The sequence below is a fragment of the Poecile atricapillus genome, chromosome 1 (assembly GCF_030490865.1).
Source record: "Poecile atricapillus isolate bPoeAtr1 chromosome 1, bPoeAtr1.hap1, whole genome shotgun sequence".
Classification (NCBI taxonomy): Eukaryota; Metazoa; Chordata; class Aves; order Passeriformes; family Paridae; genus Poecile; species Poecile atricapillus.
The window spans coordinates 45298929-45371017 of NC_081249.1; positions in this window are offsets into that span (position 1 = coordinate 45298929).

Genomic DNA, 72089 nt, shown 5'->3' on the forward strand with positions numbered 1-72089 from the left:
TAGCTTCATGCAGGGAATGTGTTTACAAATCTAATAAATGTGCAGGGGAATAAGAACATGTCATACCTAAGTCCATCCTTTTTGATAAGGAAAATAAAAAAGTCTAGCTGTTCCTTCATCTCCACCAAACTTAAGAAAATGTTAGAATCTGAATCCCAATTGACTTATATTTTTTGTTCTCCAGACAATGATTTATGTACCTCTCACTGGCTGTCTCCAATCATAAACTCTGTTTATATATATATCTATATATTGTGTATGCCTTAAGGAATTTGAAGATTTTCTGAGGAAATACTGCTTTTACTATTAGTTAAGTTTCCCTGTCCTTGCCTGCTGACCCATCAATAATGCTCCTTTTCAGGTGTGGGAAGCAAATGTTTCAGATATTCTTAGTTTCTCCTTCATATATCTAAGTCTCCACATTTTCCTAAGGCATCATACCAGACATTTTCTTTTTACCATCATGAACTCATTAATTATTTTATCATGTAATTTCAGTGCAGATCCCACGGAGGGAAAAACAATAGGGGATGATATGTTGTGCTTTTAATGCACAGTCAGGCAATATTTGGGAAGAATCTGTATTAACTAATTTAGCAGTTTCTGCTCAAGAGCAAATACAAACTCAAACAAGTCTTACCTAATTTTAAGGTCTTTGGTAAGAAGACTTTAGTCCTGTGCCATCACTGACTGCAAAGAGAACCAAGGAAGCCACGGTAATTAACTTAGCTTGGTCAAGTGTTTAAATGGAATAAGTAAAATAAGTTCTCTGGGTTATCTTTACTAAATGTGCCAGACACTGACTTAGCAAAGGATCCTGGGGGATTCAATCTCACCACTATTCACTGAGGAAAGCTTCTAGCAGGTAGCTTACTGCCTACAATACTGCAAATCACCCAAATTATACTACACACGGTTATTTTGGTACTGAGGCACTAGAAATGGGTATGTGTGCAACTGACTGGAAAACCAGTTATCATTAAACTAAAACATTAGCACATAAGTAAAGAAAAAGTAATTAAGGATACAATTTTGCAATTCTAGGATGCCCTAGATTACTGCTATCTCAGACTACTATTGGGTGACTTTATTTTATGGACATAAACCTAAAATATGTGATATGTGCAAAAAAACATGAGAATTTTAAATAGTATCTTACACAGCTTATTACACCCACAGGTGACAAACAAAAAATTACTTCTTTACCCTAGGGGATACAAAGCTTTAGAGGCCTGCTGTAAACAGTCTCAATTCCTCCTTCCTAGAAAAGCAAGTATGTGCACACATAAAAATCATCCATAAAATAAAGACAGAGCGTAACTTGCTGGCTTAGGAGGAAGGTTTATCTAAACTGTTTTCCAGCCTCTTATGGTAGCCAAGACTGATATAAAGAAATAATACTTAAGAAGAATTAGAGCGGTACTTTGCAGGAGTGCTTGCTTGTCTTTCACGAGTTTGCAATTCACAAAGGTGATAACTTTGTAATGAATGCTCCTTCATCATCATCGATTCTGTTTTCATAAACTCCTCCCTTAAGGTTCTATTTTCTCTTGTGCTTGGTGGTAAGTGTCATTAATGATGAAAAATATTAGGAAAGACTAATTATGAGCGTTGCTTTTGTGCTTCTTTACACAGATAATTGTTATTAGTCAAAACTCTATTAAAAAAGTAGGTATCATACCAATTAAATTATGCTTTCTCAGTACAAACACTGCACAAAAAGAAATGCATGGAGGAAGAAACAAATGACCTATATATTAGCAATGACATGGAGGCAGATACTTTTTACCGTGCTATAACTCCAGTGACAAAACTGCTGAACTAGTGATTAAACAATTGTCCATCCTGTTGTGTATCCTAATTGTCTAATTCTCACTTCACTAATTTCTGTGAAATCTGCTTTTAATGGCACTGACTGTTTTCAAAGCTCAACATTTCTTTGCAAGTACTCTAAACATTGTAGAAATTAAATTTAACATGCATAGCATATTTTAATATATTCAAACAAGACTTAGTTACTTTCTTGTATCTCAGCACCCTGATTTTCCATTCATGTCTACCATAAAAGCTAAGTGTTACTTGTCATAAGAACATTTGCAAAAGGGATGACTTCTAAAAGTCATACAGAACTGCAAAATGCTAAATTTTCCTATCCTTTGTCAGATACAGGCTACCCATATGATCAACATGTCCCGTGAGAGATTTCCTTTCCTTTTTTTCTTCAAAAGAAAATTGACAGCATGTGGTGTGGTTTATTGCACCTCCTCCATCCATTCAGGCTTGGGGAGAGACAGACAAAGCTCTGCTTTCCCTAGGTCTTTCTCTCAGCCCAGCCTCCACCATGGAATTCATACTGTTCTTCCCTTTCTCACTGCATGGCCACAGGTGGCTGTACTGGGGCTGCTGCAGGGAAAGCAGGTGTCCTGAGTGAAGGCAGATGATAGGGAAATGGGGGGGCAAATGAGACATAATTATGAGGGAAAGTGTTGTCTGTGTTATGGATGAGGATCACCTGCCCAAATAGGAGGTAAAATGGAAGAATAGACTACTTCTACTCATTTTCCCAGGAAAAAGGAAAGAAAGAGTGTAAAATGATGTTAAAAAGTCTAAAGAAGGGGAGTTAAAGAGATTTCTTCCAGCAAGCTATGGGACTGTGGAAGCCGTGTTAATTCTTCCAAGCCCTCTAATTGCACCTTCATTCCCAGGACACTCTTCTAACTTTGTCAGGCTCCCTTTCTCATTCATGACCTGTTAGGAAAACAGCTCTAGACCTTGGCAAACCTCTCCCTTCTATCATCAACCTTTCAAAATATTAATAGATCCCAACTTCTCCTTAAATTCATTTTGCTGTCACCTCAAACCCAAATTTTGTCTGCAGTACTAAAAAGCTTTGAGCTGTTTCTCAATGTACCCTAGAGCAAATCAGTTGAGCAGCCAAGCAAGCAGTCAGATTTCTTCTCCTCACCAAGAGCCTGTAACGAAAAGATGCAGAGGAGGAAAATCAGTCATACCCTTCCTGTCTAAACAGATTCTGACAGCTCATTATAATTATTGAATGTCAACAGTGAATTCAGCCATATGCAAATATATGGACAGAGGTGGTTCTTTCAAAAAACTCAGCTGATTCAGAAACATAACGAAGCTGCAAAAAATAGACATGAGTTAAAGAATTTACACAAATATGTATGCATACACTAATATACAAGACCACAGTCAGTACCTCAAAATTAATTTTTTAAATATAAATTTTTTCAATGGCTCTTATGAGACTGCACACAGTGTCCCTTCTGAATAAAGGTACAATATAGTACAAGACCAAACTCAGAGCACAGTATCAGTTGGTCTATGATAACATAAAAATGCTTCAGAACCTTCATCATTGTTAACATTTCTGCAAAACAGGAGTAGATTTTTTAAAGAAAGGATGTTTAACAGAATGCCTAATGCAAAACAAAACATCTTTGTCATATATTTATATCAGATCTGTCATAATGCAAGTCAAACTATACAATATGGATAACACTTGTTTTAATAATGCGCTTATATCTTAGTTTCTATTTTTCTCATACATGACACTTTTCCCCAGATTTCCTGGTTTTACTTGCAATATTTACATAGCAACATCAGTGTTTACAGTAATTTAAAATTTATTTTTTTTAGAAATTACAGTTCTTGCCTTGTATTCTAAAGTGTCCTTTGTCCACTTTATTCAAGACATCTATATGCATAAAAACAGATGGCCCAAACATTTCATGAAAATCTGCTTTCACTGCATTTTCTTCTGCAGAGCAGGAATTGAATGAGGTACCTAGAAATCAGGATGAGGACAAGCCTCTTGTTAACAGCAACAGAGGCTTAAACATCTAAAAAATCTTTTAAATCTAAAAGGCCAGAGGAGGCAGTGTATCTATCTAAAACTGCATATTCTGGGCTTCAGTCACATAATTCTGAAACCAGGTCTGAAATTCTGAAACCTTGCTAGGGTTTACCTATTAAGTATTTATCTTTTCACTATAGAGGAGTTATTTCCTTATGAAATATGTGTACATTTTAGAGACCTGGCAATACTTCTTTGCCCTTCAGATTACTTCAGTGTCCTCAATGTTCCCCTCAGTGCTGAATATGAGCTGTAGAAACTTCCTTTGTTCCTCATTTTTGTGACCCTTATTTATTCACTAGTAATTTAAGAGTGCTGTGGCTTCAGTAAAGAGATACATCCAGGCACTTGAGAAATTTTCTCAATTCGGGGTCGTGCATTGATACATTTTTCAAGAGGTTTAGGAGCAGGGACTTCTTTTTGTCATTCTTCCTGTGCTTTTTTGTAGTCCTAACAGTGAAGCAGCCATGTTTGACACAAGTAGTTAGATGGTTTAGACCCTTTCAAAAGATTTTTGCCTGAAATTTAAAGTAGATGGGGCTTCTCAGACACTGAGCAGGTTAGAGAAAAACTTCTGAATGAAGGCTGCCAAACTCTTTAATACAGTTCACAGCTTGCTTGGACTCACCCATGTTGCATGTGTTGGACATGGATATGTCATAAGACATTTGTAGTGTATTTTTAAGACATTCATAAATTTTGACCTATACTATAGCTACAGACTTCTCCACCTGGTTAATCACAGGGAGAGAAGTTTACAACAAAGTCTTCGTGTCTCTTTTTTCCAACAGCTGTAGGCAACCATACTGCTACAGTGCTATTGCATCCACCATCTATGTGGTACCTCAGCAGTTCTTGGTAGTCCATCTTAGAACACAGCCCAGCATTATTTTAGTGAAACATTTTAAGTTTTAAGGTTTCAAGATATTTTTAGGTGCCCTGTTAAGTAAACAACTCCTCAAATATATTTCAATATCAGGCAATTGGTGTTATTTGTTGTCGTTTCTTTTCTTGTGAGAACGAGATCCCATGGGAATTTGTGAAGACACGGGGTCAAGAAAGAAAGGGCAGTAATTGGAGATGGCAGATTTGGTTCATTAAGTATTTATTTATTCTCTGCATGCTGGTGTTTGTCAGCATCTTCACCATATCTGTTCCCTTTCTAATTTAATGTCAGTTCCCATCAGTACTTTACCTTTTCTTTCTGAAGAATAAATAGACAGACAGGGTACAATGGTAACAGAGCTAATCCTGCAATCCAAAAGAAGGCAGTGAATGTTTTTGTTGCTATTTTTAAATGTAAACTCCTGAAAAATTTATCATTACAAAAAGATAATTAATCTTTTTTTTTTTTTAATATACCTTTATAAAAATGGAAGCAATGATTACATCACATAAACACCATATGTTAGAATCAAACTATTTTTTAATATCATTTTTGACTTTAGATAAATAATAACACCAAATTAAGATATAAAATATATAAAAGATATAAAGATATAAAAATAAAAAGTTAGTCTACAAAACAAAAGTAAAAGGAATAAGTAAAACATGTATAGTAATATTCAAGTATTCAGTGCAAGCTTTAAGGGTTATTTCAGAGCCAAATGGTTAAGTACAATACAGGTACTCCTAAACTTCCATCCATTTACATATTTAAGCTGATCATTACCCCATCTGATTTCATTGGCAGCATTTCTACTTCCTGCTAAGATATGAATATTAACCTATGTATGTCTTCCTTGTTTAAATTAAAAGTCCTTTAGTAGAATTCCCTCTTCTTTAGTAAAAAAAGGTCAAGGAAAAGTTATGCAATTTTTTTATAAAAAGGATCTAACATATTGTAAATTCAACAAAAAATCTTCACAGATAAAATTAACAACAATAATCTCACAATTAAAGATTACTGCAAAAGTCTAAAATACATGTATATCAAATAAAAAATTTTTAAAAGAAAAAGTTTCAATTGTAGGTATACTTTGATTGTAATTATAGCTTGGATATTCTTGCTACAATGAGCCATACAGAAGTTCTTTCTGAATAAGTAAACAAGCATTTCTAGTACAAATACTGAGAAATATGCTCATTGAAAGTGATTTTTGCTCTCCACAAAGTAACTGAAATATTAATGAAAGGAAAATGAGGAAAAAATAATTGAAACTATTCCAAATATTTGTAAAATTTTCTCTCTAATAATTTCCTCTATTTTATTTAGCTTTGCAAACATTATTTAAGACATAGGATGCTGCAAATTTAAATATGGAGAAATTTCTAGGACTGAAACTTCAGTGTAGACAATTATAAAAGTAACTAGTATTACTACTTTTGCACAACACTGATAATAAATAATTAAGCTTAAATAAAATCCCATGTTGGAAATCTTAAACTCAGAGTGTACTTTTTTAGTCTCAATCTTTTAAGTAGATTATATATATCTGTAGGGAATTTCTAGTTCTATTCCCTCTGAAGGGGTAAATTTGAAGTAAGAAAAAGAAGGAACTCTTTTTAATACATTCTTCAAGAGAAAGCTAAGGCTTAATTCAGCTTTGGATCACATCTTCAAGTACCTTTTTGTTCCATTAAAGGAATTGTTTGTTATGAAGAAGATCTTGAGCAAATAGGCATTTTCCTCAACTTGCAGATTCTCCTTTACTAACCTATAAGTGTCAAATAAAAAATGGTGGAGAATATTTTTAATTTGTTCCAAGCCTCAATGCCTTTAAAGCTAACTTTAGCAGATTACAAAATTCTCAAATGGGCCTCAGAATTATAGCATACCAGTTTATCTGCAGTATTTTTTTCATTCGGATTAATTATTTTTGAAGACAAAATGCACTTCAACTGTCAGTTGCATAAAATTTCTCCATATTTTTAGAAAATCTTAGTCACTTGTTTTAACTTTCAGATGGGGCTCCTCAGGATTCTTTCCTTCTGCTTCTGGTTTTCTTCTGCCTCACCTTAATATTGCACAAACGGAGTTATATGTGCATGTCTCTTCTGTAGATCAATTTATTTCTGTCCAAAATGAAATTTCAGCCTTTCTGCAAAGTTAAAATTCTTATAAGTTTCTGTGGTGAGTTGATCTTAGCAAGAGCACGGGGGTAAAAATAAAATGTAAAACTTCTGGGACAAGCTAAGACTAAGGAGCTCACTCACCAGTTACCATCATGATGAAAACCAGACTTGACTAAAGGAAATTAATTTAATTTATTGCTAGTTAATAATAGATCAGGATAGTGACAAATAAAACTAAATGCACTTTTATTTTCACCTCCCTCTTCTTCCCATGTTAAGCTTTATTCTCAGCTGTTCTACCCCCTACCCCTCCCCCAGACAGTATAGTAGGGTGGGGCATGAGGATTGGGCTCAACTCATAACTCTTTCTTTCCTCACACTCATCCCTTGCTCCAACATGAAGTCCCCCCTGTGGGATACTGTCCTCCAAAAACTGCTCCACTGTGCGTCCTTCCCATAGGACTTTGTTACAGTAATTGCTACAGCATCATTTCTCTGAATGGACTGCAGTCACTCAGGAAAAGACTGTCCCAGCCTGGTCCCTCACAGGCCTCCATTCCTGCCAGCAGTCTGCTCCCGTGCAGACTCCTCATGGTACACCGTGTTTGTGTGAGGTCCTTCTTGGTCAACAGGCTGGCTATCTACTCCTCTGCAGTCCTTCCTCAGCAGAGCTGGGATAACCAGCTTCACTGTGATCTCCTCTGCGCACTGCACTCTGCTCCAGCACCTGGACCTCCTGCTTGATGTCTGTAGGGCTCATCCTGGGGAGTCTGAGTGTGCTATGTACCATCTCTTAGATGGAAAGTAGCAGCAGTGCATGAGAATTCCTCCCCACTGCAGGGATCTGTTCAACCCGGGGAACAGAAGGCCTCAGCAATTCCTGTAAATACCCGGTGTAAAGAAAACAGAGACAGGCTGTGCACAGAGGTATCCAGTAACACAAACTGAATTACTGAAATTCCATCTGAACATACACGTGCTGTCTAAAAGGAAAAAAACAAAACAAAACAAAACAAAACAAAAAAAAAACTAACTCAGAATCCAAAACAACCCTTAGAGATGGAAAACTCAGACTTCCAAAATGACCTACAAATACATAAGTTCAAAGACACCTAACCAAAAGGTCTCTACTGGTGAAACTATGAGCGCAGTTTCCTGTATTTTACCTTTTCCTATCTGTATGTCTCCTATGATGTACTTAGAAAGAAATCCTTTGCAGCAAGAGTGACCTCATGGCTTTGACTTCATGCAACACTGAGGACACAGATTTCCCAACAGTACATTTTCTGCAGAGCTTCATGCTTCAGAGGAACCATCATTATTTTAAATATAATGCTGTTTATTTTATTGCAGTTTTGAAGAGCACAGAAAGTTACTGTATAAGCCCAGCAGTCGGTCAGAACTGATCATGTACTAAAAGTGAGGAAATGAAAAAAAGAGATGATACAGAGATTTTAATTAAAATTAAAGGTCTTTACCTTTTCTATTGCATATTTCTATTTTCTATGTCTATACATTTTCTATTTATACTTATTTTTAAAATATTTATAAATATACTATGTATATATAATAAATATAAATACTGATTGTCACATGAAAGAAGTACTAATATTTGAATCCAGAAAAATTAATAACAAGATAAATAAAAGACATACTTTACTCATGAAGAGCAATTTACCTGATTGTGGAAGTTCTCATGTTATTTTCAAGTCATTGTGTACACAAATTGGAAGAAACAGTAAAAGAATATTTTTCCAATCTATTAAGGTAATCACATGCTCATAGAGATATAAGATAATTCTGGCGGGCAGTACCTTGGGAAGGCTTTAGTCCAATGCGCTGTTCGGAGCATGGCCAAGTCTGATGTAAAATAAGAATGCCCAAGGTTGTGTCCAATTAGATCTTGAAAACAAGTGAGAACTTGAAGGATGAAACAATACATCCTGCCTGGGCAATCTATCCCACTATTTGACTGTCCACAAAGGAAAAGAAAATCCTCTCTCTGAATTTTAGTTGTTTAATTAATGTTCTCTTGTCCTCCATCCACCCACTGCTGTGAAGGGCCTGGTTCTGTGTCCTTGCTAACCCCCCATGGGTGCTGCTCTTAGTTCCCCCACAGTGATCTTTGCTCCAGGCTGAAAAAGCCTTGATGTCTCAATTTCTCCTCACAGGACCAGTACTCCAGCTCTGGACCATCCTAGTGGCTTTCTCCTAGGTCCATTCCAGCATAACAATGACTTAACATCTGACAACCATAGCAAAAAGGTTATCAAGTCCTTTCTATAAGTGAAATATGATATGAAGTAGAAGGCATTCTAAAATATAAACCAAAAAGATAAAGCTCAATTTTACAACAGAAGAAAACATTTGGGGACCAAAATGACTTATGCTGTGCCACATATTGTAGAACGTGTTCTAGATATTAAAACTAGGTTTCTAAATGAAAGTGTATTTTACTATACTGTTCATATTAATGGAATATCATTTGCGATGAGTGCAGCAAAGCAGCAGAAAGATGACTCTTGACACCAGTAATGTTTTTTGACAGACCAGCTCAAAAACACTGATTTTGGCCAAGACGAAACCAGTCTTTTCCTGCTGATATTGGACAAAAAAGTGGCTAAAAATGACCTGGTCCTAGGAAAGTAGCACACAAGAAATTTATCACTGTGCTTCAGAGCAATTCTTCATTCTTAGCTCTGCATGTTCCTTTTCTGTTTCTGGCCTCTGTTTCTAAGGAGTTAGCTATTTTTAGAGCAGCAGACCCTGCGCTTTATATGTCCAGTTAAAATACCTGAAATATTATCACATATAACTAACAGAAGACTGTAAAAAGTCCTGGTTTCTAAAAGTTTAGTGTTAAACTTTCAGACTAAATTTACTTCTATCTATCTACTATAAGGGAAGTCTAAGCAAAAAACTTGCCATGTGCAAAGATTTTATAAAGAATTTAGTGTCAATGCAAGGTCATAGCACCTGCCCCTAACCCTCTGCACATTCTCCATTTGTTTGTCTCCATTAGTAATTCTTGTATTTGTTCAGAAAACCAATTACAATGCTTTGGAATGTTTTGTCCAACCAATATTTTAGTTGGAAAAAGAATAAATATATATATATATTACATATATATATATATACATATATATATATATACATATATAGATATATATATATGTAAAACTTCAATTCACAATGTACTTGGAAATTACAAGGAGCTTTAGTTGATATTTTCAGAGTGTAGTGTCACATAGCAGCCATAGAAGATAATTCATAGACAGCCTAGCCTAGAAAAGTGAAATTTAACCTCTGTTTGGAAAAAGAAATTTAAAAAAGATAATGAATAACAAAGCATAAAACTGATGAGGTAATATTTACAGAAATAAACCACTTTCAACGCCAATTAATAAGATTTATAGTTCAGCTTTTCTTTCCTTTACCTTGGAGAGTAAGAAGAAAGAATTTTAAAATAGTATTTTAGAATATTTCCATACAATCTGGAATATATATTTCTATGAGATTGAGGTACATGCTTTCATTATTAGTCTCACATTTTTATTTAATTTCCTTTTTTATTAATGTAAGAAATCTTGAGCATATTATTTCCAGTTCCCTCCGTCAAGTAAGGAAACAATGTGGTTTATTGTTCTGGAATTTTAAAACTAAAATTAGAAGAGACTTGTAAAAAATTAATTGTGACTTGGGTTTTTTAAGTCCTTTTTTATTGTTTCTATTCCTTCAGGCAAAGGGCAGTTTGCTTTATACAATGTATTTATTAAACTCTGATGTTACTTTTGCCACAATAGAAACAAGATTTTAAACAAATATGAAATATTTATTTTTCTTATAGATTAGAACTGGTATTTATATCTCAAATTTATACATTATTAAATTCAGTGGATCATTTAAAAGAGAAAAACTTGCAGATTAGAAAAGTTTAAAAACATTTACAATATCCTTATGACAAGTTCCAGATAATACCTTAGATGTCTAAATTAAAGCTTAGGTGGAATGGAAACCACTAGGTGTAATAATCTGACCTAAATTCAGAGATTCATATCCTGACCACTCCCACAAGTTTTATTAATGTAATACTTTTTGAGAGTTCCTAGAGTTGCTCAGAAGTGATGCCCTGAGTCTTGATGAAGATGAGTGCACTGTCATCGACATCCTGGCATCATCCTTATGGACTCTGCAATTTATTCACCCTGTCCTAGGAACTCATTGTAAAAATTGTCAAAGAATTCCTGCTATTTGCCTAAATGTTTGAACTCCACCAACATACAGTGTGGTTGGTTTCTTTCCTAAACAGCTGGGCTTAGTCTCCCTTTCTATTACTGCCTAATGGGTGAAATGTTTGTCAGGCAAATTAGTGCTTTTCATTACTGAGGAGATTCAAATTTTCTGAGCTCAGATTTCCAAAAACACTTTGGTAACTAAATCAAAGCTAAGCTTGAAGTCAGAGGTGGACTACATAATCTCCTGAAGTTGCTTCACTGTGTGGTGAAAAAATTCTTTACTATGCAATAAAGAAGTCAAGGGTTTGGAGTAATAAAACTAAGTAAGAGAAACAGACACTGTGGCTACTAAAGTATGCAGGAAACACAGTCTTTGATTTTCCAGTAAATCCACACCAGATTGGGGATGAGATTACTGGGCTTCTTTTCTTCCTAATTCTCTATTTTACCCTCCCCCCCAAAAATAAACAAACCCACAAACAGACAAACAAACAAACAAACAAAAACCCAAACCAAACAACTAAATCAAAGTCTGAGATTTTTCAATCCCTGAAATTACAGAGTAATGTCCTTTCTTGTTCCCTGTCTGAACTAGTAAATCTGTAACTATTTACTAGACAGCATGAAAACTCCCAGAGAGGAACAACAAATAACATTTCCTGTGCCTTGTAGCCAGAATTACCTCTCAGTTAAGGTGTTTTCCTGAAAGACAGGAAAATTCAATTTCTGTTACCCAATAGTTTCACTGGGAATTCAGTTTGGGTCTCTCATTTGCTGGGTTGAGAGGAAAGATGTGAACATTATGCTATTGTACAAAGGTAAGTAATTGGAAGTTTTTCCTCATTTTTAAACACTGTTCTGCTAAGGTTGCAGGTAGAAGTCTGAGCTGTATATGACAGAAGACATGAGGAAAATTTGCTGATCATGGTATGAGAAAAGACTAAAGATGTTCAAAACCAGGGATAGAAATCGTCAGAAGTTCCCCATGGTGCTGTGAGACACTGGCAGGGCACAGTTCAGGTGGAGGCATGCAAGAGATGGCTGATCTTCAAGGGGAACATAGAGGCCTTTTGGGGAAAGGAATCTCACCAGGCCAGAGAAAATCAGTAATATTGCTTCTAGAGAGCGACAAGAGGGATGAATCATCTGGGTCTTTAATTTGACAGATTCAGTTGTCCTTAACAAGCATCCTTATTCTCCTGTGAGGTTTGTACATTCCTTAGGTGAGTGAGCAAAACCAAGTTCTTCTGTTATGTTTTTCAAGTAGACATTTTGCCCAAAGTCATAAGAGCCATAAAACTTCAGTATCTTAAGTCAGTACCAAAAGCATTCTGAAATGAAACTCCTTTCATTCTGAAATGTTATAGAACCTAAATTTCTCTATGAATTGTATTATCACCCAAGAACCCGAGATTAGAGATCGTTAGGGAACCTGGATTTAGAATTATCTGTTTATGAACTTTAGATATTTTGAATTTAACCTTAATATCACACAACTTTTGTGTATTGATTTCCCAGTGAGCAAAGCATACTTGTGTGCTTTGTAATTTACGTTTTTCATAAAGAGAACAATAAATAGCTAAACAAGTATTCAGCTTTATTAAGTATTCATCAAAACTTTCACTATTTCTGTTACCTAGGATTTTTAGTGTTTCTAATTTTCTTTCACTCAGTTTTGCTTACAGTTGCAATATTTTTTCCGAATGGTTTTGTCTTTCTCTTCCTCTTTTTTTTATATATATATAAGACTTTTTTTGTCAGCTTTTGTTTTTTAGCTGCTTATGAAAGTAAATAGTAAATACTTAAGGAGATAGAACATCTGTTTTATGCTAGATAATTCCATTTTAGTGCCTGACAGCCTCAGCAGTATGGCTTAGAAATGTTATATTGGCACATTCTTCACTTGAATTGACCATGGTCGATCAAAGAGGAAGAATAACTGCAAATTACAACTTCAGGTATTTCACCCCAGTGCAGAATAAGGACACTAGATGAAAGCTCTAACTCATTCCTTTGGCGAACTTAACACAGCAATTTTCTATTCTTGCCTCCTTCATGCTTTTATTAAGATGTTCATCTCATGTAATGTTTCTTTCAAAGTCACCCTACTGTCCTGTCTCTCTGAGCACATGGGGACACACTATGCAGGAGAAAGGGGACAGAATTTTGCCCAGCTTTTTTTTTTTTGCAAAAGCTGTTTATTTCACGAAATGTTTTCCATTAAGAGCAAATATCAGAAGCCATTTTCAATACATTTAAATATTTCAGTGTATTTGACAATTGTATGTATGGATTTGATAGGGAAAAAGCAGATCTTTTGGGAAAAAAAATCGTTTTTATGCATTAAGGTGATCTGCAAGGGGAAATTAAAACCAAAAAAATCCCAAAACAGTAAAACAAAGCAGTATATGACTGGACACCAGATCGCCAAAAAAATAAATTATGGGTAAATAGTATTAAATTCTATATAGGTCAGTTTCATGCTCTTAAATTCTTTGTCATTAAGTTACACTCAAAATTTGTAAATGCAAAAGGTTAAGAATGGGTATGAGAGGAAATTAACCTAATGATTATATGCCACTTAACCAATGGTCTATATAATCCTGTCTTTCTGTTTTGTTTTTTTAAATATTGTGGTTTCTATCAAGCATAAATGCTTATATTGAGCAAAATTTATATCAAGAAAAAAGGCTGCTGTTACATGAATTAAGAAACAGTGACACTTTCTTTTTTCTGCTAATAACACAGAAATATTGATCAAGCCTGACCACTACAGTCGAAGAAACATTATTCCACGACATGCCTTTGAAAAGTTTGAAAAGAAACATGAAACATGAAACATAGACATTAATATGGATATGGATATGAATATGAATGTGAAATGAATATGTATATGAAAGCGTTTTCACAAAAATCACTAAGAGAATAGGAGACTGTTGAGTGAGGGAATTCACCCAAGTGATGGTCTGTGTAATTGGTAAGGTATAACAATGTCATGTAGTTTAAACACTTCATAGTTTCCAGGCCTTTTTCTAAGGTTACTCTTTAACACATTTGTCTCTCTCTATAGTGCAATAAAGAGGACTGGAGACAATCACACAATTCTCACAAAAGCAACCTACCAGGGTAATTCCCTTATTTTTTTCCCTTTCTTAAATATTCCTTAATTACTTCATTTTCTTTTAAATATCTCTATCATTTTGTTAGTCCCTGCATAATGGATGAGCTTTCCTTGTGGTCATAGAAACAATCACCACCTCCTCCTACTTCAGTGTCATTTTAGAAGGTTTGTTTAGTTGCCCTAGGCTTTTATGAATTGTACCCAGATGTCTTTTCTCTTTGGAGCTGTTGAACATCCTGAACTAAATGTGTCTCTTGTGCAATAACTGAGTGGAAGAAAATGTTTTACTTCTATGTTGATATATTTCAGGGCTTTTTACATGCTAGTTGCAAAAGCAGTTTTATTTAGGTACAAAAATTCTTTTCCATAATAAAAAGAAAAAGAGAAACAAAGAAAAAACCAGAACCCTCAAAGCCATAAAAATACCAAGCTAAATAGTTAAAATATTCCATGTCTTGGGGCATTTCAAGCTCAGAAGACCAAAATAGAAATAACTTAAAAGAGGCTTGTCAATGCTGCCACACACACTGTCAGTCAGCCAAAGCCTGGAAACAGCTTCCTGGCTACACTCAGCTCTCCAGGAGATAGAGGACTGCACTGCAAGAGTGAGTGACAGTGTGCACTAGTCACTAATTACAAAGCAAATCTATATGTTGCTTTTGGCAGGATGTTGCCCTGCTTAACAGATTTTGTGTATCCCACCCCCTTCTACAAAACACCTGCGTTCTCCAGACTGGTATTTTTGCTGCCCTGGCCTTGTTTTTTGGCCATGTGTCTCACCTGGTGGAAAGAAATCTATGGACCTAATTTAGGTTCTAGCATCCTGTTCCTGACCACAGCAGCAGACTTTGCATGTGCATTAGTCCGTCCCTGAAAAATCTGAATGCTTGGAAATTAGTTCACAATCTCAGGCCATTAAGTACCAAAACATTGATGCACTTTTTTCCTCATTCCATTTTAAAGTTTGCCTTACTTTTTCTGTCAGTGGTTCTTCTCAATGCAGACAAAAAAATCCATTTAACTTGGAAATTCTTAATAAATATAATATGAAATATTGAGCTCACTTCTATGATGTACTCTAACAGATAAAATTTCTATTTTTGTGCAACCTAACATCTTGATTTTTGTTCATTTCCCTGCTACTCATCATGTTGTTTTAACTTTAGGAAGAAGCAAAACAAAGTCCATAAACAAACAAACAAACAAACAAAAAAAGGCAAAAGTATTCAGACCTATCAAGGGCCTCTTTTTGCAGATGTTTTTCTGGTAAGAACAGTGGCCATAATCACACAGATAATGCATTTAGTTTAGCTCTCATTTCAGCTAACAAAATCTGACAGCCTTTTGCGGAGTCTCTTGTTCTTAACTGTGCTGCAGAAATAACTCTACTTTTATTATATTAGACATGATACTGATATATTTTAAACGGCCTAGTAATTGCAGCAATGCCCTTAGGCCACCGCTAATTTCAACTTCAGTTTTCATCTAACTTCACTTGAGTGTATGTGTGCATGTGGAAAGGAAAACAAATGGAATCTTCAAAAGTTTGTCAATTTAAAACCACTTCAAAATAGTTCATAAACAAACGCATGGAATAACCTAATATTGCCAAGCTGCCAATATTCAAACACTATTTAATTATAATCGTTCTCAATAGACAAATGAAAATGAATCATTGTTCTTCTTTTTTTTTTTCCAGGTCTTGACTGATAAATTATCATCAGGGTAGAAGAAATGTATTAAAGTCAATTATCTGGACAGAAAACTGCATCTAATAATATACAAGCTACTTCTGTCTCTTGATAGCACTTCTGCTATGGGAAACTTTAAAAAAAATTAAATTAAAAAATAAAAATAAAAAACAGAATAAAAAAAATATTCTTAGATAATAAAGTTTACAGGGCTTTTTTGTTTTTGTTTTTTTTTAAAGAAGGAGAAAGTAAAAAGGAAAAAACAATTCCATCAAGCACCTGGAACAAATCGCATTGGCCATGGTGAATATCTGAAGACAAAATTATTCTTTTCCTCTACTTCATATATCAAAGTATATAAATGCTCTTCTCTTTAATCCTTAAAATTTTATAAAAATAAAAACTCGAAAAGCAGTTACAGGGTACTAATTTTTATACTCAGATGGAATATACAAAACTGAATAATCATCACAATGTGTATTCATGCCAATGGTGTTTGCTTTGTTTTCTGAACTTGAAAGCTTTTATGTTTTTTCTCTTTTTCACTGTCATGTGAAGCTCTTCACAACAAAGCAAAAGAAATGTGAAGCAATAAGGGGAATTTACATACAATTTCTTTGTTTTCCCCATCTTTTTAAACATAGGATGTGGTTTTAATTTTTTAGTCTGTCCTCCAATGTTTTGGGTTTTTTTTGTTTTGTTTTGTTTTGGTTTTTTGTTTGTTTTTTTTTTTTTTTAATTTTAAAAGAAACAGGCTTTCAGATCTGTTTGTGGTTTCCCACATATATATAATCTAGGTATGGATCTGTTTGCTGAATTACAATAACATTACAGACTCCCTCTGGCACTGTTGGATCTCCCCTGCCTCCCTACGGGAGAGAGTGTTACATCTTTACAAATATGTAGCCAGATATGTAATGTGCATCTGGCAATTTTTTTTTTTTTTTTTAACTGAATTTGCTGCATCCTAAAACAATCAAAGTATCTTTTATAGCAGTTCTACAAACCTCAATCATGAGACTGTTAGTGTGAAGAAATCTAAGAGGGAAAAAAAAAAGCCAGAAAAAAAAAAGAGAAAGAAGAAAAACTAGAAAAACTAGTAATCTCTCATCACTTTTGGAGGTATTTAGGCTTAGCTTTCTGAGGTATAGGCTCAACACCAATTTAGGGACTTATTCTGTATCAGGAGGGACTATCCACATTTCTTTTAACAGAGAATAGTGAATCACTGCTATAATTTTCTTCAGAGAGTAATTTAATTGAAACAGAAGTTAGGAACTGAGAAACACACATTATGACCACTGATATTCTGCTCATATAATCTGTTTAAAATATTTTTACTAAGGTATAAATTTAAACATTCAGTACTGGCAGACCTCTTTAAAAGCTTATCTACTATGTCACTGAAATAAAAAGAGATGTTTTCACAGAGATAATGCTAAAGGAAATCAAATAGTATGGGTCAGCTGTGGTTTGTGGAGGTACAAACAGGCTACAGTAGCTGTTTTGAACCTTGAAGAACAAAACCCCAAAGAATCCTTCCCTCTTTGTCAAAGGTTGAATTAAACTATAGTTTAGAGAATTCATACTTTGTATGCTTTTCTTACAGGTTTAGTTCTTTCTGTCACAGAAATGCTGCAAGTAGAGGGCTCCTGTCCATGACATCCTTTTACAGATCTTTTACACTGAGCTGTGCTTCAGTACATGAATAATGTATGTGTGTGCATGTTCACACACACACAACATCCTAAAGGTCACTCCAGGAGAACATGTACCCTAAAATGGCTAAGACATGATTGAAGTGCCTTGCAATTAGGAAAGTATTAGGTGACTATTAACTAGCATATGCATACAGAAATATTATTTTTAGGTTGTTGATTGCCATAGAACATGGTGCTGAGTAAAGACCCTGAACCATTTTAGCAACCATTAAGAAAGCATGGGTGGGAGAAGGAAGGAGTAAAACTATATGAATTTATGATCCTGCTGTTCAGATACCATTTGAAGGTCTGTATACCACATTGTCATCAGTTTTTACCTTCATAATAGCTCAAAGCCTTTTTGTTCATATGTTAGATTATTTCTGCTAGCAAAAAATCTTCCTAACTCACAGAAAGATGATATTAATGATCTACATTACTTTCCACTTAAAAAGAAAAAAAGTGCATAAACATCCAGATATATCTCCAGGGGGAAAAATTTTATAAACCCTTATATAAATTAGCTGTTTTGATACCCACAGTTTGTGACACCTGTGCCTGATTGCAGATGTGTATTTAAAGCTAGTCTAAGCTGATCCTAAAAGAGAGTTACTTCCATCCCATCCATGAAGACGAGAGCAAAGTTTCTTATAGATTTGTATAAACACAATTTCATAGGTAAATTTTGGTGCTGTTACAAATTATACAAATAGGCTAAATAATTAATATTCTTGAGTGGGTTTGGGGTTTTTTGGGGTTTTTTTGTTTGTTTTTTTTTTTTTTACTATGGATGGGCTGATGTAAAAGTTTTGTATCAAACCAAAGAGAGAAATAAATAAAATTGATACAAGACTTCTCTGTTCATGCCAGTTCAGGTATTTTGCTTCAGTTTTTGTTTTGGCAAAAATCCAAACTTTTAGGGTTTGAAAATGTTTGCAAAATTCTTTTAAATGAGGGAATGGGAATAATTTATTTCCTGTGAGACACCTGAAGTAATATATCTAAATAATAAACAATAATATGTGCATCAATTTATTTTTAAGTACCTAGTGTTTAAGATATTTTTTAAGTCTATATTACTGTGTTTTGTTTATTATGATATTTTATCTTCCAGCACCCAAATGTGATATAGTTCAATACCTCCATTCAAAAGTATGCTGAATGTATCTTTTGGCATTCTTCTTCTTTGTCTAGACAGTTAGACTTGATGAAGGCAGTTGGACTAGGTTCAAACAGTTGGACCAGATGGTCACTGTAGGTTCCTTCTAAATCAACAGTTCTATTCTGTTCTATTTCTCCAGGCTTATCATTCTGATAAAATTATTCCTGTATTAGCATCTTTTCATTATACCTACAATAAGACACTCATCCACATGACTGTCACAGCCTATTTTGGCCTTAATTGTTATCTCTTAAAGGTTAACAATCCGTGAAAAGCCCAATTCTCATCTCTCTTCATCATAACTCATGTAGGTTGCATTTCAAAGACTACCTTAGGGCTTTCTGTCATGATTTACCTCATGCATGGAATAAAATCTTGAACAGTAGCATAGACAGCTCATTGGTCTTTCTAAAATGTTATTTAACCAGGTTACCTGGGATATAGAAATGGTAATGACTATAAAATTAGCATTCTTTTAGCTACAGGTTCTTTAAGTTCACATTTTCCCTTCCAGAAATTTAGTCCTTCTTTCACTCCTAATTTTGATTCCTTGATACATGTACATTTATTTCACAAATGTACATTCTTTACCTGAACATCTCTTTGACTACACCATCCAGCTGCTTCTAAAAAAATCCAGGCTGAAGTTTGAGGATGAGGGAATGGCTCCAAGAAAGACAATGCAGATAAGATTTCACTAGTCCTGGCTCTTTCTTTTCTATGTATGTTTCAGCAGGATTTATGCCTCACAGAACTATCTCCTCTCATGGCACCCAGAACAAGCAATATATTATTATTTCAGTTTTCCTCTATAAAACTATTACTCTAGTGGGACATAACTTCCCTATGATTATAAAACACAGGGTTTCAGGGCAGCAAAGCAATTCTCTCAGAGAGTGATAGGAAACTCCATCTGGATATAAATGCTTTGCAATCTGGCTATAGCTGCTCTGCTGCATCCGTTAGCCTAAATGCCAGGAATAGGCTTCGCAGTGTATTCAATGATCTTGCAATCTGTTTTCCCTCTTGTTTTGTTGTCTAGTGTATGGACCTCCCTAAATATTCGCAAGAAACTGAAGTCTTGTATGTCTGCAGTGGAAGAGGAGTAGGGACAGGAACAGACTTATGCACAATCTTCCTCTAGAAAGAATTGAGGTTGTTCTGTTTCCTATAAATAAGAGAATGCCTCAGGCTGTTTTTTATCTGTAAATTCACAGTTTAAACTCCTCATAGCTAGGATTTCTAAGATAATTTTGACGTCCCTTCTGTCCGATCGCAAAAACTAAATTTAATAAAAGAAGTCCCAGCTTTCTAAAAGCTAGATTGTAATAAGCTTGATTCCTCTACAGAATTATGTGTTGGATTTTTCTGGCTGAATATTTCATTAAAAAAGCCCCTAAATATTGAGATACATTTCATGAAAGTCCGATAATTTTTCAGAGGCATTTAGAGCTCTCTGTACCCATTCAGAACTCTTTTTTTTTTTCCTTTTATGAAAATCTTTTCTAAAGTGGCTTGAAAAGTAACTTCCCCCCCCTCCCCCCATAGCAATTTGGATGGCTATTTAACTACATGCTGAGAAAATGATTGAGATAATAAACCAAAAAGAGGTATATATCACAAGAATCAAAGGTAATAATTTGTTTGTACCATTAAAAGATTTTCATGCCTTCTCTGAGAATTGATAAGGCAAGCCTTGAAATACATATTTTTTTCTTTTTGTCCTTAATGGAAGAATCATAGGATGGTTTGGGTTGGAAGGGCCCTTTATAATCATTGAGTTACAACACAAGTGCCATGGGCAGGGAACATTTGACTGGACCAGGTTGCTCAAAGCCCCATGAACTTGAAATCTTCCAGGGACTGGGGATCCCCAACTTCTCTGGGCAAGTATCCAGTATCTTGCCACCTTCACAATGAAAAATTTCAGGAAGCTCAGAACTGGGAAATAAATGAGTTACTCGGAAAAATATGTGGTAGCCTGTATCCCATGCTCACATGTGGTTAAACTTACACAGGGCTGGGTCTGACATTTCTTTTCACTAGTCTTCCAACACAAAATCTGTAAAGGTCTAGTAAAAGGAGATATGCGCTGAGCAATGCTCATGGAGTGGATACAATTAAGTTTTCTGAAATGTGTAGCACTCTTGCATGATGCATATGCATAAGGATGTCTTGTAGGATGGCAGGTGGAGGCTTAGAGGTACATGGTCTCTGTGCCAATGCACAGGATGCCATCTAGGCTGCTAAGAAAGAAGGCTGGATGCAGGTCTTGTATAATAACAATAATTATCTATAATATATAAATATATAAATAATATATTTATTTATATATAGATATAAAATATATAAATATATGAAGGGTAATAATTTTCACCCTGGATAGTTCACAATATACTGCTCTTAATTATCTTTCAAGTCATATGATTCTTTTTGTTATTAATATTTTTTACTTTTTTTCTCCACACTAATTCTCTTTTTTAACCTTGTTCCACCTTGGAATGTGTATTCCAAGCTTCATGACATCTGTGTCTAATTAAAAGCCATCATTATGTTGCCTAAATGTTAATGTTATTGGACAGATTTACTAAAGTAACACTTTAATTCCTCAGTGATCCATCACATTCATTAGTTAATCATTAAGACAAAATTTTTGAAAACCACAACTATATTCCACTTTTAGTCATAGCCTCAGGTGAGGTGAAATTACATTAATGGAAGGTACATCTGTGCTAATACTAATATTAGGAGATATCAGCCTTACACTAGTATTTATATTTCATATCAGTAATCAATAAATTTGTTTTATTTCCAGATGTTTCTACATTTTCCTGTGGCAGAGCCCCTTTTTTTTTTGAAATTATTTGTTCAAAATACCATTAAATCATTGACAGAATATTTGGCCTCTAGACTAATAATTTGTCAGAAGCAAACAGAATGGAGAATTGAGGAACTTTGGAGCACCACTATACAGTCTTTAATTTAATTGAAAACAGGCAGCTTTGTCTGCTTGAGGATCGGTTAATTAGGTTGTCTGTGCCTTATGGGCACACAAGGCTCTATTTTTGTCTATGTTACACAGCTATAAGGTAGGAATACATGAAATTTTGCCTTCTTTTATTTTATTTTAAAGACAGGTACACGAAAAACTTCAGACACAGTAATTGTTAGATTACAAAAAAGGTTCTTTCCAGTGGGAATTTTGACTGTGCCATAAGTGAAGAACTTAGGTATCAATTTTATAATATTCTTTGACTTAAAAATCACTTCTTTAAAAATAATGTTCTGTATCTCATGATACTGTAGTTCTGGTTGGTTTCTAATTTTTTTTGTTGCTTCTCCTATCCTCCCAACCCTCTCTCACCCTCCCTTCTCCCCCGCTCCTTTTCTCCCTCAACATCTTGATGAAACAGTTTATTGTGAAATTTCAGACTTCTGTATCAGATACACTGGCTGGATCCATCCCAACCAGAAGATCATTAGCAAGGCAGCAAATGCTACTGTGAACAAGTAACCACTTTAACAAGCCAGACTTAAGAATTTCAGCATTTGAAACCTTCAAAGCCTTTTCTCTATTTTTATTTTTGTCATGCTAAAGCCACAGTTCTTGATCTGGAGTCAAAAGCAAGTGTGATACAATTTCCCTGGCCTCAAGCAGAAAAATTGCTAACAGTGTTGTGTCTCTATTATGGAATGCAGTATCTGTGTGTGTCTGTGTAGGAAAGTAAATTAACCCAAAAAAAAAAAAAAAAAAAAAAGATCAAACAAGAAAATTGTTACAGAAGATATATTTTTCCTATGGCTAAAAGAGTATCTGTCAAATGAGAGCATCTTGAGCTTTTAATTAAATATTAATATAAAGGAGAAAAAAAGTATTACATTTAGCTGCTTTCCTCAAGCACTAAAGACACAGCATGAATGTGTATTCACAAATTATATTATTTTCACCAAATAGGGTTCCTTAATAGGAATATTTTTTCTTCAGTGTTCATATTAAATGTGAGCAAATGGTAACAGATGTAGTGGTAATTCTACATCTCATTAGTTTGCATACTGCCTTGAAGGTTACAGACAAACTTAATTTCAGGCGTCCGGTACCCTTATCCTCCTCAACACACACATTCAATTAAATTCCTTTCCTTCCCAAAAGCAGCTTTCACAAAGAAATGGATTCAACATGTTGTCCCGTGGATGCCTGAATCAGCTGTTAAAAGGCTAAAATGCATATGACATGCTCTGCTGTAGCCATATGTAAGTCCACATCAGCATCTTTCCAGTTTAGAGATTATCTGCTCATGAACTAATCAAACTCTCAATTTATAAGATGAAAACATTTAAACTTGAATTTTTCAATTAGCTTTGGCATGGAATACTTAAAGTATAAATAGGCTAAATATTTAGGCAATTTGAAAAAAAAATAATAATAAAAAGTCATCAAAAATAAATTTTCAATACCATGTGACTTAGGTTAAATAAATAGAAAAATGAAGATTGTTGTTGCAATGATTTCAAACAACCAGCTAAAAAACGACCTTCAGCCAAATGTGAAGTTATAGAAAATATGCAGACTGATTTCTATGTTGCACATATTTAGAACTGACTGTGACAAGCTTCCAGCTGAGCCTTACTGGCCACATAACAATCTCAATGCTGCAAATCATTACTTCTCACAGAAATCAGCACGACTCCTCATGTGAGAGCGTGCTCTAATTTGCATCAAATATTTGTAGAAGGCAATTCCTCAGTTAGATGTTACATGTGATAAAAACATGTTGGCCCCATCTAGAAAATGCATTTGTATACTCTGGGGCCTCTGCAGATTTGTTTTATTCTCAACAGTGTTTGACAAGCCGGCAAGTGACCTAGCAACACTGACCTCACACTTGAAGCCTTTCAAACTTTCAGTAAACCTCTGATTAAAGAAGGAAAAAAAAAAAAAAAAAAAAAAAGGGAGGAAGAAGGGATATTCAGTAGCACAGCATCCAGGAGACCTACATTTCAATTCTCGCTTTCCCTCGCCCCCTGCACTGGCAAAGCTGTTGAGGCAGCTGTTCAGTGTTGCTGCCGTTTGGTTGCCATTCAGCAATGACCTCCACACACAAATAGCTGGTGGTGCTGATGAGAACCAAACTGCAAATTCCCTCTCAGTTCTTGACAGTGATGAAGATGGAAGGAGTTTCCCTGGCAGTCTGAGATGCTAGAAATCCTATCTCAGAGTCCAAATATTATATTTATGTTGGTATTGCTAATATTTTCGCTTTTTTCATGAGTCTTGGTAGATGCATTTCTTTCAAAAACCCCATCTTGTAGTGAGGTGATTATGTTACAGCTTTACCTTTCAGCTACAAAGGTCTCCTGATTACAGAGAAATGGTAAAAACAGGTTCAAAACTGTGAAGATGTGACAAATTTAATATTTCTTTTTACCTAATTTGTCTAAAAATAACTACAGAAAAAAAAGCAACTGTCCCCCCTTGCTATTCAAAGGTAGTCCCTGACCTTAAAATACATATTTAAATATAATTTTGAATCTATTAAAGTATTTGAGAAAAGCATCATTGTCCTCTTGTTATTTTATGTAAAGAGCAAAAAGTTAAATTCATCTCTCCCTGTCATTCCTGCTTTCTCAGTATTTCTTCTTTCCAGGACCAGAACCTTCTCTAAGAGATATCTCCAAGCTTTTTTAAAGCTTATAACATTAAAATGTTATTTTATGTAAGTGAGAAGCTTTTTATCAACATTTTTCAAGAAATGGGCTCATCACCCATCAGGAACATGAATCTCAAATTAGGTTCCAATAATATAGTGTGAGTTTGCCGACATTTCAAAATATTTAAACAAGTTTTGATATCACGCTGGTTGCCAAGGGACATTACATTTAAGGAGACATTCCCTGTTTTTGCTTTAACAGTCCAATAATATTTTACACCTCTTCTGATGTGCAATAATGTGACAGTACTTTTGCAAAATTTATGAATGTGACCTGTTTTTTTATTTGATTATGTAGAACTACTCAAAAGAGCTTTCTTTTTATGCAGATTACATTAGCTGTAAATGATTGGAAGAATGGTAGAATTTTGGCTGAAACATAAATCCCTAAAAATTTAATTTAAGAAATTTATAATGAAAATTCTTTTTAATAAATCAAATCATGTGGGAGGTCTTTGGTGCGGTTGTTGTGTTTTTTTTTGTTTTGGGGGGGTGTTTTAGTTAGCAAACAAAAGTTTCTTAAAAAATAGGTACCTTTCATTTACATTTCTGTAAAGATCAGAGAGACAGACAGAAAATTAAAATTCTAAGAAACTAGTTTTTCAGAGCAGCTGTCTTTTGAGAAAAATAAAGAGAATAGCTCTGTCTGAAACCATGTGGAAAAAAAGTGTTGTAAATAGAGGGCTGGTCACTGATATTTGCTTATGATTAAGGGATGATGAGAAGATATGCAAGTCTGAATAAAAGGGTTGTGCACTTCCCCTCTAATAGTTCTAACAATTTAATGTCCACAAACTGAGGAGTTAGAACAGAATAAAGGAAAGCCCTTGGGATTTTCTCAAACTTTTTAACCTACTTTTAAATAGTATTTTTATTCTAAGCAGAACTATGTGAGCAAAGATCATCTCAGAGTTCATTTTCAAAGATATATATAGAATCATTCTGGCAGGGATTATGTTATTGTATACACTAGTTTACTGAAATAATTTTCAAATTTCTGCAGGAAGCGTTAAAAGGGAGAAAGATAATGATAACAACTATTTATTTGTAATCCAAATAAGTTTATATTTTTTAATATGGGTCACAAAGATACAAATCTTGTAACAGAGAGGAAGACAGACACAGGAACTTGAAGTCAATGAACTTATGAATTTGCTGTGCCTCTTTGTCAAAATAGTTATAAAAGTTATATTAATATAATATTCCCTAGGTCTATTTTCTATAAAACCTGACTCAAAGATTAATAAAAAATAAAATAAAATTGTAGCATAATCATTGTGTATTCTTTTATTAGAAATTTTCTGTGGTCTAAATAAACTCTTTTCCAACCCAAAGCAGAGTGCAACAGCAGAGAACACAAAAAATTCTTACTTCCAAATTATGTATTTTTGGTCTTGACAAGATGTAGTGCAATTTCCCTCTACTACAGGACAAGCTGACTCCATTCTTTTTCCTACTAAGTGTTTTCTAAGGATTTGGTAGTTTAATGAATTTAAGTAACAATATTTACTGCACTATTTAAAATTCCTGAGCTGATACATAAATCTAAGTTTCAGCTTCCAGAATCCTCACTAAAATGGGAGGAAAAAAAACAAAACCAACTTCAAACCAACCAGACAAAAAAAAAAAAAACAAAACAAACTTAGCAAGATGAGTATGGTTTGAGTAAATATAGTATAGTGTGCAGTATAAAAATATAGCATAAATGTATTTTATTTTAAAATAATCATTTATATATGAGTTCAATTTCTGATAAATACATGTCCTTGTATTCCAAAGACAAAAGCCGCCACATGTTGTTATCTGCAATCATCCCACTTGAAAATCCTTGTAATTCCTGCTGAAACACACCTGTTGCATCCTGGGGTCCTTCTTTCCCCAACCATTCAGGCATTCAGAAGCAGTCCATGGCTTCCTGCCAGCACAGATGGAGCACCTTTTTTCATCCAATAGAAATTAAGGCTCAAGGAAAACTGCTGCATGCTTAAGTCTCACTCTGGTTGAGAATCACTGAGCCGTAGTGAACCTTGAGGTTAAGCTGGAGAGAGCTCCAGGCTACTCTGGTCTAGGCATAATTGATAACATAGGCAAAAAGTGCAGGTTTCAGGTGTTATTCTGCAAGGTATTTGCAGAAAGGGATGGTTCTAGACAAGCATCCTAAGAAACAGGCAACATAGGTATTTTGAACTGAGACCTTAATCCCCTCTGTTTACAGCAGTGGCAGGTGACAAAGCCACAGTCCCATGAACGGCTGCCACCCATGTGAAGAAAGCATCAGGCAAGCCTAAAGAGATATGAAGGACTTCACTCAGAGCTTCCTGTGTGCATGCAAGATAAGCCCAACACTGAGCTATTGCCCCTGATCGTATTTCCATGATCTAAGAAGTAAAAGACCTGTCTCTTAAGCAACAACTGAGAGAAAAATGAGTGAAATTCTTGTAACACTAATCTTAATGACATCTCTTCCATTTATTTTCATGGGAACATAATTTCACTCACCATGTGGTAAAGTTAAAAGCAGAAACTATGTATAGTGTTAATGAGACTTATTCTATATTTATTTTCATGTGCCAAGTTAGAAAACCCCAAGGAGTGAAGTATTAATTATGAAAAAAAAAAAAAAAAACCTTAGAGAAGTAAATATTAATGTAATAAAGATAACTTTTTATGCACTGTGTTTTCAAAGAATTAAATGCTATTGCAAAGATATATAAATAGTAAGCAAAAATATTTTGAAATCAGGGTGTAGAGGTCATAAGCCTCTCTCCTTGATAATCAACCTTAGAACACACAAGTGCAGCACTCAAACTTCTTGTAAAATTCTCAATATATACTCCTATCTCATGCATATCTTCGTATAGATAAATAAATCAAAATAGAAAATGTAGTTTTCTAATTTTTATTTTCATTTAAGAAACATATTTGAAGACTTTATGAAACTTAAATTCTTATATGCACAAGTATTTGCTATTATTTCTCTTGTAGCTATTTAAAGTGAGGAAGTGAAATGAGTTGATTGACATTTCTTTGTGTACTTGAATCGGTACACAACTGAAACAAATATTCTGAAGTTTAGATAAAATATTCTTTCTGAAATTTAAGGAAACCATGTAAGTAGTTTATGCTCTTGAAAGCCCAAAAATGCAGCCAGTACTTTATTAATTTACAAAATTACAGAAGAAGCACAAAAGGATAAACATCTTTTGTTCCAACACTCATCTAGCTGGGTTATATATAAAGAGGTATTATTGATGGTAGTTTTGCACAGAAGTCTGCTGGTTAGGGTATTGCACAGGAAATGTTGAAAATTGCCAAGAGGAGTCACTTGGCCCAATGGACAGGGAAGAATCTGATTCAGCTGTGCCCTCCTGCAGCTGGTTGGAGGCCCGTGATCCTTCTCTTCAGTTAATTCTTTAACAATTTAACAATGAAAACAAACTTAAACACAGTAACAGGCTTTCCAGTTGTTTGCTTCTGGCTGAGCGATTTTGTCACTGGGCAATGATTAGGCTTCAATAGCCTCACAACAATCTAATAAAGTTGAAACATCCTGTTGTCTTATATTGCTGGCATGAAACTGAGTGGACTGGAGGAAAAGCAACTTGCTTAATATCACAGAAGTTGTCTGTGGTAAAACAAAGCTCTTGAATCAAGCTCCCTTAGTTCCTGTCATATTAACAGCACAATCATTCAACTTCTTATGGTATCTGAAAACAGTGTGTTTGGTACAACTGGAGACTAAGCTGGTAACAGGATTCAAAAACTAATGATGGCCTTTCAACAATAAAAATGCAACTGTTGTCCAGAGGGCCACTTTTTCCATTTGATGAGAGGACCCTAGAATAGATCATTGTGTAAAATATGTGCTAATGTGGGTTGAATTTAAAACTTGGTGTATTTCAAAAACCAAGAGAAAGTTTATCCAATTATCATTCACCATTCTGGAAGATATTATAAGAATACCAAACTTGATCCTGCTAAGAATTAAAAGAGGATGTTCTCTGGGTAGTGTTTATTAATATGCAGTTATTCTGTTGGGGGAGTTAAATACCAAGAAGAAAAAACAACATTGCTTATACTCTCAAAATACAAAAAACATTAAAACTAGCAACACAGTGAAAAATAGGAGAGAGAAAACATGTTGAAGTCAAGACTGAGTATAAGGTGTCTTTTAGCACCAAAACAAAGCCTTTATTTAAGCAAAAAGATGCTAAAGTTGACACTGTCCCTCTAAGCAAGAAGTGTCCTCCATCTAAAACACTTAATCTCACCCATCAAAACACAGTATTTCAACATATCTGTGTGGAGGAATTATTTGTCATTTTTTTTCCAGAATGTCATCCTGATGAAAGACTTTTGTTGTTTTTCAAAAAATACTCAGACAGCATTACTCAAGTTGTTCAAGATGCAAGTGGTGTTTGAAGCTTTAAAAACCGTGAAAACATCTATTTAAAAATAGTTAGCGTTATCTACCTATCTCAATACATTAATCTTCTTCTGACTCTCTGCTCTCAGAAGTGGGAGAAAAAGCAGGCAAATATACAGTCTTAAAATAAAGTTCAGTTCCTAAAGTAAGTCCTTTATTACTAACTTTTTCAATCCTCCTCTGAAGCCCAAATTGAACCTATACAAAATTTCAGGTCTTCAGTATCTTTACTCATATTACTGTGTCAGTGAAAATAATAATGGAGGTCAATAATTGCTTTCATATACCTGCTTTTTTATTTAAATAATTGTAGAGATTTTGTTTGTATGCTAACCACAGGATAAAATGAAAAAAAAAAAGAAAACCAAAAAAAGGGAAGGAAAAGTAACAAACTACATGATTCATGATATCCTCCCTAGTATAAATAGAATTGCAGCAAAATACGCTGCAGAGGCTTTGCAGTGTGGGCTGTAGCTTTTCAGAATGTTCTCGGGACCAAACCCTAAATAAAACACTATTATAAAAAAGAAATTAAGCCAAATTTCTCTAAAATATCAGACGGATATCAGAGGGAATAACTAAACCTCTTATTTTGACACAGAAAGAAACAAAACAAAAAAAAAAACCAAACACCTCCACACCCCCAAAAAAGCCAAACAATCCAAACCAGACACAATTTAACAACCTAAGTTCTATTTTCTCTGCACTCAAATAAATCCAAAAATTGCTAGAGTACATTAGATATTAGTCAATTTAATAATTGAATGGAAGCTCTGTATACCATTTATCCTGTCTTGGCACTTAACCCAGCTTTAATCCAAATGATTATTCATGTATGTGAATGAAGATGCCAGATGTTTTACCAGCACCATTTTTTTAGCTGAATGAAAAAGTAAAACTCATACGGTTGCATAATGAACTTAAGTCAGTAATTCCTTCAAGTACATTTTTTAACAGCTTTTACCGAGAGAGGGAATGCAAAAGGGACAGAGACTTTTGACACTGCTTCAGCAGGCTGTTCGAGTTTCTTTTTATCCCAGTGTAATGCATTGCTATTTTAATTTTAAATGTCACTATAATGGAGGTGGAGTGTTAAATGAGAAAATAAAATTATATATGCCTTTACAAATGAGCAGTTAGAATTGTGCTGTAGCTACAAAGATATTATGGACAAGGGTACTGTAAATCCTGAACATAATAAATTTTACTTGACTTGGGTTGGAGGTAAAACCTTCTTCCCCCAATATCTGCATTTCTATTTAACATTATTTTATATTATTACATGCTGCCCAAAATTGCAATTTTTTTTTTTTTTTTTTTTTTTGTTCCACTGATACACTTGGGGAAAAAGGGACATAGTTTTCATTTTCAAATATTCTTCAGGTCTGTAAAAGGAGAACTAAACTTGATACTATAGCAGCACTGGGAACAGTTGCCATGAAATGGGGTTCGTTATGTTAACTGATCAGTTTGACAGAAAAGGGTAGTTAGCATTTGGAGTCAACTGACAGGTTAGCAAGGAGAGAAGTAAAAGATAAAGCAAATAGGTAAAAGATGTAATTTCATGACACTGTTTTTTTCCAGGAAAGACAATTCATGAGTTCCCCATATAGTCCCTGCTTTTGCCCTTCAACAAATGTAGCTGAATGAAATTGTAGGGGTCAAAATGGTGTCATATTCCCGGCACAGGTAATTTCAGTGAGCCAGTTTACAGCTGCTACTCAAGCTGTTGTGCAGGTGAGCTATGATCAAAGGGAGAAAATGGCACAGCTACCCCAAAGTGGCTTTGAAAGAAAAGCCATTGTTTTTTGAAGCTATACACTGAGATGAAGAGAGAAAGAGAGGGAGATGCAACTAATTCTCATGGAATAATGAGGGTTAACAGAAGGTGAGGGTGAAAAATTTGCAATGGACCATGAAATACTTAGAGGTCCACTAACCATAGAGGTCTGGCATGATTTTAATTTTTTCCCCCACAGAAGCTACCCCAGTACTTTTCTTCCTAGGTGGTGACACCTCTAAGGCCACAATTGCCAAATGGTGGGTCTTGGTTTTGGACACATATCTGAAAAAGGAAAAAAAAAATTGAATGTCTGTGTTTCCTCATGAGCATTAAAAAAACCCAAAACCAATGACATAAGATATTAGTTCTCCATCTCTGCTGCTATATGGTATCCTAGTTTTGGAAAGAGAGAAGAGAAATTTGATAGAACAGCCTTTATAGGCTCTACCATTCATTGAAATTGACTGTTTCCTTCCAGTTCATGGAAGCTCTAATACTGACATCTCTTAGAATTCACTTATTTTGTTTAAATTTCCTAATTTCCCCAACAAATAGACGTTTTTTCATCGCACAAGGATTGATAATTTAGTTAAAGTTTCCGTATGGTATGGTTATGGGTATAGTTGATGGGTCAGTGCATTAACATTTTGGCTTTGAGATAATGGATGCAATATGCTCTTGGAGATACGCAGTGTAGTGCAACCACTTAATGCAATGTTTTTCTAACATATTGCTCTCTGTATCTGCCCTGCATCTTTCTTTAATAATTTCATTGTATTTTAAAACATTAAGTGAAATTATATTTTATTTAGAATTTATTTTTGATCAGAGAATAAGCACCTTATCTCCATATATTTCCTTAATTTCATTTTATTAAAATGCAAAATTAAAAAGAAAGAAAATTAAAAAAAAAAAAGAAAAAAGAAAAAGATTTTTTTCTCAATTGCTAGTACTGTAAACATAAAAAATGACATCTGCAAATTTATCAATTTTAAAATTTGTTTCAAACTTTTTCAATTTATTCAAACTTTGTAGAGAAGTATTGCAATACAGTCTTCAGTACTAACCTTTTTGTCCTTTTTTGACAGGCCTTTACATAGGGTTAATAACATAAAAAGGATAAAAGGATAGATCTAAACTGTAATTGAAAAATGGCATAATTTATAATTTTCGCTTTCTTTCTATTTAGAGTTCTTTTCTCTCCAGTATCTATATCTCTCAGTAGCTGGATTGATTCATTTGAGGGAGAAAATAAAAAGTTTGTTTTGGTGCAAGTTGTAGTTCACCTTGTTAATAAATGCTCATCTCAACCAATGCAAGAAATAAAAACATTAACTGTGAAACCACGTGTATAACTGCCCTTAACTGCCATGTTTTTCATTAGGGAAAATGATTCTTCTGTTAACTTCATGATGTCTCTCAGTGTTGATATTATCTATAAATCAAGATATACAGGTTATATCAGCGTGTTTTCAAAGTGACAGCTTGTGGCAGTATCAAGCTGGAAAAAGGACTGAAGCAATCATCACCACTGTAGCCTAAAAATATGTAAAGAGCTGTTAAAACACTTGAACAAAAGAGAGATTCTCATTCCATTGTCCCAAGACATTACAAAGCACTATTTAATATACATGTATCCTCAGGAGTTTAGCTCTGTTTTGTGAATAAATGAGGCTTCAGTCCATATTCTAGGTGCTAAAAGATACACAGTTTTAACTTATTCCTATGAGAATAGGAATGTTGTCACATTTCTCTTATTGAAGAATTCTGAAAGAAATTAAATTAGTCATTATTCAGGCTGTTAGCTTGGACTTCTTGCCGCCATTAAATTATACAAATGGTTGCTGTGTTGCGTTATTATACCTGTATTCTTGGACAAACTGACCTTTTTCAGCCAAAAACTAAACAGTCTGTATGCAATGAAAAGACCATATGCAATGAATAAATATTTATTCATGGAGAATGTAATGTTTAAATTTGAAGGAAAAGGTCTCTTAGAACTAAACATTATTCAATTATAAAAGGGCAAAATAAATATCCAAATTAGTCTCAGACTTTCCATGTCAAACTGTAACATTTCAACTTGAAACAGAGCAATAAGTCAAAGAAAATTTAAATTTTTTGTTTCTTGTTTGTTCTTTCATGACTGTATTTTCTTTATGTTTTCCTCAGTTTACATCAGAGTCAGTGGGTTTGTGTTATTAATGTTGGAGCAATTGTTTGCTTCTCATATCAACAGCATTCTGTTAAACAATATCCCAGGCAGAGAACTGGTGCTTGGAAATGAAGATCCTTATCTGTCTCACTCTCATACAGTTAGTCTGAAAATAAGGGTACAAGCTGGAGACCAGTTGTACTACCATGTGTTAAGTCATGTACTGTGAGGCTGTAATTGCCAGTGAAGAAATTTTAAGTCAGCCTCAATTATAAAAGAACTATATGAAACTGAAATACATCACACAGCAGACTGAGCATGAACAATAAGATGTCAAAACACAGTAGTTTAATCTTAGCTGTACACTGGTATCTCCATAGCTTCTGTCTTGCTGTGAAAGTAGTGTTTGTCAATATTAGCTATTTGAGCATGACTATGGTTGGATGATTTTGTAACTAAACCAAAACAACAGGGTAACATTTTTGACATCAGGACCATCTGTCTTTTCAGGTTTTCTTGTGTTGGGTTTGCCTAGATTTGAAGTCCACAAAGTACTCTACTTCATCTGACCTAAAGTGGCATAGAGGAGTAAAGGCTAAAGGAATATTTCAAATTCTAATAAAATAATAAGGGAAAAAATAGCTAAGTAAGATATCTGGAAGATTTAAACAAAGATTTCCTTCCTGATCATGTAGGATTTCTTCATTTTACTTTACCAGCTGAACAGTCATTTTCTTAGGCTAGACCATACATTCCTTCACCACTGAGGTCAGCAGTTTGTAGTTTATGGCATTGTTCCCAGACACTGGAGGAGTCTAGCTTATTTAAACATGGCACTTTAGCTTGAAAGATATATGAAATATTTTGTATCTTTCCATCTGAACAAAATCACATGGCAAGCATTTTTTTTATAAACTAATTCACAAAGAGCATTGTCTTCTATTTTTTTCATCTGGAATCATACTGGCTTCTTTCATAGTCCACAAAGAGTTCAAAATCTAGGTTCAAACTCTGATCTGTGTTTCTTTACTACTGTTTTAGCAAAGTTATATGCCTACCAGCTCTGCAATTGAGAAAATCAGCCTTGTATTCCCATGGTAGTTTCTAAAACAAGACTTCCTCCAAAACAGGCAAATTGCAGCCACAAAAGGAAAGAGGAGGAAATGAAGACAGATAAATCCTTTTATTTCCTGTTATATCACATAGATTTAAAACCCTCAGCACTATTTTATGGACATAATGGAGCTGTCCTTACAGTGCTACTCCTCCTCCCTCCTTTCATTCCATACAAGGCATAATAGCACACATATATTGTGCAAACTTCAAATTCCTGGTTAGCTGGGGATATTTTCTCTAGGATTGTGTTTTGGTTTTGTTTTCTTATATGGTTGTTTGTTTTTTTCAGGGTGTGTTATGCACAGTTGTTTCTAAAGTACAAGTTTTCCATCAGCAGTCATTCTCTTTCATAGATCCTTATCTAAAAATATCAAAAATCTGATCAGGGGAAGGAAAAAAAAAAAAAATTTATTTCTTCATGAGCCAAAGCTACACTTTGAGTTATTTCCCTGTGGAAGAAAATACTTCCACACATAAAATGACAAACTTGGTAATTTGTTGCAAAATATTTTATATATAGATAGCACTTGTTGTTATGTGCTTCATACATTCTTTTCATGTTTGGAGACACTCTAGCTTTCGGCAGCCTTTTGATGTAGGTGTAATACATTTGGATGCCAGGCACACACTTGCTGGAAGTCCAGCTTGGTTCACTTCAGTTGCAGGCCTTCAGTCTCAGTTTCATCACAATGCAGAAATCCTGACAGATGTGCCAGCAGTGATTTCTAATTTCACTGGTCCATTAGACACCTAGTGCCTTTGATAAGTTAAATTTGTGATGCATTTGAAAAGACCCAGAAGAGATCGGGAAACATAGCAAGTTGTGGTGTTTTTATGACTTAATTTTCTTTTTCAAAGGGAAACACTGTTTACTTTCTGAATGAAAAGTCACAGCTATTGGCTTGCTGGTCTTGAAGTAACAAGCATCAATTTTCTAGATTTAACTGGAGCCGTGTAAAACTATCGAATATTAATTGTTATTTATTCAGCTTAAATACAAATGTCATGCAAATATTTCAGCAACATGTTGTACCTTCTCTAAACATATATTTGCCTGGGCACACACTGCAATCTTTTGGGATTATGTAAATTTGCTTTTGGATTTTTTTTTCTTTTTGCTGGTCAGCTGGACATTACGCAAATTTCAATGAGGAGAACAAACTAGAAAACAAGGAATTTCCTTCTCTGTTAGTGAAGTAATATCCAGACTTTGCATAAACAAAACACATAGAGCTGCAAAAATACTGAAAAAGTGGCAGCATACAATGTTTTAAATTTATTATAGAGACACAGGCTTGGGTTCAGGGAGAAATTAAATACACATAATGATGCACATATATGAGCCTTCCCTTTAAAATAAGTAGAAGTTTAAGTGAGTTAATTTAGGAATAAGAATAACTTTAATGCACACTGTGCTGATTGCCATTTTAATTTGATCCCTTTGGGAAACTTCCAACTTTTTCAAATTCAGTTTAAGACATTTGTGTGCCTATATTCAATTAACTACAACTCCATTTTAAAGCTTTCCTTTCACATCTGAAATTCATTTCCAGTGACTATGTTTTTACTTAAGTTTCTGTTTTAAGGTTTGGATGGTGGTGGTGTTGTTTTGTAGAATTTCTTTAGATTTTGTTGCATTTCCTGAGATTTAGAAGGTTAGTTACTTAGCTTTTTTGGGTGTTCTCCTGAACAGGTCAGCTGTTGAGTGATTGTTTATTTAATTAAGTAACAATTCTATTTGTTGTCCGGGCAGCATTGCAGATGTTGGCACAACACTAATCAATATAGAGGACGTTATTTGACAATCTTAACTAAGGCTGACCAGTACTTACACATGCAATCTAATTTCAGACTGACCATAAAATAGCAGTCAACATAAATAGAATCCCAGATACTGATTTATGTGGAACAGTATTTGTTTCTGTGTACTATTAATTTCTTTCAAGTGCTTTATTTTGATTGGTGGACATGAAGCCATGAAATCAGTTATAGTTTTTCTTTACTGTTTTAATTGCTTTTATAGTGTATCAGGAGATTTTGTGCACTTACATAAACACATTAGATACATCCAAAATAGAAGTGAATGAGCATTTGAAAATCACTGAAATATATCTCTGCAGTGAAAAACAAAGATGAAGGAGAAGGAAGCAGTCTTCTTTCAGAATTTATCTCCCCTCTTTCCAAAATCATGTCAAAATTAATGACTTAGAAAATACATTGTTTAAGATGATGGTTAAAAGAGGCTATTTAAAGTTAGCTTATGAATAGCAGTGCTCTTTCAGCTTTAAAATTTTGGGAATAGGATTTTTCTTTGTGGAGCGCCTTGGCGGCATTACTGGGCAGCTGTTAATCTGCAATAACTTCACTACTAAAGAGAAGTGAATGTCTTACATAACAGAAAATACTGAGTTCTTTTATTATTGTTTTTAAGTCAGCAAAATCAAAAGAATTGCATAACTGAAATAGCTGGGGTCAGGGGTCCTACTAAAGACACTACTATTTGAAACTTTTGTATCAACTCTCATTAAATTACATGTATTGCAGAGCTGAAAAAAGGAGTGCAGAGAACAGTCCTCATTACCAAACAGAATTAGCTCCCTCCCCTTTTTTTCATCCTGAATTCTGTACTTAACATCACAAAGTATACAGCTAGTAATTTTAAAGGCCCTTCTTTTTACTTATGCCCAGCATTTTTATTGCTTTTATAGGGACTAAAAGAAGTGGATTCAAGCAAGCAGACCTAGAGCTTAGTCCTTCTGAGGGCATGCTGCAATCACAAGTTCCCAGCATATTAAGCATTGTGTCTCCCATACTTAAGCTTTAAATCAGTCTTTAAGTCTGATTATCCCTAAAAAATTCTGCATAAATGATATAGTCCTAGGGACAGGAACTTCTCTACAGGCAAGAGATACATGCAGCAGTGGCAGGAGTTCCATCTCCTGTCCTTAAGTACGAAGATGATCTCTCTAAAGATACCTGATAAGGCAACTATTAGCATTGGAGCCCCAAAATTCAGCACCCCTTTTCCTTTTCAGACAGCCTCTGATTGCAGTGTAGAATTAAACTCATCCAGGCTGTTTGGCTGAGACAATTCTGATTCACGTAATCCTGGCTGAGGGCAGCACAGTTCTCACAAGGCTGGTGGAATTATTTTCAGATATTTTCAGTGGTCTAACCAACTACTAGAAAAATGTGTGCAGATAACAAATTTCTTCATAACAAGGATTACACAGGGAAAAGAAAGGCTTTATTTGTTTCACATGGTGTTCCACACTTGCATGTACATTTTTGGCCAATTTAGGTTAGCAGCAGCATTGAGAATAGAAAACAACATTTAGTAAAATTTACCATTACAATCTTAAAAGCAAAATTTATAGAATTAAAATTGCAACTTTCAGCAGGTGCAAATAAGTTTATTTGCTTATATGATCATCCTATTTTGACTGGAAGTTTTCTTCTCTAGAACTTTCACACTCTTTATATCTGTTGCATTAAAAAAAATGTGGTTTTCTGTCAAAACAAATCTTTTTATGATTCACAATGTGTAAATACAGAGCTGAAGAGAATATGAAAACTTTTGCCCGTTTGCACTGTCTCAATATCATGATAAAGAGTTGAGTATGCCTTACTTATTTCCAGGCATTGTGGTCTCCCAAGTGTCTGTTAGAAGTTTGGGATTAATGATGGCCTCAATGTTGATGTAAAACAGCAGCCACAACTGATCTAAGCCCTGTGTTGGCATTGCAAACAGCAGCAGAAGCAGCTCTGTTCAGGCCTGTGGCTTACATGCCATTAATGTTATGCATAAGTTGAGGGATCCTTGTCTTACATGATTCATGTTTTTCTTAGAGTCATAGTATTTAAAAACTGTTATATTAATGAAAAAAAAACCACAACAAAATAAAACCAAAAATCCTTAAGTGTTGGAGTACAGTGTAGCTTTTTTTCCCTTTGTTCTTTTGTTCTCAGAATCACTGTCTGTTATTTAAAGGGTTTATCTTTTGTGGTCTGGATGAGTTTGACTTCATTAATTGCTGATTCTTTTGATGGTCTGAGAATAAAATTCTCTATCCTTTGCAACATTCATTTTAAGACTGCTTTTCCATTCTGGAATGTTTGCAGTAGTCAAACAAGCCCCTGAGTTCAAGAGTTATGAATGAAACTTGGCAGCCTATGATGTGCAGGAGGTCACACCAGATTAAGATTTTGTAACCTTTAATTATACAGGTGTCATCCATTAGGTAGGATTAAGGATTGTAATTGTGCTCTGCTGCAGAAAACTGTTGGAAACAATATGAAAGGATTATTCTTTTATTTTCTTTGGGTACAATCAAACCTATCTACATCTGGGTAGATCCTTTCAGCCTCTTTAATGTTTGGTGAAGACATGAAAACTCTTCATTACACTGATTATACAAGGTTGGGGAATTATCTCAGAGCCAGACTCCACTTGTTCACACAGACTCTGCACTTTTGCACCTAGCAACTTTCTTGTACACTCAGTGCTTGCACAACTTTAATACACAAAATTGATCATTGAAATACTTTGCAAGTTACATAGGCAAAAGCTGATTTTTTTTTATTTTTCTTTTAAGCCCAAAAGTTAACTTAAATTTCCATCATGATCCAATGGCCATTGCCATCACGGGCCATTTGGTACTGTGCTTCATGTTGAGAAGACTCAGAGATCCCTCACCTAGACTTCAGAGTTTCCATTTAACTTCACTAAAGAGAAGATCTTAAATTAGGAGCCTGCCACACCTAGAACTTCTATTATGTATGTTGCACCAATTATTCGAAAACTTCTTTTCATCTCAGAAAAATAGAAAATAGAATAGTTCAGTGTAATTGTAAATAATTTAAACAAAAGAAAGAGTTTAAGTCACTCTTACAAAAGTCTTCTTTCAAAAGAAACAATATAAAAGGCCATGAATCAGGCCTTACAGGAGTTTTGTAAATTCAGATTTTCTGAGAAGGCAAATATAATGTACCATCTACTCTTTTAATGAAAGGGATAGAGGGGATTTACACCTTGAAATGCCTTTCAACAAAAAAAAAAAAAGAATGACAGAAAATTAAGATCTCTGAGTTAACATATATTCATTGCTTCTCTTCAAAATATGAAGAGAATTTAAAATGTTTACAGTATATAAATATTTTTAGAAATTCAGGACTCTTATTTATCTTCAAAGTCACATTGGATGTAATTTCACTCCTGCCAGAAAAAAATGTAGATGGTTTAGAAGAATCTGTACCATACTGTCATTCATGAGATTTCAGTTATTTTTCTTTTATATCTTTTCCCTTAACATCATTACCTTAGTTAAAAGAAATAAATAAGTTCCTCCTGAAGAGCAGTGGTTCACAGAAGTCTTATGAGATAGAGAAAAATTTGGTGTCAAATTTTAAAATTAATAACAGTTTCTTTAGCAACCAATATAAGTTGTTAAAGTGGTAATTGCATAACACTGACACCGGGACTGCATGTAATGAGTAGCCTTTCCTTTTTCATAAGGATCAGTAGATCTACTGATCTACTAAATTGATGATCTACTAAAATTTCTCTGCATAAAGGAGGAATTTGGATGTGAGATAAACCTCATTAAGCAGATCTGTGGTTTTAATTTAGTAGATGAGAGCACCATTAGTCTCTCTGGTTTGGGTGCCCTTGCTTGTTCATTTGATGATATTATAAATGAGTAAAAAAAGTAATAAAAACCTCCAATGGCTGTAATATGAGGATCATGTGTACATTTTCTCTTTGAGTAGGAAAAAACAAAAAGCTTTTCTTTGATTTCCAATAATTAACCTTGCCAGACAGACCATGAAGAGTAAACAGGCAATCTGCACTCAAGCATGCAGTTGCCCTTCTATAGGGTCATGGGTTGAATTTATGAAAAGAACAATTACTTACTCCTCAGGAAATCTTGTTCAAGATATTATAATCAGGATGAAGATAGAGAAGAAGATAATGTAATCAATGCATGTGGGTTTTGATTAGTGTCAAGAGTATGTGGTTGAAAAAAACCTTGATTTTTTTTTTCATATTCTCAGGTAAGACTAAGATGGATCTATTTGGAGTATCTTTCAGTTTTATTCCCATCCAGAGAATACAATATCTCAAAAGAAAGAAGGAAGTCTGAGGGGACATTGTCATCTCAAATTTTATTTTAAAGGGAACCTCAGGGCTTACTTGAAAGGTCCTTGTTCAGAAGTCACCAACAACAACCTACATTGTGCATAAGAGGTGGGGGTAGGGGCCATGAATTTCAGAGAAGCTATGTTCCACATATTAGAAACAGGATACTTCATGGCTATGTCAATGTCAATATATCCTAGGAACTAAAACTAGTAGATCTGTAGCAAGGAATTGTTGATGCTAAAAATCTCACTTGACAGAAGGTAAAAAGTTCAAGTCTCATACTTTTCTTCTTTTTTTTTCCTTTTCTTTTTTCCCCAATTCACACAAGTAAGTCTGATGCCCATTTTCAACTAGTGTTCACTAAACACACTCTCATAAAAAATCACATTCATCCATTTGAAATTCTGTTCTTTTTTTTTTGAAACACCTCCACATTATGCTCTGATTTCATAACATGTCATATGGAAGTGTACCATAACACCTGCAGGGACCTAACCTTTTATAGGGCCACAATCCAAAATCATGCTGCAGGTTAATAACTGAACTAAAGATTTACATGCTGGCTGGGGCTCATCTGGCCTTCATTCCATCTGTAGGCTGGTGGCTAATGCTATACAGTATCTAGGTAAAACTGTTCTGGCAGTAATTATGGTAGGAATCATAGGAATTTTGGCAGGATGAGACCTTTGAACTCTGTGTTATGAGTCAATTTTTAACCTCTAGACCACTGTGGTAGCAGCAGCCATGGTGCAAAACACTTATACATGTGTTCAATTAGAACACATAACTTCAGGCATATGATTCTGATAAAGGAGACATGTAGTCCATCAAATTACCCTCTAAAGCAGAAAAAGGAAGAACCGAGTTCAGCTTGAATTCCTTTTCACTGCCTTAAGTAACAAGAAGATACAGGGGGAGAGAAATTCCCACTCAAGCTCCTGTACTTTTTATGGTGCTTAAGGATATAAATGTGATAGTTCTAATGTACTTTGTAGCTGTAATTTAATTCCTATGTAATTATTACAGACTTACTTTATTATCAAAATAGAAAATCAGAAATTCTTCATATGTCTTTTATTTAATCTGGAAACAGCCATGACAAAAAAGAATAAAAAAATCAGTCAAATTTTGGTATCCAAGGAAGTGACTAGTGGGATACAAGAAACTTTCCGCTTAGTTTTATTGAGAGCAGTTGTCTGAAGTAAACTGTGTCAAAGTCAGTGGAAAACACTCACTCAAGGATGCAGATACCTTATACTCCTCCTGGATGCTAGGCTGGCCAGGACAAAGCATTGCACTCTTCATTCACCTGGTGTTTTGCAGCTTTGATTCAGTGTGTACAGCAAAATAAGTCCCTCAGCAGAGCTAGGTCCCTGTCCTTTCACAGCTGACATGCTGCCTGCATGTGTCCCTGGGGCTGCCAGCTGAATTTCCAGCAGGCAGCTTACAGCTGCAGCCAAACTACATCTCAGCCAAGTCCAGACCGAATATTTTGGTGCATTCAACCCCCTTTGCTCTTCAGCCAGCTCAATCCAATCTCAGTGAGTGAGATTCACCCATTCACCCCTCCTGCTCACACAGTGAGACCCACTGAGGTAAATTCTGATGTGAGCTACAACAGGGATTTTCTGAAGAGGATACAGCAGAAGCTGGAAATGCTTGTTCTAGCATCACCATGCTTCCTAGCCCACACACATGCAGGAAGAGCCATCCTTGCCTCATAGGGGGTATTTCATCTGTTCATGTGGTGTGTGTACTCACATCATTTCTAGAATATAACAAAAAAATTCACCAAAGATTTCTTCTAGATCAGCCATATTTTATCGTGTAGAAACTCCACCTTCTCTGTCTGCTGAATGTAAATTTTTTTTATAATGAGGAATTTCTCAAAAAACCCCAGGAAAATGGAAGAAGGAGGGAACAAATGTCCACACATTTAGAACTAAAGAAATCAATATACAAAGGTAAATGAGGAAGAAAAGAAAAAAATAAATTACTTATACACCACAGTCCTTATGTTTGTGAGAATAAATGTCCTAGCAGTATTACTCAAATTGTGCAGAAAGATTAATGTGGCTCAAATAATAACGAAAAAATAATATTATAAACTACTAGGAAGATAAGGAAACAACAAGGAAAAATTATAGTATGCATAAAATATGCATTATCTTTTTCTGAGCCACTGACAACTGAAAAATTACCTTGATTGCTTATGGATTAGAAATCTAAGAAAAAGTACAGGATATACCCCACAAGCTATAAAATCATGCAATAGAAAAATAAGACCAGACTCTTCAATTCTTCATAATGTGCAATAAAATTTCAATTTGGTGAACATCCATTCTTGGGGTATGAACCGAGATTTGAAAGCATTCATCTACAAAACAATGTTTTAAGTTAAAACAGCACATTCAGAACCAGAAAAACCTTTATCTTGAGGAGCATCTTGAGAAATGAAGCACTGATTAAAAGAATCAGATAAATGTCATAAGATAATCATAAAAAAAATGATGCTGAGGAAGTGACTGTGTTTGAACACATCTTAGTTGTCACGATGAACATTTTGAGGAACTGATTAGGTAGGCTAATATTGCATTTGTGATAACATTAAGTGCACATTAAGTGTACACATATAAAAATATGTATACATGTAATATATAAAGGAGCACCCATACACATGCATGCGATACACACACTTATACATGCACAATTGCATATAGAAAATTAAGAACAAGAAATTGATCATTTTGAGTCACTGTTAGAAATAACTTCAGAAAATTGAAGGGAGGTGAGAATGTAGGGAGCAAGCACAGAAAAACTACTAAGCAGTAACAAAGATATTGGTAAAACTGTCAGGATGTACATTTAACTGGAAATCTATACTAAAATTATATATTCACATATATAAAATATGAATTTCTGAGTAACTGCCTGAGGAGAAAAAGTGAATGTCATGTCATGTGATAAGGATTTTCCCACTTCATCACTATTAAGAGGCCAATAAGGGGCATTTACTAATGTTACAATTGTAATGCTGTCAGATCTAGATAATGTGCTTGAAACAATTTTTAAAGAGCTTTGGAAGATAAAGGTCAATTTCCACTAAATGTCTGGAACTGATGAAATTGCCTGAGAGAAAACCAGTATGGTGCCAATATCTAAAAACCATGAATAGGATAGGTTACGTCTTTAAAAACTCATGATTAAATCAGTTAAGCCATTACAGTTCTGACACTGACCCCAAAAATATGGCATAAAGGATAGAAAACTTGTTTCTCTCTCTATTCAATATTTATTTTTATTGAGGCTTAAATTTGTTTGGTATAAGTAATTAAATGATGTATTATTTCAAATATTTAAAAGTTAATGGAAATTATTTATATTAGTGATCTGATTGTAGATGAATAAGTTCTTCACGATACATATTATTATGCAGGATACATTATGCATCAGGTTTTATATAGGTATGCCTTGTTAATTTACTCTTCCAGTAAATGGTGTCACACCATCTGCACTTCTTAGTCTGCCTCCAAAATTTAACAATCTTATCATTTACACAGACTGAAAACAGTCACTGGTGAAATTAGCAGCTGACTGCTGTTAAAGTTATATTAGACAGATAGTTTAATGATATTAAATGTCTGCTTTTCATGGCAAAATATACACTATTAAAAATATTTTTTTTATTGTTTTACTAAAATAAAATGCTCTCTGCATCCCAGAGGGAAGAATGCAGATAATGATGGATGGGAAAGGATATCTCAGGGAGTAATCCTAACAAAGGTATAAAATATTGAATAATTAATGACACAAGGACTGCCATCTATTTTCTAAAAAACATAATTTCAGATTGACAAATGAAAACACTAGCAAAAGTATTACAGTCACGATCTTTTTTCTTTTTTCTTCTTTTTTTTTTTTCCTTGTGTAAGAGAGCTTTAGATTTGCTCTTCTCTTGAGTAACCAAGATAGCCAATGAAACTAGAAATCTAAGAAAGGACCATTGTTATCTTGGCTACACAGAAAAGTCAGTGAAAGTTTCTTTGCCACACATTTGATGCAGTAATGTTCCAGACACTGAAACAAACAAACCCAGAAAAGTGTGAAGAGAGTAGGCTCACACTCAGAATTAACTGGGAGCCGATGTTGACAAGGGAGTTAATCCAGGTGACAAAAACTAAAGAGCTTGAATCATTATTGACTGCTGGGTCTGCCATGGGCACTTTGCCCAGAAAATAAGCCAGAGAAAGATAAGATGGAGCTCTTAAGTGTATGGTCTGACTCAAACATCTTTGGACTGGATTGAGATTTAGAAATACTGCTGAAAAAAATTTAAATGTTTCTTAAGAATGATTATTTGGTAAATAGGCTATGTATAATTTTAGTTTGTTGTACTGGAAAAAAAAAAAAGCCAAAACAAAAAAAAAACCAAAAAAAAAACAAAAAAAAAAAAAAAAAAAGAAGAAGTTTTTAATCTGTGGATTTTCTGCTGAGAAAAAAAGAAAAGCTATATTGGAAAAAAAGTGTGAAAGTTATTTGAACCATAGGATGTGATATAATGTTTCAAAATTTTGTTTCACAGATTAGTAGCTAGATACTCAGAATCCTTTCACTTTTCAGCTACTCTTACATCACTGCTGTGCTTGTCATTTGGGATAAAATTTAGGTTGCCCCATATCATAGCTACATTTAATATATCTTCGGGAAACTTAGCAGGACTGTTAGAAGAGAGCAGTACATTTAAGCTGTATTGTCTTCCAGTAGCTTCACTTACTGAAATGTAGACTGTTCATTACTTCATATTACACGTCTTTTTGTACTTTGAGTTCACAAGTCAGAAGCTTCCATACACCACTGAAGTGCTAATATTTCCATTAAAGTACCATTCATTTCCTGATTTACTGCTCAGTACTAGGGCTGTCAGCCAGCAGCTAAACTATGGTTTAATAGTGTGGAAATAGAATAAAATCAATAACTAGAGAAGCCTCTGACTTTGTGAAGTCAACCTTAATCATGGATCAGTTATCTCAGATTTTATGACATAACTCAAATTGATTGTGCTAAGGCAGAGAGTGGTACCTGAGAATTTATGACAAGGTCATATCCCAACAGTGTCAGGGACTTTTCAGCCCTGCCTAGGGCTCTCGCAGAACACCGACCTTTAAATCTTCTCCCTGTTTAAACTATTTATTGCCTGCGGTGTGAGAGGAAGCAGAGAAGGGAGAACATGGAAGTGTGGGACAAAGGTCACAGCTCTGGAGACCTCTAGTATTTGCTTTTGTTGGTTTTTCCAATTTATAGGAAAAAGCAATGAAGTGAATGAGATGGAAGTAGTTAGAGTATGTTGCAACATAGGAAAGATGTCGCTGATGTTGCATACAAATATTATATTGACAAAAATATATTTCTACTCTAAGAACAAAGCAAAAACATTACCTTATACAAGTAACCATGCTCTCAGGAGCCATACCATTTCCAGTGCAAACATAGTACTTGAAATTTCATTGAAAAATATAATTTAAAAAATATTCTACTAAGTCTGTTTCTTCAGCTCCTCATTTGTTTAGTAGGATGACAGCACAGTCCATGCCAGCTCTCTGAAGCATTTCTGGATGTGATTACACTGCTGTTTCTTTCCTAAAAAAATGTTCTTCCAGTGATAGATCCTGGAGAGACATAAAAATTATTAGCAATATTTTTATAAAAGGAAAGCAAAAATAATTCTTGCACTGTATTAATGTCTGAAGATTATTCTAATGCAGGAAAGACACAGCCCTTATTACAAATCTCTACTGTGATCACATTTGAAGTATTACATCTTATTACCTCATAATCAGAAAATTGTAATGTCGAATCTTAATTCCAAAAGGCTTTGGAAAGACCTGTAACTACAGAAATGTAAAAATAGGTGAAAAATACAGGAAAAATTAAGTCAGGTATGTATAATTCAGCTAAGGAACAATGAATAATGAAAATGCAAGAATACATAGCAATTCAGAAAAATGGTGAGATATTTAAACTTATGAGCATGGGTTATTTTGAGTACTTGAGGCATAGTCAAGGGGAACACAGCTGAATAAGCATGAACTGATAAGGCACATTGGCACCAGTTCCTGCTGCACTGATAATTCATTTCCCATAGGAATTGTCTTTAATAGACTTGTGGTACTACTTACAATTAAGAAATAATTGATCTTTGACAAAGGTTCTCCTTCTCTCTTCCATCCAGTCATTGAAGAGATCTATGGGCTGAAGCAGCTCTACTCATTTACCAGAAGAGAATTCAGACTTACTACCTGCATCACAAAGATAAGAAAGAAAGGAAGAGAAGCATGATGCAGAGTATGGAAGATATTTGTGTGGTACAAAGTTCAGTTTAATGATCAGAGTTAGACAGAAGGAGATAAACAACATGGATGCTCTAAAACAGCACTGTTCTACTTCAATGCTTCACATTATCTTAGAAGAGATTTTTGTTTCAATATACTAAATATCCCTTCCATAATTTCAGTTAGTATTTTTGGTACTATATCATGAATCCACTTTCCTCATCATGAAAATTTAAAGCACATTTTTATCAGTCTGCTTGTCTAATTCAAAAAGTGCATCAAGATTTACTCTAGTTTACAGTTATGTTCCAAGTAGCTTCCAGACTAGCAGCATTAGTGTGAATAAGGGTTTCTGTTCTTAACACTGAAGCAGACACAATAATAAATTTCACACAATTAAATTTTTTTGTTTGCTATAAACATGTTATGTCCAGAACCTTGCATGGCATTTAAAGCCTTCAATCTGAAGATCTTTATTTAAAATAGAAGAAATATGAGTCTAGTAGCAATTTTTTTTGTTTTGTGTGACTCTGAAACATTTTTTTCTATGCTGGTGATTGAGCATTAGCCATCCAGACTTCATACAGAGTACAATTCCTTTCACAGAGAGATGCTGATTGTAGTTTTTATTGCAAAATCCAGACATGAAAATTTGTTCATTTATAGTTATTTGTACCTAAAAAAACCCCACAAAACAAAACAAAACAAAACCCAAAAAACTTATAGAAAGCAAATACACATATAACTGATAAATCCTTCCAGTTTTACAAAAGGAACAATCAAAGAAAAAGAGACACTATATCCTCTGACAATTTTGTGTTATTTTTGCATGTAATCAATCAGTCACAAGTATGCTAAAAATAAACTGTGAGTTGTCACAGAACCATTCACATCCTTACCACTGTTACATGGCCATATTTTCAAAGAGATGTAGTCAATATTTTCATATTCATGTAGACACGCTTGGGAAGAAAGGCTTCTAGGAAAACCAGAAGTAAAAAAGGATATTTCTCTTTTCAAGTCTTCGTGGAGTAAAAGCCACAGACATTTTATCTGAAAAGACAAAAGATGTCAATAATGTGCCTCTGCAATCTCCCTCCCGCTCCTCCCACAAGAGTTCTTCCCTCAGTTTTGGCTCTCCTTCTTTGGGTTCTATAATATTTTGTCATTTGGCTTCCCATTTTTACTGGTATCAGTCACTTCCCTATAAACCCATACCAATACTTCCAAGCTGAGAATCCCTTTCACTTCAGAGAACATACCTGGAGTGACCATCAGAAGGTAAGTAGAATGAAAAAGGATACAATACTAAAAATTGACATAAATTTAAAAAGAAAAAAAAAAGTCTATGCCGTCTGAGAGTTTAATAGTGTCCAACAGGATGTACATCCAATAGGATGGCTCATTACTCAGCAGGACTTGTCACAGGCAGTGCCAGGCGACAAGATGGAAAGCATGTGGAGAGCAAGTAGGTGGCAACATGAAATTTCTGAGAAACACAAGCCTCTATATTTATGAGGGTTTTTTTTTTCCTTCTTCCTATTTTAAACCCCTGAGAGTTCTAATGGCAATTCTTATGCAGAAAATCCTCTCCCTCTGGCAAAACACACAGTGCAGTCCAAAACAGCAACACACTCTTTAACCCTGGCACAGTAGACATACTCTGTTACTCTGCTGATACAAACAATATCTGAATTGCCTCTCTGAAACTAGCATCAGCACATTTTTTAATTGCTTGTTTTTCAGCTCCACTCTTTTACTTACATTTGTTTTAGAAAAGCAGTAGAGTATGCAGATATCAATTTTTAGCATTACTTTTTCTAGAATATGCACTATTATTCCCCTCTCAATCTCTTCCAGTAACTAGAAGTACCAATATCAAAAAACTCACTAATACCACACCTATAAAATAGTGGATTTAAATAATGAGTAATCCATGTTAAAAACATGTGTGTGTGACTTTTTTAGAAAACATAAAATATTTTTTATGGTCTCCACTACTTCTGAAGACAAATTCTGTTTTCCAACACCAACTACCTCTGATACAGACCTCTTGTAATCTGCACTAAACCATGTGAACTGTTTTATGGTAGAGGAACAGGAAATTAACTAAGATTTATTTTCTCTTTTGATCTAAGTTAAGAGTTGAATTAAGCCACTGCACCTCACATATTAGAGGTCAGACAGAGAAAATTTTAGGCATCATCACTCAAAATATTGAGGTCAGGCTTAGAGACAGCCTTCAGAATTTGCACTCATATTGGAATATTAGAAACTTAAACTTCTCATTTTAAGAATGAACAGCAGTAGGCTTTGAAAATGTAGCATCTAAGAATGTGGGTAACTAACTTTAGTGCGCAAGTGGGCCACTAGGAAGCACACTGGCTGACATCTCACTCGGTTTGGGCTTCAATATCAACTTCAAGAACAGTGATAGAGAGTTGCAGTCTGAATGGCCCTACTGATTAGACCACTCAGAGATCTGGAGATTTTCTGTAAGATTTTCCTGACCCTCAGGGTATTTAATCCTTCTGTTCCCACTTCCCAGAGCTTGCCCTCAATAACACCCTAGACTGGAGAAAAAAAAAAAAAAAGAAAGGAAAAGAAACACACATTCATTATTCCTTTTGCTGGAACTGGACTGCCCTGAAAAGAATGCAAGACTGGCAGCATCAGAGAGAATAAACAAGAGGGAGTCTGATGCTGCAGGGCAAGAAGGAAAGTGCCTTTGCTCCCCCAGTGCTAACAAAGACAAAGGACCCTCCACCAGATGAAGCAAACTGTCCAAGACAACAGAAAAACTGGCAAAGCTTACATACAGGCAGAACATCGGCATCACTGACCCTTTTGAAAAAGTACTCCTTAAGGAATATGAGCATCTGAGAGAAGCCTATCTGTTTTGTGCTACCTTATCCTGAGAAAACATCCACAAGAAACAATGTTAGGGAAGCATTAAGTCTGCTGGCAGTAGGACAATAATACCCTGCTTCTGCTTGGTGAAAAACGAGACTATTAGACTGTCTACTAATAATCCTGTCTTCCTTGTGCTGGAGATCCATTAAGAAATAAGCTCTCACAGAGGCTAGAAATAATCCTTCAAAAGGACTCATATAAAGAATTACTTTCTAGAAGTGACTACCTATATGACCTCAATGGAGAACAGCTTGAGAATGTTTCATCCAAGATCAATGCACTACCTAAGAATGACAGACAGGAAAAGTAACTTGGATAGCTTCAAGGAAAGTGAGGCAAAGAAAAAATAATTAGACTTCTATGTAAAATGAAGCATAATAATCATAAAAAAAAAATAATAGCTTTATAGAATCAAATTATCACCAGTGAAAGTATGGAAAGAGCTACTTACAAGGACTATAAAAGCAGCTCTAGGTATGGTGGTTGCTTTATTTAAATAAACATAGAAAAAATGGAGGCTGTACAATTAAAAAATGAAGATTAAATTGTCAGAGAAACTAGGCTTCAATTGTTATATTCCTGAGAAGTGGCTAAAAATGTCATCTTAGGGTTCTATGTGTTGTATTTTTAATGTTTCTTCAGTTTAAGAAGAAAATCTTTTATCACTAAGCACCAGCCTTGCAAACTCACCATGGGGTCTAGAAATCAAAGTCAGCTTTTTCAGTTTCACGTAATATTACCAATTTTGAAGTAAGAATTTAGCTGAGAATTCTGTTTTTATGTAACCCAGAAATGTCATTTACATTCAGTCACAGGTAGAAAGTGGTCCAGAAAATGCAATGAGAAAAATGTATACAAAAGGTCAAGGTCATCTACATTTCAGTCAAAGTTCTTTTTTTAGTTTTCCCTAACTTTTTCATTACAATTGAATTTCAATATTTGAAAGTAAATATATTTTCACCTGCAGTACATCTACTATTTATATAGTAGCAGATATATGCTACAGATCTAATGCATATCTGTAAGTACAAAACAGGCAGGAACATAAAATAACCAAACAGAATGATACCAAACACATCAATATTTCTGCTGAATCTTCTCCTGTTTCTCGCCAATTATATTGATAAATGGCTAAGAATTTCATAACTGCATTGTAACAAAACCAAAAGCTAAACATAGTTCACATCTATAAAGCTACCAACTTAACATAGTGTTAACTAGTAGCAAAAGGCAATATATGTATATATGCACTACATTCCTGGAGAATCAGATTTTTTATTTATATTTTCCATTTTATAAATTGAGAGACAGGAATAAGGGACCAAAACTCAAAGTACAACATAAGTGACCAAAAATTAGAATGATCAAAAATAAATGCAGGACTTCTTGACAACCAAGAGGACACCTGTTTACTCTAGGGTACCTATACCTTTTGGTGTCTGCAGTTTTGCTACATCATATGCCCAGATTTACTGGCACCTTAGGAGGCAAATAAACATTTTATCTAAGTTGTAGTGTGAATTAGGATTCATTAGCTGTGTGTCCTTGCAGCTAGGAGATAGAGTGCCTCAGCCTAATAAAAGCAAAGACTTCTTAACATAAGGAATTTAATATAAGGGGAGAATTCAATGCAAAGCATGAGCAGCACCTTACCTTTTCATGAGGCTGAAAAGCCATGTGCCTTCTAACTTTGGCTGCCTCATGGATTTCCTGGCTCCCGACAGAGACATGGCATGATGTGGCTCGCACTCCAATAGTCTCATGGTCAGAGAAGGTAGCATAGAAAAGTCATACTGGGATTCTGGTTCCTTCACCTTAGACTCTTTATAATCATTTACCATACAGGTAATAACCAAACAAAAATACTTCAGAAGGTATAGAAGCTACATCCTTCTAAATAGTTCTAGTCAGTGGTCTTGCCTCTGGATAGAAACAGAAATCTCTTAAGCATTACAACACTGACTGCTAAAAATAAGCATCAGTTTACAGTTCATAAACTAAGGTTATTGCTAGATTTTTTTATTTATTTTTTTTTTTTAAATACATGCAGGACACTACTTGCTGGGTACACTGGTGAATGCTGAGCACATAAGGCTAGTACTACATGGCAGCAAGTGAAGGAAGATGTTATTCTCCTTTCTTACAGCAACTTGCTGCTTTAAAATTCAACCACACAGTCATGTCTTTGCTTTTGAAAGTGTGCACCTCTTAAAAATAAGCTTAAGCAGAAAACCATTATATAAAATAGGAATGATGGTGTAGCAGATTTAAGCATGCCTTGATACTGCTACTTTGTGAATGAAATGGTAGATTTGACTATGTAGTCTAGTGGTCCATGTGGAAAGTGAGATCTTGCTTATATTAATACAGCCAATATAGCTCATACCAGGATTACTCCCTTCTTTGCTGGAAGACTAGATGGATAGGCAAAAAGGTAAATTTTATTGACATTTGACTGTTGAAATAAACTTTCTTTTCCACATGTCAAGCTTGCTCACCTCCTTGGACAAATTGCTAATTCTTCTTCGCCAGTATATCTGTCCAAACCTAGATTTCTATCTAATTCAGATCAATTAGTTGTGGTACCTCAGTAGATGTTTAAAACTTAAGAAGTAACAGTATTCTCAAATGTAAAATCCAGTTCCTGCTTAGAGACATCAACCTACTTCTCCTTAACTCTCTGATTTTTTTTTTAATTCAATGTTTTATTCATGTGTTTATTTATCTTTACTTTTTAGGCAGGGATGGTTTAAAAAGAGAGCACTACAAGGTTTGGAAAAAAGCACATACACACTTTTCCCAGCTAATTTTCACAAGAAACTGAACTGACAATATGTGTTACTAAGGGGGATATTACAGTACTCCACAAACTAGGACCAATGTTTAAACACATCTTTGATACATGTAAGCATACAGCAACCTCCTCATGTAATCAACATAAATGCTGTTCAGAAATTTAATGGCAGTAGTAGAAGGATATATGCCTATGAAGATATGAGAGTGAAATTCTGAGGCCACCTTTACATTGATTCACTCCACTTCAAAACATTCTCAATTTAAAACTCCTACAGCCAGAAAAGCTTTTTATCATTTGCTTTTTGATACTTGGATTAATATAGGAAATCTTCTCTTTGACATATAAGGAGGATTACACTACAGTCCTCATAGTAATGCGAGGCTGTATCAGCATATGAGAAAGTGAGCTGTAGGGTGCTGGCTGCTGACTCTGTGCATTATTTCCATATGTCTTTAGCAAAACCTGCCAAACCAGTGCACAAAATCTAATCTGAATAACTATAAGAGATTCTACTAAGATGGCACCTGCATATAGTCTAGCAAGTTTACACAGGGAAATGAATAGGAAGATCAGAATAGGACTTATTCTGTCCACAAAAAGCTAAAAAACTGGGAAAATAGATGCAGAACTGTTTTCTGGCATACTGTAAGCCTATGATGAAATATGATATTCCTCCTGTGCATTGCACTCCTCTGTAAAATCAAGCTAGAGATGAATTTACACTCCAAGGTCCTGGGAGCCAGTCTGTGCCCAGAAGTACAGGCATAACTCTTAACAGCTGTGAGAAAGCTGCATCGTTCTCCCCAGCACATCTACCTGAAGCACTACTTGCTTTGAAAACGTTCAGGTATTTTCACAGAAAAAGAAACAAAATGCAAGAAAACTACTGTAAAATCCATCAGGTGTTGAAGACAGATGGGACAGAAGACAAATTGTCAGTGTCCTTCTACTTGCACTGAATTCATTACTTTGGGAAGAACAGAAACAAAGTCTGTGCAAGGGCCTCTGCAAGAGCAGCTGAGAGAAAAAGAACAGTGATTGCATTCTGGTTTTTTTCCTTGCATGTCTGTCTCAGAAGTTCTATATTATTGCTTTATGAGACTGGAGAGAGCAATAAAAATTTAAAACAATAGGGATTGCCAGTTTAGTTAGTAACAAATATTACAGAAAGAGGATACTTGCCAGTTAAGTCACCCACAGAGACAGAGTATTCTGTATTTAAATCTCATAAAATGTTCTTCTAAACTCTCAGTGCTTGTGAACAGGAGACTATTACCCCTCTCTACAATTAATTCTGTTAGATGTTTTTCTTTTCTTTTTCTGACTAAAAGCAGCAATACTATACTTTACAGAGCTTTCAAGTAGTTCTGGGACCATCTCTTTTATACTTTTCCCCCTCTCCCCCTTTTTTTAATCCTTGACTCTGCATGTACTCTTTGTTTAAATCTGCATTACAGCATTGCCAGAAGCTGAAACTCACCATGGGAGGCTGTTTTTGCAGAAAACTGCTAAAAGAGGTACTTTGTCACACCAAAAAATATTTTCATGAGGCTACACAGAAAATAAAGCCTACGCATTAAGACATCCTTCCATGTAGAAAAACTGACATGAATTTCACTCCTGTTTGGTAACTGGTTCTTTGAAGGCCAATCAAAATCAGGATTTACCAGTTAGATATTCCTTTTGTTTGTCCCACTGTGATAATATCAGTGCTTGAAAACATTTATTTATTATTTTTTCATCCTCTCATTACCAGTTATAATCCCTTGTCTCACAAAAGAGAAATTAAAACACAGAAAAAGTCTGAATGCAAAGAATAATTAAATCTTAGGTTATGGACATATTCCCTCTGGCAGAGAAATATACAATACTGAAGAGTTTTTTAGGCTATTTTTATAGTATACAGGAAAAACATGGGGTTTTAAGAAACAAATTACAATTTAAACAGGGCATTGTTTAATTATAATTAGTTTTCTGAAAAAGCCCATAAGCATGAGAACTGGCTTGAAATGTGATTGTTTTGTAGGTTGCTTATGCCTGCAGCTCTGACTTTGATGCCTTTGTCTGTTTAGAGCTTACAGCATGTAAAATTTCTTAATATCTTGACTGTTTAGTTTGATTTTTTTCATTATATAAGTACTAAGAATAAATAAACACCCAAATCTTTTATGATATAGGAAATTACCAGTGAGTATTATTTGGCATTTCAATATGAAAGTTGAAAGAAAGGTGTTTGAAAGTTTCATTGCTGTGACCTCAGTCTTGCTTCACTAAAATTCTATTTTATTATGCAAAAAAATAAATTATTTTATCCTTATTAAAACTCTGGTCAAGTCATAACAAGAGACATGCAAACACTTTCTCACTGTAATTAACCAGGCTCCAAGGTGACCTATATATTTGTAATTCTAAAGACATTTTTTTTGGTGAGAAGAAGAGTTAGAAGAAACAAACCTGTATTATTTTAAAAGCTGAAGATTACAAAGGTTATGTTTTTTTACATCTTAAAGTACATTAAACTTGTGAATAGGAGAGCTCAACTTGGCAAGCACCTTTCTCATTGAACTTTGAAAACTAGTAAAAGATCTATCTATTGTTCTAAACACATTATGGAAAGATTTTCCATGGTTTACTATCAACTTCCACTTCTAAAAAGGATGATTAATTTGTGAGGAAAGTATCATTGAAAATGTTGAAAAAAGTTATTTTATCCAAAATGCAAGAAATGCCTTTTGTGTTTGCTTGGATAGCTTTCTAGTGACACATTACATGCCCCCAGGGCAAGATACAGGCAGCATCTTCTCTGATCACACCTTTGTAAGGAGATAATGCTGACACAGATCTACGAGAAAGCTTCCTGAGTTTAACTAATATTCAAGGAATTAATAGACCAGCTCATTCTAGCAATATGAATGTTAGAGGAAATTTGTTTCTTAATCAAAAAAACCCAGTGTTAAACTGAGGTAGCCCAATAACAGAAAAAAGCATCCTCATGTTCTTAGGCATTAAGTTAAAAAGCCTGAGATAGAACATTTGGAAAAAGCTGCCTACTTTAGGGGAAAAAAAAGCCTAAAACTACAAAAGGAAGAGATTTTCTTTACACCTTATTTTACTGTCAGTCAGTTTAACCACATACCAGAGGAATGCTGAGCACAGATGTTATAAGACAGTGTGTGAGTATTCATTTCTATCTATATGTCTCTTAAAAAGCTTTGGGAGTTTTATTTTAATGTATCTTTTCTTCACAATGTATCAATTTGCAGCAATTTTGAAAATAAACAGATTGTTAAATGAAGGATCAAATAGTAAACACCTGAACTTGTAACTGCAAAGAAAACTCAAAACACATTATGAGATGTAAAGAGTAAAGTCAAGAAGGGAGGAAACAATTTTGAATTTTTTAATATTAAAACCTCACACTTCATCTGTGGAAATAAATATTTTAATAGAATTGCATGTAAGAGAGGTGTAATACTAAGATAATGAATATATAATGAATTACATAACTTTGTATTTCTTATTAATTTATATAACTTTCAGCATGTGTATCTACTATATTTTTTTACAGAATAAATATAAATCATTTTTCTAGAAGTGCATTGAATTTTGCACCAGAAAAAACAGACTCAGAATACAGGTATTTGAAATATTTATTCAAATATAGATTCTATTTGACAGATATTTTGAGTTTATACCCACTTAATTTAACCTATCAAATTAGAAAACCTGGAAAAGATAAACTGCTCATGGTGAAAACTAAGTCCTGAAAGGAATAGGAAGCAAAAAGAAAGTCTTGTATATTTCCTAACATTCTTATATTGTTGCCACACTACTACATAATCCAGAATTTCATGCAGCTTTCATTTAATAGTGAAATAAAACATCAAAAAGTAGCACAAATACAAAACTTTATGGCACAGTGTCCTACTCTAAAGACAAAGTTGACACAGATACACAGTTTTAAAACATTGATGTGCTATAAAACCTACAGTGCAAACAGTTAAATTCAAATTAATTTAAGCACATTCATGCCAAATGTAATTCTAATGATCTTTGAAACTGGAGGTACTCTTTGACAGGCAACTCTGTAAGGTGGAGGTGTTGCTGGAGTGTTTAGCTGGAAAAAGTCTGGAGCTGTTCTGTGATATTTTTTCACCAAGAGTTATGGTTTGATTGTGGTTGGCCCACATGCTGAGGGCTTGAAGGCTTGAAATCTTATGGACATTTTCAGAATATGATTTTTTTTCCATCTGTTTTGAGTATTAAGACAATCCTTCATCTCCATAAGCAAGAACTTAATTCCTGCCTCAGATGACTGATTTAGTTCTACTGTTATAAAGAGACATTTCAATTCTCAAAATACTTATTCTAAACTTGAATATTTCACATATTTTCAGTTATATACCTACTGAATAAATAATATGAACTCTTCTTTATAAAAAGATTTTTAGAGACTTTTTATCTTTCCAAATTTAGTAAATCAGTTGTTTTATATCACTGATGACTCAAAATACATTTATTCCAATACTACAATTCTTAGCTTTATTTAGCTTTATTATTCAATGACTTTATTAGATTTATGCAGAAGAGACTTTATTATTTTGTTGAAAAGTAGTAGCAGAGTTATCACATGAAAATACAAATATTTGAAAATAAGCATCTCAATAGAAAGAAATGCCTAAATACATATAAAAGGAACTTGTGATTTTTCTCATATTTGGAGACATAGGAGCAGACACAACTGGCATATTTCCCAGCTATGAATGTTATTGCTGAAGTTAATCCAGGTACAGCTTTAAAGACCTTAGAAAAGATATATTTTTTACTTAGCATCCTGTATTATCAATATATGGGGAATTAAATTAAGTGTTCTTTTTTCTTTTTGTCTTTGTCCTTGTCTCCAGATCTTCAGTGGGTTGAATTGTATTTAAGAAATGTCTTTCTCCACACTGAGACCAAAGGAAATTAACTTCTTTAGTGAGACAAGATGTATCCAGTCACATTTCTGTACAGGCGGATGACATGCCGAGGATTTATTTCTGCTGAAGATTTCACTGTGTATTTCTACTGAAGATGTTCTGTGAGAAGCACACAATTTGAAGTGAAATGGCACAAGAGTGGTTAACAGCAGAGCCTCATGCAGGCATCTCATGTCACAGAAAAGAAGGCCTTAGCAGAAATCAACAGATGTATGGTTTGGCTTGACAAAGGAAAAGTAGCCCATTTTCAGTAAACTGTAGATTTTGTCAAGTATGTCCATTTTTTTTTGCCCAACAAAGAACAGCAAGAATATTCTAGAGACTAGCTTTATTTAACCTAAATCAAGAAATATTTATTCCAAGCCATTTGGTGCAACTTTACAGGACCAGTGAAGTTTAACTTTTTTACTTTAATAAAATATGGATTTCTATGAAAGAAAATAAAAACATGTGGAAAAAAAAAATCAACTTAAAGCATGATGTAGAAGCAATCACTGTAAAAAATTTTGGTTCTAAATTATTCAGTAAATATTTTTGAGGCATTTTGAATCAGCTCCATGATCAATCTCCACAGCAATATAGCTCAGTGCCCTGGACTATGAGAAAATCATGTCATGGATCATTCAAAAGACTTGAATGAGACAATTTATTTAAAAAAAACAAGCAGATTGATTGAAAGTGTATTTTATTTTACTACTAAAATCTCTCTGTCATGTGCCTGAAGGTAGATTACATATGCTACAATATTTGCTCTCTTTTATTTTCAGGCAGAAGTTGTAACATTGCCAGACCTCATTACAAGCCTTTTTTTTCCCTTAATGTCTCCTTGCTCAAATCCATACAATAAATGAAGATTCCCCCTTGAATAAAATTAAATTTCTAGCTTATATTTCAGTGCAGAAAAACTTGAGAGCATGTTTCACTGCATCTAAAAACTAAACTAAAATAAAAGGTATCCCAGAGCTACTGTTATCTTTAAGCAGATCCTTCATTCTGGGTTGTTTAACATCATTTTTCAATAGCCAATTTAGTATTACTTGGATGAAAAATGGTTCCATATAGATGATAGATTTATTGGCTGCTGTGAGGACATATTTAACATTTTTAATTTTTATATACACACATAGAGACATACAAACATGTGAGAAGGCATATGGTTTGCATGTACATAAATGTATTTATTTTTTGAGGGTAATTAATTACAGACTACATCTTAGTGTATTTTAAACAGATAAATTAATATAAATTCACACATCTTCATTTTACTTATGAAGATTTATTCAGAGTAACAGAATGTGACTGAGAGGAAGTATTTTAAACTGTAATATAAACAGTAAAAAGGCCATTGAGACCCTGTTTGAAATAATATAATACAATGAAAACTGGCTTTAGTTCCCGCTTTTTGCCCCTGCGTAATATGATGGACAAGAAGATTGGTTGAAATTTGCTGGACTTTATTTACTATCAGAAGTAGAGCATGCAAGAACTGTCTGGGTGCTTCACAGGTATAGAAGTTCAGCAACATGCCAAATGTTGTTAAAGTAAAACAAATAAACACACACAGAGAAGATGAGACCTTGGATGATAAAACATAGGTCTTTTCTCCCAAACAATAAGGAAGTGGTGAAGTCACCATTCCTGGAGGACTTAAAAGGACGTGGATGTGATGCTTAGGGACATGGTTTGGTGGTGTACTTGGCAGTGCTGGGATAATGGTTGGGATTCAAGCTAAATGATTGCATAATTCTATAGTTCAGCAGCTTCATCACTCTAGATAGCCAGGAAGAGCGTCAGTCCTACTGCCAGTAATCTTTAGGTTACTGGATGAATAACATTTCAGCTTTCTGGGTTTTCTGTATCTTATCTCATCTGCTATTAGTCAAGAGGAAGGCTTCATAACTCGTAAAATGCATCAAAATGTGTTTCAGAGTCCTAGGTCCTCCATTATTTCTACCAACATCTCTGCAGAGGGCCTAATGGATCCCATGCACAACAAAACAGATTGATGTGTAAGACCTGTGGGAGCAAGCAGACCATCCACTTCAGTCACACCACTGTTGCCAGGTCACAGCACAGAGAGCCTTTAAGGCCAGCACTCGGCACTGGCCACTGGCCTCCCTGAAGTGAGCATTCAGGGGTAAGACTGGAAGAGCATGCACTGCTGTGTGGAAACAAGTCTCATACACTTCAGCTCCTTTCCTATAGACAAACACGGATTGCTTGCCTTTATCTGTGCTACAGAACACACACATGTTATCTGTGGGGTAAAAGCAAAGAGGAGACAAAGTAGCAAGCTACTCTGGGGCTGACACGATGGTCACGAAAGAAAATCTGTTGAATGATTTCCCACCATCAAAAATTTCTCTAAACCATATAGAATAACCTGGTTTCCGAGATCTCTTGCTACAGAAACTAGGGCTCACCATAACCCTGCTACACCTAGTGAGGTATTGTGAGACAGACCAGTCAGGTGCTTAGGGCAATGAGTCAGAAAATTCTGTGAAAACTAATTTCTTACAAAGCGTGAATACTTCAGACATAGATCTGTTAACTTGCATTGTTTTGCAAGGATACCATTAAGATCATAGCTTTGTACAAAATAGTGATGAATTCTCTGGTAAATCGATAAAAGTTACGATTTTTAAAACTTCTGGTTTGCTTAGTTTTTAAGACAGCTTGCTAGAAAATGATTTTGGTATAATCCTTTAAAAACAGTCGAGTATTTGAGTAATGACATCAGAGACATTATCTTTTCCTGTATACAAAATAAATGGAAAAGCTTTTGGTTTTCACTTTTAAAATAAGTTATTCATCTATTCTACATGTAGTTGTTTCCAGTAATATCATAAAGTAAAAAATATTAGACATTTTATTTTTTCTTTCTTTTAGTCTTTTTTCTCTCTTTCTTTAACAAACACTTATCTCTAAGTTACCTTACTGTTTTGATGGATAGTGAAAACAGTAATATTCTGTATTCCAAAAGATAGGCATTTGCATAGCTGATTTATTGAAACATGCTGAAGCAATTGGCATCGTAAAATATTATGAGCGCTAAAAGTGCTTTTTTCATTAATCACTCTAAATAGTTCTGACATTTTTTAAGGGCCAATTTTGTGTGGAAATTATCCAAACCCTTTGGGTAAAACAATTTGTTATTTAAAACCTCTTAACATGGATTGGTGAAACTCCTTCAATTTGTTTTGTGAGAAAATTATATAGCCTTTTGGGGGAGAGCTGTAACCATAGCTAAAGGACACATTTATTGAATTTGGACATAGGCAGTTGTATTTGTTATCAGTAACAAATATTACAGTTGTTCTTTCTTGTAAAAAATATGTTTTTTAAGGTAAAATTGAGAAATGGATCAACCTTTACTTTCAAATAATTATTTTAACAGCTTATTATCACATCATGGATTTTAACAAGCCTGAGGTGTTACATGATTTTTGTGAAAGGGAAATAGAGAAATTTTATTCACCTTCTTATCACTGAGCTTTACTTAGAAAATTTCAATCATATATTCAATTGTTTCTCAAGTACCTTAACTTTCCACCCAGAAAAAAAAATAAATTATTATTATTACTATTACTATTATTATTATTATTATTATTATTATTATTATTATTATTAATAATAATAATAATAATAATAATGATGATAATAATAATAATAGTTTTAAAAATCTTTTTACTTTTAAATGTAATTATTTAAAAAAAAAATAATAATTACTTAAAATAACTACTTCACATTAATTAATTCCTACTGGATTTATCTTATGTGTTCATCATTCAGTAGAACTTTCCAGTTCTTTCATAAACGTACGTAAATACACTTAATATCTACAAAATGTCCTGGTCTTGCCTACTGAAATTCAGAACACCTTCAATCATTTCCACTCAAATGAGGTTGTGAGTTTTCCACTGAAGAAGTCTAAAATGTGCAGTCCCTGAAATATTTTCCTCAGAGGCTGGTAAGCAGGAAGGGTTTGATCCAGTCTGATCATCCAAACAGCACAATGTTTGAAAGAATTTGAGAGCATAAAGATACTTTTGCTTCATCATGCTTCTTTCCTTGCCAGTCCATAAGGCACTGACTGGTAAGCTTTATCTGTGTACCTCTGTTTCTCATTTCTGAGTGGTTTTCTCTGGGCTGAAGATAAAGAATATATCACTGAAAGCAGGTAAGAAAAAACTGAATATGTAAATTAAGAAAGACCTTAGAGGGTTGTAGGAATATACAGCTGTAGAAACCATGAGTTGGATCTAGTTGGCAGTGAAGCTGACAATTGTCATGAGGTTTGGACAGAGATGATTTTTGTGTTTGTTATTCAGTTACACATATTTTACTCCCTAGGTTATCTAAGATTATATTTTTAATTTTGACATAAGAGGAGTATAACCTGATGACTGTTTCTAACATCTTAATTTAATGCTTTGCCAGTTTTATATATATATATTGCTTCATGCAGGTGCCTGAAAAGGAAAACAAATCATGCTATCCCAACAACAGGTACATGAATACAAAGAAGTTCAGAAAGATATGAGCACTTATGATGGTGCCTAGATGAAAGTGTCCAGTACTAATAAGATGTGTTACGCTGTGCTGGATCCACACTACTGGGGAAGCCATGAAATAAGAAGAGAAATATGGCAAGGTTGTTTTTTTGTTTTTTTTTTAATAAAGTAGAATAAAAAATTAAAAAAAAGTACGAAAGATAGAAAAAAACACACTAGAAAGACATATTTCCAGAAGGACTCATATGTTATGCAGGTTTTATACAAAACTGAAATTTCTTTTTAGTGTATTACATTGTCTCAGAAACCTGTCTGGAAAATAAACTTATTTGTAACTAAAAGTTAAATTTAACTTCAACATTTTATTTTTCAAGAAAGGTCTTTAAACAAAATACTATTTTTCACACTGAGTGGCTCTCTTTTTTAATTACTTAAAGTGCATCCTTTCTAACTTTTACCCTCCTTAGAGTGGAAAGTATATTATAGTTTTAAAAACCCTCATATAACATCTTATGAAGTATACTTTCTCAAAGGCACTTAGTTATAAATTTATGTTAAAAACATTTCAATATTTTGATTGATTTGGAAATGGCATCAAGGTTACCCTGAGTGGGGTTCAAGTCATTAACATTTCCATAGTGTGGTTTACTTCTGAACCACAAGACCTCTGTAGAAAAAAAAAAACAAAAAACCATCCTAATTTTAGGGTGTGAGTTATCTGACTTATTTTAGCTGTTTTAAGAAAGACATAGTGCCTTAAGGAGTGACATCAACATCAAAGTCAAGTTTTCCTTGTTACCTCAGCTGTATATTGCAAGGGTTTGTGGTTGTAAAACACTCTTTTTCACTAAGGGCCTCTGCCACAGCAGATACTGCACAGATAAGTGGATTTTCCATGCAAGTGAACAGGAAAGGAAAAGAGAAATGGGATCATTGCCCATGCCTACCTATCTCAAGCAAACTTAGGAGCAAGCATAGTGCTGCTTTAGTGATTTCAAGGTTATGATCTCTATTCACCTCAAAAATGGAAAGGTTATATTGCAGCTCCGAGTTACAAAGCAGTATTTCCTGCATTTAGTTTCTAATACTTTGCCTTCTCTCAGAATATCTATTGCAGAGGTTACAATCACAGGTGATTTTCTCTCGCATGGAGGAGGAATAAAAAGGAATGACATTATCCAGCCTATATCCTGGCATGAAGTAATGGCATGACTAAAATATGTATCTTTAATTGTCGTTATAGATCCAGTTATATGTGTGCAGCCTATTAGAGACACCTTGCAAAACAAAATACTCTGGTTTTGACCTTGTTGAAATATTTTGTGTATGCCTACATGAAATCACATGTCATCAGGTTTGAAATATTTCTCTTCAATGTTTCCAGCTCTGTAAGGGAGAATTTGTGAGGAAAAAAACTAAAGAATTAAAAAGTTTGCATTTTTTCCTTTCAAATTTATATTAACTTCATCTTCTGTTATTTTTCAGACCACATCTTTTTCACAGAGGATATTATTAGGTTTAAAACAAAGAAAGAAGGAACCACAGAGAGAGACAAAGAGGTGGAGAAACACATTATTTATAGATCTGCTTCAAAAATATCTGGCTACTGCACAATAGCTGGCAAATAAAAAGTCATATACATTTTTGCCAAAATGCATATGACATATGGTTGCCAAAGACAAACCATCTGCAGCAGATGTCCTTCGGGTAGGTAATTTCTTGTCTCCTGAACAACCAGTTTTACTGTTTCCAGAATATAGAAGTGTACAGAAAAGAAACAATACATTTAAATAAAGAAATAACAGCTTTCCACTTTTGCAAGCTGAAATGATACACATAAAAACACATTAAAGAAAAAATCCTAAATATAGACTAAAAATCTCTTAACATTTCTTTCTGGTATATTTGTGCACTTATTGCCGATACTCAACCACTTAAGTTCTCTACTTGAAAAGGTTTTCTGTGCCTTTACAGAGATTTTACAGCAGGTAAATATTGGACTAGATCTTCATAGAATCATAAAATCTTGGGTTGGAAATGATCCTTAAAGATCACTCAGTTCAACTCCCTTGCCAAGGACAAGGGCACCTTCCACCATGAAATCCCCATCCTGTCCAACTTTAGTTACTTCCAATGATGGGGCATCCACAACTTCTCTGGGAAGCATCTTCCAGTGTTTCACCACTGTTATCATAAAAGCATTATTTCTTGTCTCCTATCCAAACCTAAACCAAGCCTCTTTCAGTTTAAAACCATTGTCCCACGTTCTCTCATTGTAGGCCTTTGTACAAATCCTTGTTCTCATCAACCTTCTCATGCTGAAAAGCCTCAATAAGGTATCTCCAAAGACATTAAGCAATTTTGCATTGACATGTCTCAGCAGTCAATAAGACTTTTTAAAATCATATCCTAATTGTTGGCAAATCCTGCAACTGGGTTAGAATGTACATATTGTGTATATATATATATATAAATATATATATATATGTATAATTTTTTTAAATGAATCAGAATTAATTTAGATAGTATGTGACAACTTTTAATTAAAAACCCAATTTAAATAATTACTTTTGATCACTTATCTTTTAAATGTCATTGCTGTGTTATCACATTCAATGTCTATCCCACAGTTTTGATCCAAATATAATTAAATTCTACATCTTTGCAAATAGTACTGGTTCATTGTAGTTTCACATTGACTTGCAAGATTAAAGATTCTGATATGATAACTTTAGACCCATCACACTTACTTTCAGTTTTTAATTACAAGATCATAAAATGGCCTGTGCTGGAAGGGACTTTAAAAGTCATCTAGCTCCAACCTCTTGCCATAGCCAGCAACACCTTCCACTAGACCAGATTTTTCAGGGTCCCATCCAACCTGGCCTTGAACACTTCAGGGATGGGACATCCATCCCATCTTTGGAATACTTTGGAAATTGTTTAGGCAATATAATGTCATGGATGTAATAGTCATTGTCTGTATCACTTTTAGAGATGTGTTGTGACCGGTACTCAAGATCTGAAATAGGTGGTGAAAACAAGCCACAAAATTATTTACCTTAACATGTGATATGGGCCTATCAAGTAAACTTATTTATTCTTCAGTCTGCATTTCTTAATCTGCATTCTGTTGTTAGAGCAGACTCTAAATTGTCCTGAAAAATGTCCATTCATTAATTAATTTATTTTAAAAATAAAGAAGAAAAACTCCAGCTTTATTACATTTGTTCTGAAACCAGAAAGAAATGGAGAATGTAATGTTCATACATACGTATTTTGGGACGATGGCAGATGTGTAAATCAAACATCAGGGTACCTAGAATGCAGGCCTTCTGCATTTTAGACAGACAAGTACAAAATCATAGATGACACAGCTGAAAAGTTCTTTGAACCAGTGTCTTGTGACAGGCAAATAACACAAAGTCATGTGATATTTTTGAAATTTATCCAGATCTTTGTAAACCTGATCTGCCTGATGGAATTTCATTTAAAAGAACTCTATTACAGTTTCAAGGGGAAAAAAACACACCCCTGACACAGTTGTCAGAGAAAATTCCATAAATACTTGAAGATAGTGTTAATATAACTTACTTGGTAGTCACTGCAGGTAGTCCTCCTACCAACCAGTTCTGAACCCATGAGTAACTCACTTTATCGTTGGTTTATGTGTCATGTGTAAACCTATTCAAACTAAACTCTCGTTAACAGTAACAGCTAAACAACTTACCTAAATCCATACCACTTGCAATTATTTGTCTGCTGCAACTATTAAATATTTCCTAAAATTACTGTTAATTACCATTACTGTTTTCTCTCACAGATACCTCAATAAATATCACTGATATTTTACTAGAAAATTGTGGTGGAAAATAATTTGCTGTGCCTACAACTAGTAAACTAAATATGCCCAAGAGCATTTAAGAGCATTGAAACTGGCTAAACAGAGTAGTCTGCATCTGCTGTGGTCCGCTCTTTTTGCTTCTGGCATAAGGTTACTGCATGAGAACCAACTATGTTGAACAGTCCCTGGAAAATTCAACCTCCCAGATTGTGCCCAAAAACTGTTAGGTACAATGCTATTAGCATTTAGACAAAACATGCTCGAGGCCCTTGTGACAGGGTAGTGGGATATGGAACTGTGTTTCAGGGCCCAGGAGTGCTCAGAGCAGTGTGTGATGCATTATTAAAGGCACAGACTGTGGTGCTTCTCCTAAGGTCCCATTTAAATGAGCGTTATGTTGTGACCAAATCTTCTCCTAAAAAAACCGAGCCTTTGTAAAAAGAATTGTGGTACTTAGAGTTGAACTGTGTCTGATGGCTAGGAGTAATACTCTTTGTATTTTCTTCTCCTTTATTTGTTTTTCTTCAGGATGTCTTCCTGTTCTATAGCAACTAAGAGAAGAAGAAAAGTGAAAAAATCACAACAACTCTGCATAAGGATTTAACAGCAAAAGGGTTTTTTCATTTGTTTTTCCAACTCATTTTCTAGTAAATATCACAACATAATCACACATACTCTGTAGTGGTTAGTAAAACAAATTAACAGAATACATAACTCACCCAACTTTATAGATCAAATAACCCTCAGAAAAGGCACATTTTTTTATTATGAATGCAAAGCTTTCTTAAATTACACAAAATATATTAATTGCCACACATGCCACAAATTAACTGTTGTTTACAAATGGAAAAAGAGCCTGTTACCAGCCATAATTTTTTTTTAAAAGTAAAAACAATAAAGAAAGAACGAAAAAAAAAAAGAACTAGCCATTCTTTTCCAGTTTCTGCTTCTTTTTAGTACACAGATTAAATTAATCTTATTAAGTCTGATGCAAGAATTTTAGATGAGGGAAAACAGAAATGACACCTATGTTTAAATGACTGCCTAAAAGTGTCCAAAAAGATCTTTATATGATTCCTTATAAACATAAAATTTCTTGAAACATCCTTGATTTTTCACAAGAGAGTTACAAAATTTTCAGTAATTTCTTCCAAAAGAATAAATATTCTACTGCAGGCAAGAAAAATATTAGCCCATTTTTATTCCCCTTGTTACATGGTCCTCAAAATACAGGGAAGAAGCAGTCTTTGGAGTCCCATAGATTTTGTAACTTTATGGTAGAAATAGAAACACTAATAATAGTAAGGTAGTAGAAATGAATATGTAATGTGACATGTCAAAACAATGAGTATGGTAATTCAGTACACTTTGATGACCTATTTTGTTTCTGCGTGTTATTCCTTTGATTACATTCAGGAAAAAAATTAAGTGTTACCATTAATTGGAAAAAAGGGAACGCTTACAATACTAAGAAAATATGTTTTCAACAATTAGAATTTAAATAAGGTCAGGAGACGAAAAAACCCAAACCACCAGCATCTGGGGTAGAAGAAATAAGAGGCAATCAAATCTGAAGTAATAGTTTGAAAATATCACATGAGCATGAAATGTACCCCATCAGAAAGCCAGTGATTTCTTGTGTTGCCTTAGGAAAAGCATTTTCAGCAGGTCAGGGGAGGTGATCCTTCCCTCTGCTCAGCCATGATGAGAAAACATTTGGATTTCTTGGTCCATGCCCAGGATATCCCAACGCAGGAGAGATCTGGACATGTTCGAGGCAGCTCAGTGAAGGGCCATGAATATGACTTGGGGACTGGATTATCTGACATCTGAGAAGGGTCTGAAAGTGCTAGGGCTGGTCAGTCTGGAGAAGGCTCAGGAAGGAACAGCTGGAATGCACTTAATTTAGATGCTTGGGAAATAGAAGTTTCAATGTGGGGCCTTTCATCAAAGTAGATCCCAAATTGGGAAAGAGAGACTGGAGAAGGGAGGGCAGGAAGGCAGGCAGGCAGGCAGGAAGGCAAGAAGGAAGGCAGGCAGGAAGGCAGGAAGGCAGGAAGGAAGGCAGGAAGGAAGGCAGGAAGGAAGGCAGGAAGGAAGGCAGGAAGGAAGGCAGGAAGGAAGGCAGGAAGGAAGGAAGGAAGGAAGGAAGGAAGGAAGGCAGGCAGGAAGGAAGGAAGGAAGGAAGGAAGGAAGGAAGGAAGGAAGGAAGGAAGGAAGGAAGGAAGGAAGGAAGGAAGGAAGGAAGGAAGGAAGGAAGGAAGGAAGGAAGGAAGGAAGGAAGGAAGGAAGGAAGGAAGGAAGGAAGGAAGGAAGGAAGGAAGGAAGGAAGGAAGGAAGGAAGGAAGGAAGGAAGGAAGGAAGGAAGGAAGGAAGGAAGGAAGGAAGGAAGGAAGGAAGGAAGGAAGGAAGGAAGGAAGGAAGGAAGGAAGGAAGGAAGGAAGGAAGGAAGGAAGGAAGGAAGGAAGGAAGGAAGGAAGGAAGGAAGGAAGGAAGGAAGGAAGGAAGGAAGGAAGGAAGGAAGGAAGGAAGGAAGGAAGGAAGGAAGGAAGGAAGGAAGGAAGGAAGGAAGGAAGGAAGGAAGGAAGGAAGGAAGGAAGGAAGGAAGGAAGGAAGGAAGGAAATATGTATGAAAGGTTCCTGAATATTTTACCAGGAACCTGATTTCTGAAGTCCCTAGAAAAGAACAAACCAAAGAAAAAAAAAAAAAAATGCTAAAAAGCAGATACTCAAAATAGATACCTTACAAACATTTAGAATAAAAGTCATATTAGTATTTGCTTCTTCTGAAAATGGTAAAGAATTTTCTTGTCATGAATTGTAAAAGTACCTCATTCCATTATCCAAAGCAGTTCAAAGCAGAATTGCTCACAGAATAATAAGTACAAGAAAATGTGCTTTAATGTCGTTGACAAAACACAGATGGTTTCCATGTACATTTAAGCTTTCTGAGATAAAATTAGTCTCTTTGGGTTTACCTTCAAAAGTTATTTACATAAGTGACATTTCAAGCATCACTGAGTTGAACTAAAATGCACTTTCAAAGAAATTATTTGAATTTTTAAATTACACTAGAGAATCATGTATGTTTGTTAAATAAAATTAAATGCATTTTAAAGGTTAAAAGTTGAAAAAGAATATTCTTTAGTCCTAGTATTTATATTCAGTGACAGCAGCAGATGTCATCATCATCAGAAAGGCAGGAAATCACGTCATATGGCCCAGATGCAGACATATCTTAAGAACTATTGAAATTTGTAAACAGGATTGATTCCTTGGAGTCATGGTGATAAAGAGTTATAGACAATTATATTGTTATTTGACTTATGTGCAAATACAGAAAATTAATAAAATCATTACCTGAAATGGTTTTAATAGGATCTGTCCTGTGGATCTAAGATTTAGAAACAGCCATAAATTTAAAAATTTATGGCTGTTAAAATTTTCTACTTTTTTTTGAAAAGTAGAAACATTCCATTAGTTTGTAAATTATCTGCAAAAATTTATCATTAGAAAATCTTCATGTATTTCACAGTCTAAAATTTGAATAATAAATCATCTGTCATTAAATACTTCAGTCATTTATCATATTTTTGCCTCATTTCTTATATATGGTGGTAATTTAGAACACCCATATCATGGAAAGTAATCCAAACATACTAGCATCATATTTTAAGTAATTTTTATGTCGCTTTTGATATTGCACATTTTACTGTCTTTTTCCATTTTTTACAGAACTTATAAGAATTGTTTTGTCTGATTACCTTGCCCTTCAAATAATTTAGTGATTTGGATTTATTTATGACTTATAAAAGTCCTTTATTTATTCCAGTATGTATTTTCCTCTGCATAGCCTTGAAACCAGGATTCCCTGTGCATTCCTATGCATACCATTTAAGCTTTTTCTTCTAGCTCTCTCTTAATTTGAGAATCAATAGCAGACATGCATGTGATCTTTTTCCTTCTGTCATTTCTAAAAAATGACAGGGTAAAAATTTCTCTGCTACTCTTTGAATTTGCAGATTGGTTGTTTGAGAACTACTGCTGTTACTCCACCTGTTTTTCTATATTTTAGAAAGTATCTGGAGTGGTCACAATCAAATCCCTAAACCTTTTCAGCTAACATCATGTACACTAGTTCATACTTATTGTAAATTAACATATAACTACTGAATTTCTCTGTTTATGTTTTGTTCTCTGAATCTCCACTGATCATTTCTGCAGCAGACCTAGTCTTGCACAAACATAATGGACTAAATTTTTGCACTCAGATTTGTTTTGTTGTAGTCAATAAATATATGAATGTCTGTACCGTAACTCATCTGAAATTGAAGGATCAAGATAGAATTATATGGTTGGCATAATCAAAGGCTCTGTGATAAAAAGAAGTGCATTGCAGACTGCTCCAACATGTGTTTTTTATTTTGTAATGAGTCCCTCATTTGGATGGCAAATGTATGTGTATATAATGGAAACTCTTACTCCTGTTAGCTAAGCCTCTGATGTAATTTCAAGGCATATGTATTTGAATTCTTCTATTTCCTTTTCTTTGAACACTTTTCAGAACACTGGACTTTGTAAACTATTTTTATAATCAACAAGACTGATTTAGAACAGAAACACACTTTTCAGGAATAAATTTTAAAATTTTATTATGTATCTTCAGTGAAATTTCTCTTTATATGTAAAGATTTTATGAAAACACTTCAAGCAGCAAAATCACATTGCAGCATAGTCTCAACACTACAGTTAGACAGCAGCTTAAAGTCTGCATTTTCTAATCCAACAGCTTTAAATAATTGATGGAAAATCTGCTAAATTTACATTTCTATTGCACAGATTTGGGCTATTCTTATAGTGAAATTATATTTTTCCCTCACTTGGCACAGTGAGCATAAAAACCAGTTCTTTTAAGAATGCAGAGTAATTAAAAAATCTACCTTCCCATTCTAAGTCCACATCTTTTATTTTTTCCTGAAATTTATCTCTGATATTTCCTTATCAGCATTAGATTTGTGCTTGATATTTAGTTACCCAGTATAGGAAGAGACAGAGTCTGATTTTGGACTCTCTGAGGGTTTGCTGTCACAGGATCCTGGAGGCAACTGTATGAATTGCTTTGGTGACAAATCCTTCTATTAAGTCTGTCCAAGAGGGCTTCTGTAGAGAATCCTGCAAATCGTCGCTCATGTTCCAAATTAGTGCCAATATTTGTTCATAATGAGATACCTACAGGACCATTATATGAGAAGTTTTTCTTCAATAAAAGTTTTTGTTTTTTTCAGATTTAATTGGTTATATAATATAATTATCTATTTAATATAGAACAAATGAAGTGGATTCATACATGCATTTATGTCTACAAAATCATAGGACTAAACATACTAATAAGGTATGTGACCAAAAAGAGAGCTTTTAAAGTTAAAAAAGTATGATAGAAGTAAAAAAGATAGCAACTTTACAACAGTTAGGATCTCTAACAAAGCAAGGAGAAGGTGGAGATGCTGTAAGAGGCCTAAACATCTGGTTTTGGAGATCTGCACACTGCAGCACACACCAACTGTATTCTAGTTTTGTAAATTTACACCCAAATATTTGATTTTCTGTTTAAGATCAGAAAGCATGATAGGCTATACTTTTTGGTTTGCCATTCCATATTTAGAAAACCTTGTCTACCAAAAATAATCTATACAGTCACATCAGTTACAGTGTATAAGAATAATGCAGTAAAATATAATATGAACTGCCACATGACATGCCACAAAGTCATGACCTTATACACACACCTGCACATACCTCACAAGAAAGAAAATCAAAAGGCCTGGCCTGTGCTGTGCCTAGAGCTAAGGAGAACATCAATATTTACTAATCTGAAAGACAGACACACACATTAGCACTCTTTCAATATTAACCACAAAGTATCTTTAGTACCACTGAATTATGAGTTCAATAATGAACCTCTTTGAATTAGTCAGCTAACAATCAAGTACAAATCAATTGAAACTTGTTTTATTTTGTTGTAACTGTAGAACATAAACCTTTCTTTCTCACACACACCCCAAAAATACTTTATGAGATAAGGGTTGTAGTTTTTATTTTAGTTTCAAATATCACCCTTTAATGTCAGTTGCATAGGAAGAAACTCATATCCTTTTTCCTTTATCACTGTTATCCTTTTTTTAGCTATCTTTAATACATACATGAAAGAAAGTGCAGTTCATTGTGTTCCTGAGTGGAATTTGCCTTCTGATGTGGTATTCAAACTAATTTTACTTCTCAAATTAAAAAAGGAGGAAGATTTTAATTCTGACAACAGAATGAAAGAGGGAAAAACAGTTTCAGGCCTGGAGGGAGCTCTGAACTGGAGTCAAGAAAAGTCAAGAAAAGAATAGGTCTTTTCATGGTCTCTTTTTAAACTACAAAACTGTTATTTTAAAATCAACAGTGCTGCTTGCTTTTCGGGCAGCACTTTGATACCAGTCACTACCATAAGCCAACTGATAGGAAATGTTACCAACCGGCATTTTGTTCACTTGAGTGAACCTGGAAATTCATCTGGTTACTCATTCAGAATGTAAAGGA